A 72089-nucleotide genomic window follows, 5' to 3' on the forward strand; every position below is an offset into this window, starting at 1 on the left:
AGCCTATACCAGAAAATGATGCGGCTCTATATTTGGGCCTCTAAGGCTTCTCATATACAATAGATCTGATTTATACCTTTCATCTATCAGCACGCGGTCAATTAGATTTATGATGTTTTTTACCTGCTGATTTTCTCGGTCTTTTGTGTATGTCTTTACGTGGTAGCGCCGTAATAAGGAGCACCACTATACATCTAGAGACTGGAAAGAACGTGAGTCTTGCTACGTTAGCATTGCTTACGATACTTTCGTTGTGAAATCCAGCTGTTGGTGTAATGATTGTTTCTTTCCCTCCTTGAGCATTTAGGTTACTAGCTGTTATTTCAACGTCGTGTTCTGGACAGCCATCGTATGTTCTTTGCAGAAGTTCATAGAGTACATCTTTCTTCTCTTCCTTGAATTCTATCGTTGCTACGTAGGCGTTGATATAGTGTAATCAAAGAATTTCCCCTTTACACTGAGTGTTGATATCCTTGGGCTGATAAGTGTAAACCCCATTAGTAAATGTTTAGTTGGTGAGGTACGACGGACGCAGTGCCAAAGTCGTGCTTCCTCTCACTGCAACTGTAAAATATTAGGTTGGTGCTGTAACCTCCCCACCGTAATTTAAAAGGAAAGAAATATGACAATATTTAATTATGAATGCTAGAGCCGAGTGTAACCTCCCCACAATAATTTTAAAAGAGTGTGACAATATTTAATACAAATGGGAGCCAAACGTAACCTCCCTAGCAATTAAATTTAATGACAATAAAAGTGAGAATCGCAATCTGACTTAAGTATAAGTTTTTCATAAAAAAAAATTAAAGTCCATTCAGTGACAAGAAAATTCAATTAAACCGAAATATCGGTCTTTGGCCCTGTGCAAAACAATCAGAATTAAAGTCTTACCTCAGAATAAATGGATGTCACATTTCTGCTCTTATCTTTCTGCACGGCTTGGAGGAACTGCATTGCAAATGATAATATTCCTTTTTTTTTATTTTACTGTAAATTTTCTTTAAAAAAATGGAGTGAAATGGGAAGTGCAACGAAATCTTTAGTTCAATAAAAAATTAAATTTTTGAGAAAATGCTTTTGAAATAAAAATTATTATTGGGGGACTTGTTGGAGAATAATTACAATAAATAAATTTTTACATTATCTAATGATTATATTAATTAATAGTATACCTCATTCACCATCTTGACCAGTGTTGCCGACCGCCTACATCACACAACCGCACTGGACTGCTATCACTGACCGACCGCTCTGCATGACGACTACTAGCGTACTGCACTGCACGACTACTATTAGAGTACTGCTCTCAACTAGACAGAGCTACAGACTCGCAACGACTAACTGACAGACTCGCAACGACTGACCGAGAACCGCTCGCAACACTCGCGCGGTCAAGCGCATACTCTCTGGTCACAGATGCTATAATGCCTCGCCATCGCTGCTATGTTACATACGTGTTTCATAACCCTCCACTGGGGGGGCAAAAATTTGGCAGCGATGGTGAGTCATTTGGACTTGCCAATCGCGGCAAAATTTTTAATTAATTAATAAACTTCTACAATTTACAGAATATTTAGATGTAGTACTTAAAGTAAATGTTGTGCACACGCACTAAGTACAAGATATATCAGACAAAGACAAAATGTGAGTACAAAACATAGTAACAAATCAGAAAAATGTATATACAAATTATTTGACAGATAACAAAGTGCACAGGCACTGAAAAAATTCTTTAGCATATTCAGAACAAATAAACAGACTGGCAAAAAATATTATGTTGACAAGTGACTTGAGTGCACATGCACTGCAGTTGAGAACATATCAGTAATTGATGGAATGTATGTACAATTAGTAACAAATGGCATAAGTGCATTCGCATTAAAGTATTGAATATACAGAATAGTAGAAAACATATTGAAAAATGAGATAAGTGTACAGGCACTGAAGTTCAGTAGAAAACATATTAACACCTAACATAAGTGCACATGCACTGTAGTTCAGAACATATCTTTAAAAATAAAAAATGTATACACAATATAAAAGACAAGAGTGTACATATACTGTACTTCGGAACAAATCGAAAAATTGTCTTTAGCATTTTCGCAATAAATAAACATAATGGCAAAAAAAATCATGTCCAAAGTGCACACGCACTGAAAAATGTCTTTAGCATTTTCACAACAAATAAACATAATGGCAAAACATCATGTCGACCAGTGCCACAAGTGTACTCGCACTGGAATTCAACAAATCGAAAAATGTATAACCTATGAACAAAAAATTTTTTTTTTTTTTTTATGTGACAAGAATCAGGATAGGAAAGGGAAGGATTGCATCATGGTTGTAGCACTTTAGATTGCACACAGCTGCTCTGAAAGTCCATATCTTTCCACAGAAGTGCAACACCAAGTGACACAACTTGAAGTTCTTTTCCCATCAGAATTTATCAGCGTACCCAAGACACTGAATTATCGTAGTAATATTCCATGTTTTCATTTTGGCAGTACATTAGGTACACCAAACAGTGGGACCATAATAATGTCTTCATCGCTCATGGTGGTGGACAGCATGTCGTGTCAACACCACACTCTTACAAGGCACACCAATGTAGAATTAGTGCAAAACCAAATATAGTGCTCCATGATCACTAGGATAAACAGGACAAATGGACATTGCAATAATTCAGGGTAGTCAGCTTATGAGGTGAAGGACATCAAGTCACATAATATTGACAATTAGAGACTTAATTAGTTTGTGGCATTCATAGCCCAGTTATTGAACATTTCTGTACCAAGTATGTAGTATTACAGAAAAATGTACATTAATTGTTTTACATGGAATCAGTAGCCTTCTTTTCCTGGTTACAAAGCATTATTAAATAATCGCATTCTTTTCAGTTACAGAGTGTAATTAAGAATCATTAACCTTCTCCTAATTACAGTTAATTAATCATTTGTCATTCCAATAATAATCATTAGCCTTTTCCTAATTACAGTTAATTAATCATTTGTCGTTAATTAATCATTTGTCTAATTACAGTTAATTAATCATTTGTCGTTAATTAATCATTTGTCATTCAAATAGTAAGAATTATTAGTCTTCTCCTAATTACAAAGCATTATTAAACAGTCACATTCATTTCCAATAACAAAGTATGAACATTGAAAACAAGAGCTAATTAATGGCATAATTAATAACATAATTCGTTGATTGACATTAATTATTGGCACTCAGTGGCCAGCAAGTATTGAATAGAATAAAACATAGTTCATCATTCAGTATTATTCAGATCATTACGAAGTCATTATTAAAAACAGTTAATTACAGTCATAGCATTAATAATCGTGGGCATTATAAGTAGTCTCATTACAATAAACAGTGTTTCTCCTTCAATAGTATTCAGATCATTACAAAGTCATTATTAAAATCAGTTAATTACAGTCATAGCATTAATAATCACGGGCATTATAAGTAGTCTCATTACAATAAACAGTGTTTCTTTTTCAGTAGTATTCAGATCATTACAAAGTCATTATTAAAATCAGTTAATTACAGTCAAAGCATTAATAATCACAGGCATTATAAGTAGTCTCATTATAATAAACAGTGGCAGTTATTAGCTAGTGACAAAGCATTATTTTATATATATATATATATATATATATATATATATTTTTTTTGTCTCATTAGGAAGTCATTACTCAAGTGACATACTATTCAGAGCTAATCAGTATTATTCAGAATTTTCTCAAAATGGTATCACTACTTGGGACTGGTAATACATTTTTTTTTTATTAGCAATGCATTGCGTTGGGATCGATAATTAATTGCTGAGGCATAACACTACTTGCTTTTTGACCTATTGCTGCAAATGAGGATAGGTAACGTCATTTGTCATGAGTCAGCTGTAGCAAGATTATGTAACAAGGCAGTATATGTGATCACACTTATAAATGATAAACACAAATGGGTAAAAATAAAAATGCAAGTACTAGAACCGGTATAATAAGTAACTGGTTTAGTAAGTATCATGAAAAGTTTCTCCTGAAAAAAATACAAAATGGATTATTGACCTGAAAGAAGAAACGCACACTATGCTGAAAAGTAGTGAACTTCGAATTAACAGGTAGTGAAATGTGTATAAATTGTGTTCCATAGCTGTCCTTTCCAAAACTTTCTGTCATCCTACTATGCAATGTAACACCTGCTGTCAAAACAAACTGCAACAAATACTTAAATAACTATGTAGCATAAATACATAACTTCAACATTATCCTCATCTGTAAAGAAAAAACTTCATTATCAATACCATCATAACTTCATTATCATCATCACCTGTAAAGAAAAACTTCATTATTCATAACAGCATACTCTTCATCATTATTCGTCAGCATTCATTATCATCTGCAAAAAATCACTTAATTACTCATTATATAACTATTCCTTATCACTAGCATATTTCATCACTAAAACTAAGATGTGTAGTTCAGTCTGACAGCCTGCATCAATCACCTTGTATTCTGAAAGAAAAAATTAGTTAAGACTGCTATTCTGTGATGAGTATTGTATATTCTTGTTAATGCCTGCCACTCCTGATCCATTTACTCTTCCTCATAAAGTTATTGCATCTCCTTTCGTTTATTCCGTAGGTGAAATCCCATTTCTGTTGAATTTATTTCTTACATGCATCATTTCTTTCTGAAATTCATGAACAAAGATTAATGTCTTGCATTTAAATCCTATACCCACTAAATAATGACTGGTTTATGGTAACATACTTAGGCATACAGCATAACATGACAGAAAACGTAATATGTCAAAGACATTGACAGTGTTCAGATGCGAAAATGTACAGAGAATATCACAAAGCAGCAGCAAAAAAAAAAAAAAAAAAAAAAATGTAAAACAGTCACAATGTTGAGATCTCATAAGGCAAAAAAAAAAAAATGTCATAGTCAACTGGTGTGTGTTATATCTTAGCTATTTCACAGTGCATACAAACAAACTGGAATACAATTGTACATAAAAAAGACAAAATGTGACGTTCGTTGTGTTCAGCTTGTATGTAGTGTAGTTAATCGAGGCGAGAATTAAAGACTTTAATTAAAAAATGTAATGAAATTAACATATCATTAGCTAACATTGCATAATTAGTCATAAAATACGTAAGTTCGTCTGGAAAAGTATGCACGGTCTGATGTGTAACGACAAGAAAAGCGACCTGCTAACCTTACCTTGCCGGGCACTTGCCAAGAAAAAATACGATAATCATCAGTAATTAGTCAGGTGAAATAATTGCATTAGTAAATGGCATCATAGTGTGTTGAATCATACAGTGTCTTCATTCAATAAACGGTTTAATGTTTGAGATATGGTGATTGCCTTTCGATTTTCTGGTTCTCAAAGTTTCGACGTGTACAACATTGGGGTGAGGGATGCTGCGAATCCGATATGGACCTGCGTATAGAAGTTCAAATTTACTGCACTTACCTTTTAATTTGCTGGATAAATAGTGTGTACGTACTAGTATCTTCTGTCCAACGTGAAAGTCACGGCGTGTACAAACCTGTTTTTGCTGTCTTCTCCGGCGCTCTGCGGCACGTTTGATGTTGTTCAGCGCAATGTCAATTATTTCGTGGTGTCGTAATCGACGAGATGTAGGAAATGTTATTAATTCTTTAATTTTGTTAGGTGGTTCAGCATTTTTCAGTATAACAGACGGAGATAGCATAGTGGATTCATTTGGAATGGAATTAATTACATCTTGGAATGAGAATATGTGTGTGTCCCAATCAATATGTCTTTTGTGGCAGTATATTCGGCACAGTTTACCAATTTCTTTCATTAATCTTTCACAAGGGTTCGAAGAAGCGTGGTACTTGGATATATAGATCGGAGAAATGTTTCTGGCTCGTAACATGCGTGTCCATATGGTACTACGAAATTGAGATCCATTGTCAGAAATTACTCTCATCACATGCCCTACATGAGATAGAAAATGTTTTACAAATGCTTTCGAAACAGTTTTAGCAGTAGCTTTGCGTAACGGAGTGAAAGTAACAAATTTTGAAGTAAGCTCAACAGCGACAAATATGTAGCAAAAACCTCTGTTAGTTCTGGGAATCGGACCAAAAATATCTACAGCGGCCATATGTCTTAATTTAACAGGTATAATGGGATATAATGGAGGAATATGTGAAGTGGTGTCTGATTTAGCTTTCTGGCAAATTTTACAAGACGCTAAAACTCGTCGTATACGTTTCTCCATGTTGGTAAAATAACAGTTCTGTCTCAGTATAAGAAAACATTTTCGTGCTCCGTAATGTGCGTAACTTAAATGAGTGTACCAAATTAATTTGTTAACCAGTTCGTCAGGAATGCATAATAACCAATTGTTGCTGTCAGGATGAGAGCGGCGAAACAGAATGTCATTGCGTACAGTGTAGTGGTTTCTAATCGTAACATTATTCCTGTCTTGCCAAAGGTGTTTAATTTCTTTCCACACGTTATCTTTATTTTGTTCTTGTGCTATGTCCTGTAATGACGATGAAATAAAGTTTTCAAATGCAACTTGCTGAATGTACATGACACTGAAATTTGTTTTGCAGAAGTTGGTTGCTACGTCTTGCTGATTGTTGCCGAGAGAACGCGATAGTGCGTCTGCTATAACATTTTGTGTGCCGGGAGTGTGAACAATCGTAAAATTAAATTCCTGTAAATAAAGTTTCCATCTACTTAACCTGTCGTGAGTGAATTTAGCCGAAAGTAAAAATTGTATTGCTCTGTGGTCTGTGTAGACGGTAGTATGTCTGCCATAAAGAAAGTGTCTAAACCTCGTGAAAGCCCATACAACACATAATGTTTCAAGTTCTGTAACGGAGTAATTTGGCTCAGCAAGTGACAGAATGCGGCTTGCAAATGCGATGTTTTTGATTACTGTACAACCGTCTTCTTCGATTTCCTGGAAAATGTGTACGCCTAAAGCGGTGTTGGAACTGTCGGTAGCAATGGAAAAATTTCTAGTAAGGTCTGGGTGCGATAAAAGTGGAGCATTCAACAAAGCATGTTTCAAATAACATTCTCGTGGACAAAATTCTGCGTGTCAAAAGTAATGTTTGCGTTACTGTAATATGCAATCTGTGCTGTATCTGGTTAAAATCTATCGTACGTGCTATTATTTACGGGAGAATGTTGTGGCATATCCACTATATGAACTGTTCTGTTATTTCTTACTGACCTATTACGCTATCGATGACACCTATTGTCTGTTTCATTCATCATTATTCGTTGTTGCTGATGTTGTTGCTGCTCATAAGACCGACTGTTATTAAATGTACGCTGAAAATTGTGCTCGTTATTTTACGTCTGTCATGATAGTAATTTCTATACGGCGCATTGCGATAGGAATTGAAATGGTGTGTTGTCTGTACGTGGTTATTTCTTTGCTGCCGTGCGTTACTATTTGTTGGAGCTGGGACTATACGTGCACGCGGCGAAACATTAAAGTTTGGTTGACCTTGTAGACTGCATTGTTGCTTAGGTATGCTAAGCGGCTGACTTTCATGCTATTGTGGTGAAAAACATCTATTGTTACAAAAATGTGGTTCCGATTGCTCAAAATTTCACACATACCGATGATTACGATTTTATCTGTTATTAAAATTACGGCGGTAGGTGTCATTACGGGAGTGCCTACTGAAAATTGTCACATTCGGTAAAAGTTTGTCATATCGGGTTTTCATTACTCGTTTCTTAATACTACGTAGAGCAATAGTTAAAGAGCAGTTTTGATAGATATAAAGGATAGTAGAAGAGAAGGCAGTAGTGCAGAAAACTAAAGATGAAACAGCACTACTACAGCTCGGGGCCCTATGCTCGCTACGGCACATATTCATTAAAGCGTAATGAATCCCCTGAGGTCAATTACGCACTGCAACTAAATTTTAGCTTTTGCGTTGCACGCAATAGCGGTGAAATTTCAAAGGCAAATTGTTGTATCCGTGCTAATTCAAGTTTCCTCATTACAGGCAATGCTGATGAAAATACAATAACAAATTGTCGCCTCAGGTTCAAAGCTAGTTTCTGCATTACAGGTAATAGCGGTGAATGTACAAAGATAAATTGTCGTATACAGTGCAAAGCGTGTATCTGTGTTTTGCCATTATTAAATTCCTTACATTTTCTTACAAATGCACACTGCTTATTATCAACGTTCTCGTCACTGAATTTGAGAACACGTTCGGGTTTGTGTGTGAATCTGTTTGTCTGTGTTGTTTCGTACTTCAAGTTACGCAGCTTTTCAGATTTTAAGTCGCGTGGCTTTTCGGATTTTACGTCTCGTAGTCTCTGTAAATTACTCACATTATACGCGCTGCGTGACTCTGACAAATGCTCGCAAAGTGGCGGATTCTGTGACGTATTGGTGACTGAAATGGTTTTCAACTCTGTTACTGTAACACTTTCGTCAATTTGGTTGATCTGTCGTGCAAATTTCTCGTCAACTTCCGTATTCGGAGTGTGTGAAACTTCCACTGACTCTAAATTAACCTCGTCGCGAATCTGTACTGTGTTTTTAGGGCATTGTTCGGTGACTGCATTAATTTCGTGTATCTGTGTCGCGTTTGCTGAACATTGTTCAGTGACTGCATTAACTTCGTCTTTATGTGATTCTGTTGTCCCTACACGTGTGCTACTTAATTCTTGTGCAACAGTGCCAACTTCTTCATTACTGTTATTAGCACAAGCCACAGTATCCTCACGTAATTGACTTGTATTATCACAATTTTGCGTGGCAATGGCTTTGATCTGTTCACTAATCCGTTCATTTCGTTCACTAAGTTGTTTGATTTTTTTATCAATGTTGTCTTGTTCTTCATTCGATTGTTTATACCTTTCATTAATCAGTTTACTTTGTTTGAGATTGTTATCCAGTTTTTCATTCATTAGTCGTAATATTACCAAAATTTGACCCAAGCCATTCTCTACTCTATTATCTGTGCTGTTTAATTGCGTACCGACAATTGTCACGTTTTGTACGACCATTTGGTCATTCCGTAATTTACAATAACGTTTGTCACTCGAGTGTACATTGTCAGTCACTATTTCGGAATTAAATAAATCCGTCGTACTTTCACTACACTGACCATTTTCATTCGAAAAATTTGTCTGTATGTTACTTGAATCTTCCAAACCGGTTGTGTTCCGCTGGGCAGCGCTCATTACTATAGAGCGTCCCGCGTCATCAATTGTCGTCAAATTAACACAGGAGACAATTGAGTTCCATTGTTCATTATTAAGATAAATATCACCATTACTGGTTGGAATACACTGATTGTCAGTGAACGCAGGATTGTCATCATGACACTGCGTGTCACAAGTCCTATCGGTAAAGTCGTTTGAGCCGGTAATTTCGTTCGTAATACCTCGCGATACACTATTCACAGTCTCTCGCGACATTTTTAGAATAGTCACAAATATTCACAAAATAAATAAGCACAATGCAAAAACAACACACAAATACAACAGAGCAAACGAATTGTCGTTGATCTGTGGAAAGAAAGTCACAAGATTAATAAAAGCGTTGCGCCAAATTCTAATTATACTTAAGCAAATAAGAGCAGATATCTGACTGTTTTTCAAAAGACTCTCAACGAAATACGATCCTGGACTGGGTGTCGCCAAGTGTAACCTCCCCACCGTAATTTAAAAGGAAAGAAATATGACAATATTTAATTATGAATGCTAGAGCCGAGTGTAACCTCCCCACAATAATTTTAAAAGAGTGTGACAATATTTAATACAAATGGGAGCCAAACGTAACCTCCCTAGCAATTAAATTTAATGACAATAAAAGTGAGAATCGCAATCTGACTTAAGTATAAGTTTTTCATAAAAAAAAATTAAAGTCCATTCAGTGACAAGAAAATTCAATTAAACCGAAATATCGGTCTTTGGCCCTGTGCAAAACAATCAGAATTAAAGTCTTACCTCAGAATAAATGGATGTCACATTTCTGCTCTTATCTTTCTGCACGGCTTGGAGGAACTGCATTGCAAATGATAATATTCCTTTTTTTTTTATTTTACTGTAAATTTTCTTTAAAAAAAATGGAGTGAAATGGGAAGTGCAACGAAATCTTTAGTTCAATAAAAAATTAAATTTTTGAGAAAATGCTTTTGAAATAAAAATTATTATTGGGGGACTTGTTGGAGAATAATTACAATAAATAAATTTTTACATTATCTAATGATTATATTAATTAATAGTATACCTCATTCACCATCTTGACCAGTGTTGCCGACCGCCTACATCACACAACCGCACTGGACTGCTATCACTGACCGACCGCTCTGCATGACGACTACTAGCGTACTGCACTGCACGACTACTACTAGAGTACTGCTCTCAACTAGACAGAGCTACAGACTCGCAACGACTAACTGACAGACTCGCAACGACTGACCGAGAACCGCTCGCAACACTCGCGCGGTCAAGCGCATACTCTCTGGTCACAGATGCTATAATGCCTCGCCATCGCTGCTATGTTACATACGTGTTTCAGTGCATAAGCTCGTAGTTCTTGTTTTGCATGTTGGTATTCAGGTTGCTATGAGCTTATTGATCGATTGTAATTTTTCATACGTAGTTCACTGTTGCTATAAATATTCCAGAATTCGAAACCAGAACAGCTGTTAGCATGAGTGACATAAAATTAGATATCTTAGGTGTTGCGAAACAACTCAAATCACTTAAGAAAGGCAAGTCTTCCGGTCCAGATGGTATACCAATCAGGTTCCTGTCAGAGTATGCAGACACAATAGCGCCTTTCTTAGCAATCGTGTACAACCGCTCACTTGTCGAAAGGTCTGTTCCTAAAGACTGGAAAGTAGCACAGGTCACACCAATATTCAAGAAAGGAAATAGGAGTAAACCATTGAATTACAGACCCATATCACTGACCTTAATTTGCAGTAGGATTTTGGAGCGTATACTGTCGTCGAACATTATGAATCACCTTGACGAAAATGATTTACTGATACATAAGCAACACGGATTCAGAAACTATCACTCTTTTGCAACACAGCTAACTCTTTATTCTCATGAAGTAATGAGTGCTGTCGACAAGGGATCTCAGATCGATTCCATATTGCTAGATTTCCAGAAGGCTTTTGATACCGTTCCTCACAAGCGACTATTTATCAAATTGCGTGCATATGGAGTATCGTCTCAGTTGTGTGACTAGATTAATGATTTCCTCTCAGAGAGATCACAGTTCGTAGTGATAGACGGTAAATGATCGAGTAGAATAGAAGTGATATCTGGCGTTCCGCAAGGTAGTGTCATAGGCCCTCTGCTGTTCCTGATTTACATAAATGGTCTAGGTGATAATCTGAGCAGCCCCCTGTTTGCAGATGATGGTGTAATTTACCGTCTAGTAAAATTATCAGACGATCAATTCCAAATACAAAATGATCTAAAGACAATTTCTGTATGGTGTGAAAAGTGGGAATTGGCACTAAAAAAAGAAAAGTGCGGGGTCATCCAAATGGGTACTAAAAGAAATCCGATAAATTTTGGGTATAGGATAAATCACACAAATCTAAGGGCTGTCAATTCGACTAAATACCTAGGAATTACAATTAGGAGCAACTTAAATTGGAAAGGCCACATAGACAATATTGTTGGGAAGGCGAAACAAAGACTGCGCGTTGTTGGCAGAACACTTAGAAGATGCTACAAACCCACTAAAGAGACAGCCTACATTACATTTGTCCGTCCTCTGCTGGAATATTGCTGCGCTCTGTGGGATCCTTACCAGGTAGGATTGACGGAGGACTTGGAAAAAGTGCAAAGAAGGGCAGCTCGTGTTATCGCGCAATAGGGGTGAGAGTGTCACTGATATGATACGCGAGTTGGGGTGGCAGTCACTGAAAAAAAGGCGGTTTTCTTTGCTGCGAGATCTATTTACGAAATTTTAATCACCAACTTCCTCTTCCGAATGCGAAAATATTTTGTTGACACCCACCTACGTAGGGAGATGTGATCACCATAATAAAATAAGAGAAAGATTTAGTTGTTCCTTTTCCCCACGCGCCATTCGAGAGTGGAATGGTAGAGAAGTAGTATGAAGATGGTTCGATGAACCCTCTGCCAGGCACTTAAGTGTGAATCGCAAAGTAACCATATAGATGTAGATGTATTTGAATTTACATATTATCATTTTCTCATTTGGAGATAGTGAATAGAGTTGTGGATGCTAGAAAGTGGGGTGCCAATTGGAGAAATCGGAACATTTCCGACATATTCTACTGTTTGTGTTCATTAAAGGAGCAACAGCAGCGGAGGCGCAAGAAATATTTGCGCCGTGTATGAGGATAATGCCATTGGACAGACCACGGCAAGAAAATATTTTTCTCGTTTTAAGGAGAGTCTTTTTGGCATTATTGACTGTCCACTGTCAGGAAGATCTTCGGGGTTTGATGCAGATCGTTTAAACGCATTAATCCACAACGATCCACATCAGTGTACACGAGAACTCGCAAATGCGAGCATTCCACTACTGTGTGACAGCTTCATGTAATGGGTAAAGTTCATAATCGTGTGTACAGGTACCACATGCTCTAAATCAAAGAACAACGACCAGGAAGACCAGCCGACCGCTGTGGCCGTGCGGTTATAGGCGCTTCAGTCCGGAACCGCGCTGCTGCTACGGTCACAGCTTCGGATCCTGCCTCGGGCATGGATATGTGTAATGTCCTTAGGTTAGTTAGGTTTAAGTAGATATGAGTCTAGGGGACTGATGACCTCAGATGTTAAGTCCCATAGTGCTTAGAGCCATTTGAACCATATGAACAATGAAGACTGCGTGAAGTGATGCTGCTCGATTATAACATCGGCTCTCATTCTTCTCATTCTGATATACTGGCAAAAAACATCACAGGAGCTGGGTTGGGAAATCATTCTAAAAATGGCTCTGAGCGCTATGGGACTTAACATCTGAGGCCATCAGTCCCCTAGAACTTAGAACTACTTAAACCTAACTAACCTAAGGACATTACACACATCCATGCCCGAGGCAGGATTCGAACCTGCGACCGTAGCAGTCTCGCAGTTCCGGACTGAAGCGCCTAGAACCGCAAGGCCACAGAGGCGCGGAAATCATTCTGCACCCATCATATTCACCATATCTTGCACCTTCAGATTTTCAGGTTTCCCGCTCTCTATCGAACAACCTTCAAGACATTCTCTTCTGGATGAAAATGATTTTCTGAACATGTCTCGACGAGTCCTTCATCTCAACACAATCACGTGATTTCTACACTCGCGGAATCGAGAAGTTATCCCCGCGGAGGCCGTCTGTTGTAAATAGTGAATGAGAATGAATTATTGGTGACTAAGGTCTCTTATGCGTCTGTGTTGTGTTTATTATAAAATTAGAGAAAAACACTACGAACTTATGCACAATATATAACTCCTGTCTCTTCAAAAATCCCACACTGAGTCCACCTTACCAAATGTTTTAGTGCCAGACTCGTGCTTCCTCTCACTGCTGTGCTATGATTTTCTGTTTCAGTTTCGTTGTTTGATCCAGCAGCAATCTCAAGGCTCCTGGGCGGTACATAGACCTCACAGTCCAGGTCCCAATACGTAAATTTGGTTAATGCTCCGACTTACACATTTTCTTTCCTTTTTTTCGTCTCCCTATTTGTTTGTCTATTACCGTCAGCCCTTCCTGTGACAAGTGCATCTTCACTAATGAAACCCGCCTAACTTTGTTGAAGTTTTGCAACAGACGTATTTTTATGGAGCGGGTTGCCAGCTTTAAGTCCCATATCTGCCGGAGAACTGGTGATTTCTGTCAAGGTTTCCTTCTGTTAGTGGCCGGCCGCGGTGGTCTAGCGGTTCTAGGCGCGCAGTCCGGAACCGCGCGACTGCTACGGTCGCAGGTTCGAATCCTGCCTCGGGCGTGGATGTGTGTGATGTCCTTAGGTTAGTTAGGTTTAAGTAGTTCTAAGTTCTAGGGGACTGATGACCACAGTAGTTAAGTCCCATAGTGCTCAGAGCCATTTGAACATTTTCTTCTGTTAGTGTTTGGAGAACTAACCCAATCAACTACGAGGCAGCAGGTTCTCTCTTTGTTAGTCTCAAGGAAGAGTGTGTCTCTTCTGCTAGATACGACGTTCCAAAGACTTCTTTTCCGACGAAGCTGCCGTGTAGTCATGCAGAGAAACACTTGAAGCCATTTCTAGCAGTGTACAGTCCACTAGGACACAGCAGCCAGTGCTGGATAGTGCTGCGATGAACATCTGACAGTGACATGTTTGTCTCCGGGTTATAAGCCACCAACCACAATACCGGTAATTTTCGGACACTCAGTAAAACTGGACTGGGTGACTACACAATGTCGGTCGGCAATTGGGCAAGGCTGCAAACTGAGTCCGTCAATGACAAAGCCTGAGCCGTGGTAAAAATTGCTGTTTTGAAGATCGCGCCGCAGCGTGTAGTGTGAAGCAGTCGCCCTCCGCTCCTGGCGGTGGCGCCGCTGTGGCAATCGCAGCTTTGGTGTCTCCCTCTGGTGGGAAAGTGGATAGGTTGCCTGTTCACGTGCATGTAAGGGGCGCAATTAGCTCAGCAGTTTGTCAATCTGAGTCGGGGCAGTCTGGGCGAGTCTGGTCAGTTGGTCAACCGGGTCAGTGTGGGGCAATCAGTGTCTGTCTGTCGTCCGGAGTGCTAGTACGAGTTAGGCCGCCAGTTTCCTCGAGTTGTTCAGGCAATGGTCATTGGCAGTTGGATCGATCGGTTGGTCGGTCGCGCACTGGGACACGAGATGACTTGTCCGTCTTGAGCGTCGGCGCATGTGAGGTCGCCACGTCAGTCCAGTGGGCTGCGCCGTATAGCGAGGAGTCAACCCACGACATCGGTCTGGCCAGCGCGAGCTGCGACGCCGTGAGACGGAGATCGGCGCGCCTTCCTACGTCCGTTGAAGCGGCTGGCAGCGGACGGTTCGGGAGCATGTTTTGGGGGTGCTGCGCCTGGTCTTCACAAGACAGCGCAGTTTATTAGAAGTTAAGTGATTCGTGTTATGTTGTTTCATTTACTTGTTAAATTCTACTTGTTTTCTTGGTTAGTCCCTCGCCCCAGCTTGCTCGTCTGTCTCTCGCCCGCATTTGTTAGGCAGTTAGTGTCTGTCTGTCGGTCTGCCGTACGTTAATAGCTGTCTCTGTCATGTTTGTCGGATTCGGTCTGAACGAATTTATTATTTGAAGTGTAACGGTCGAATTCCTGAAATATGTTTTTATCTTGCCTATCATCTTGAGAGGCGGTATATGTGTAATGTAGAGCATGTTTGTAATTTTTGTGTAAGACTGCATTTCATGGGTTTTTATTTAAACGGTCACTTTAGTATATAAAGTTGACACCCTTCCATCGTAAGAGTTCTTTTTTTTTTAAAATCAAGTTGCACCTTCGGTGGCAAGTTAATTTTTTTTAATGTTAGGTGTTTTGTACCATTTCCATCCCTCCTATGGGGTGCATAGTTTATGTGCTTGTGTGAGTTGTTAAAATTTTTATTTTCAAGTGATCTGGTATGTTGCAGATTTGCACCAGTGTACTCTTTCAGAGGTTGTTGTGAGCGGTCGTGACTACGGCCGTGTGAAAAGGCAGCAGCAAGGTTCTCAGCCCGAAAGCTCATATTGTCAATATTTGTTCGTTCTGCCTCTGAATAAAGTTGTAAATTGATATTTTGAGGGTGCTTTCTGATTATAATTTTAAATCTGGTTTAAAAAAAGGGGTTTTAGGAATAAAATATCCAAAATGGCTCTGAGCACTATGGGACTTAACTTCTGAGGTCATCTGTCCACTAGAACTTAGAACTACTTAAACCTAACTAACCTAAGGACATCACACACATCCATGCCCGAAGCAGGATTCGAACCTGCGACCGCAGCGGTCGCGCGGTTCCAGACTGCAGCACCTAGAACCGTTTGGCCACTCGGCCGGCATAAAATTTCCATTTGTTGAAAGAAATTTGTTTTCATCAGTTATCCACTGGCAACTACTTCCACGCTCACATAGTGTGATTGAATGTGTTAATGTTCTTGAGGAATCGCTAGTAAATAAAGTAAATTCTTAAGAAAAGGTTTTGAAAGTAAATTCACGGTTCAAAGACAATACAACGGGAAATTCCGCTCTTTTGCGGACAGAGTGGACGAACAGATTCAAAAGCACGAATCAAGGGCAGCACTGGATGAATAAGCCAAGTAGACATACAGAGGTGAGTGAAGAGAAGAGACGAGATGGAAAGGGCAGTGAGAAATCGGACAGACAGTGAGTGAAGATAATGTCAGTCGATAAGTGAGAGAAGGACAGAGAGGTGTTTTAGAAGAAGCTATTTTCATGCTGCTTCATAAAAAACTTGCTAACTTTGCCTTCGGGAGGTATGTCAGCCTATAGTCGACTTAGTTTTCAGACTTTAAGTCGGATACTGCACTCAATAATGGTTCAAATGGCTCTAGGCACTATGGGACTAAACATCTGAGGTCATCAGTCCCCTAGGCTTAGAACTACTTAAACCTAACTAATCTAAGTACATCACACACATCCATGCCCGAGGCAGGATTCGAACCTGCGACCCTAGCAGCAGCGCGGTTCCGGACTGAAGCACCTAGAACCGCTCGGCCACAGCAGCCGGCCCCTGTACTCATTCAGATGTCTATTGTTCCTTTCTGACATACTCACATTCCATTCGACGTCGAATGGATTTCTGATGCAAAGACTAACCAGAGCAACAGTTTTTTTCTCTTTTAAATTCTGGACAGCACCATTGGCGTCTTGTTCACCTGCGGTCACCGCACACGCAGTCCTGGCCGGGTACGATATCTCCCCGGGCATTTCCATTTACTATATGACGTCGCAATAATTCCTTCTGTAATTTTACTTTTACAGAAATTAATACATGATAATCCCCATACTTGTGGCTTCACCCAGCGACTCAGCAACGTTTTTCTTGACTTCCTCTTCCAAATATCATGCTGACACTGCCTCTGCGAGGTTATCACTGCAGATGTTGGTTGCTGAGTGCAAAGACAGTGAAAACGTGTCAGCACCAAACCACTCTCCGCCTGAAAGGATTAAGCCGAGAGAGCGGGGGGACTGACGAGTTTAATTGCCCAGGGTATCGCCCCAAACCAGCAGAGCACGTAAGATGAAGCCACTGGCTAACTACCCACAGCTACAAACACCTTAAGAAGTAATCGACATGTCGCATCGACGTTCCGTCAGCCACACACATCAATATGTAACACTGACACCCTCGACTCGTTCCCGTGCTACTTGTCTAATTATTGAGTCATATCTGTACCCAGACAAATCGGACATAAAATTTAATATCTATTGCTGATTTTAAAATGACTACAATAATAAATGGACATGTTTCACTGTATTTATCATTTTTGACTCCCAGTCTTCTACATTGGGCAGCCGTTTTGGCCGAGCGGTTCTATACGCTTCAGTCCGGAACCACGCGACTTCTACGGTCGCAGGTTCGAATCCTGCCTCGGGCATGGATATGTGTGATGTCCTTAGGTTGGTTAGGTTTAAGTAGTTCTAAGATCTAGGGGACTGGTGACCTCAGATGTTAAGTCCCATAGTGCTCAGTGCCATTTGAACCATTTTTTTTTCTTCTACATTTTGAATCACAGTTGTGGGTGATTTTATTCATCATTTCTCGCTTCAGTTTACTACATTTTGTTGCCCAACGTGGAGCTTCGATTTTATTTCATCCTCTGTTAACTGTCACTGTGAGGACTTCCAAATTAGACGCAACACAGGGAAAATTAACCTACCATAGATCTGTGGAATACGCTAACCTTTCTACACGCGATGTCAGACAAATACTTAAGTGTTCGCGCGCGCGTGTTTTGTGTGTGTGTGTGTGGGGGGGGGGGGTCGTAAATGGTCGGTATGCAGTAGATGTAGATGCAGCGTATTTAGTATCTATTGTCACATCATTCACTGCATCTTGTGATGTAACAGTGTATTTAGAATGTGAAGTCCGTTGCTATGTTAGTGTTTCTGTTTGTATCTCTATGGTTCTGAAATGCTACTACTAGCACTAACACCGGCGTTATTTTGTCTATATCACTTGATTCTGTGAGCACTTTTGTTCCAGGGTAGCGGTTTCTATTCACCTGTTATGTGAAATGTTGTTAGACACGGAAATTGAAAACTTAATGTACGAAGTTCGGAAAAGTGTGGAAGGAGAGGGCGCATCTGAAGATGGTGAACAACGTCATAGTCTATTGAATCATATACCTGCGATGTTAAGAAATATCACAAAAAACGAAACAAGGCTCAAATGGCTCTGATCACCATGGGAGTTAACATCGGAGGTCATCAGTCCCCTAGAACGTAGAACTACTTAAACCTAACTAAACTAACGGCATCACACACATCCATGCCCGAGGCAGGATTCAAACCTGCGACCGTATTGGTCTCGCGGTTCCCGATTGAAGCTCTAGAACCGCTCGGTCACTACGGCCGGCACGAAACAAGGCAGTGCCACCACAGCAGAACAGTTTGCCGAACTGAAACACAGAAATGCTACAACTACGGGCTATTTAGCTGAAGTAAAACAAGGAAAAGCTACCACCACGACGCAGCTAGCCGAGATAACACAAGTGATTGCAATGGTCGTGGAACTATTCTCCCAGATGAGGCAGGAGAATTAGACACAACTAGCTAGGCTAGAAGCTGAACTGAAACTCTACAAAGAAAATATTGTTAGATCGCAGAAGTCAGGCGTTAATTGAGTACAGAAATTGAGAAGATACGGGTGAAGGTTGTAACAGTTCACATATGACGACCGTCAGTGCGTTAATTTTATTCGTCTTATAAATACACTCCTGGAAATTGAAGTAAGAACACCGTGAATTCATTGTCCCAAAAAGGGGAAACTTTATTGACACATTCCTGGGGTCAGATACATCACATGATCACACTGACAGAACCACAGGCACATAGACACAGGCAACAGAGCATGCACAATGTCGGCACTAGTACAGTCTATATCCACCTTTCGCAGCAATGCGGGCTGCTATTCTCCCATGGAGACGATCGTAGAGATGCTGGATGTAGTCCTGTGGAACGGCTTGCCATGCCATTTCCACCTGGCGCCTCAGTTGGACCAGCGTTCGTGCTGGACGTGCAGACCGCGTGAGACGACGCTTCATCCAGTTCCAAACATGCTCAATGGGGGATAGATCCGGAGATCTTGCTGGCCAAGGTAGTTGACTTACACCTTCTAGAGCACGTTGGGTGGCACGGGATACATGCGGACGTGCATTGTCCTGTTGGAACAGCAAGTTCCCTTGCCGGTCTAGGAATGGTAGAACGATGGGTTCGATGACGGTTTGGATGTACCGTGCACTATTCAGTGTCCCCTCGACGATCACCAGTGGTGTACGGCCAGTGTAGGAGATCGCTCCCCACACCATGATGCCGGGTGTTGGCCCTGTGTGCCTCGGTCGTATGCAGTCCTGATTGTGGCGCTCACCTGCACGGTGCCAAACACGCATACGACCATCATTGGCACCAAGCCAGAAGCGACTCTCATCGCTGAAGACGACACGTCTCCATTCGTCCCTCCATTCACGCCTGTCGCGACACCACTGGAGGCGAGCTGTACGATGTTGGGGCGTGAGCGGAAGACGGCCTAACGGTGTGCGGGACCGTAGCCCAGCTTCATGGAGACGGTTGCGAATGGTCCTCGCTGATTCCCCAGGAGCAACAGTGTCCCTAATTTGCTGGGAAGTGGCGGTGCGGTCCCCTACGGCACTGCGTAGGATCCTACGGTCTTGGCGTGCATCCGTGCGTCGCTGCGGTCCGGTCCCAGGTCGACGGGCACGTGCACCTTCCGCCGACCACTGGCGACAACATCGATGTACTGTGGAGACCTCACGCCCCACGTGTTGAGCAATTCGGCGGTACGTCCACCCGGCCTCCCGCATGCCCACTATACGCCCTCGCTCAAAGTCCGTCAACTGCACATACGGTTCACGTCCACGCTGTCGCGGCATGCTACCAGTGTTAAAGACTGCGATGGAGCTCCGCATGCCACGGCAAACTGGCTGACACTGACGGCGGCGGTGCACAAATGCTGCGCAGCTAGCGCCATTCGACGGCCAACACCGTGGTTCCTGGTGTGTCCGCTGTGCCGTGCGTGTGATCATTGCTTGTACAGCCCTCTCGCAGTGTCCGGAGCAAGTATGGTGGGTCTGACACACCGGTGTCAATGTGTTCTTTTTTCCATTTCCGGGAGTGTAATTAAGACAGGATAATGTACTGAAAAACGTTGCTGAGTCGTTGGATGAAGCTACAAGTATGAGGATTATAATATGTTAATTTGTGTAAAGAAAAAGGTATTATTGCGACGTCATACAGTATCCGTAAGTGCCCGCCGAGATATAGTACCCAGCCAGGTGAACAAGACGCCAGTGGTGCTGTCAAGAAATTAAAGGAAAAGAAACTGTTGTTCTGGTCAGTCTTTGCGCTGTGTAACTTGCTCACATAATGTCATATGTTGCACCAGGTCAAGGTTATTATTATATTAACTGAAATAACTAAGGATAGTCGGGGAGCATATGGCGTAGTACCTGTGTTGTACAAAATTCTTCTTCTATCGTCATCGTCTGGGCCAAAGGCCTGTTCCGTCTCATAAGTATTCATCCATCTTTTTCTTGGTCTTCCTACGTATCTGGTAAATCAGGGTTTAAAATTTAAGGGTTGTTTTGCCAGTCTTGAATCTGGCTTTCTTTGTAGATATTCTAGCCAGATTGCAAATGTTCAAATGTTTGTGAACTCCTAAGGGTCCAAACTGCAGCGGTCATCGGTCCCTAGACTCACGCACTACTTAAACTAACTTACGCTAAGAACAACACACACAATCATGCCCAAGGGATGATTCGAACCTCCGGCGGGAAGGGCTAGCCTGATTTGTCGATTAATCTTCTCATTTATATCGTATAGTACAAGCCCTGCTCTTATTTCTTCGATTATTAGTCTAATCTTGTGCAAGCCTTAACTCCTCTTAGGAATTTCATTTCTGCCGCTTGGATTCTACATTCTTGCTTTTCAGTAGGCGTCAAGGTTTCCCTTCCACAGAGCAATGTAGGTGTGGCCATTATCTTATTAAACTTGATTTTTGTGTATTTTTTCTCACTTTATTTCGCAATGTTCTATTGATTGTTCCGCATATCATCTGATATTTCTGTAGTTTGTTGTCAATATCGAGTTCACTCTGGTAGCTTATAATATTACCAAGGTAACTGAAGTGCCTAATTTGTTCACCGGTTTTGTTTCCTATTATGGTCTTAGTTTTCAGCGGTCTTCTACGTTTGAAAACCATTATTTTTGTTTTTGGGATGGATGTTTTCGTATTATATTCTTTAGAAATTTGGTTCAGTCTGTAGATGGATCTTTGTAGAGAAGTCTCGCTATCCTGTACAACTGCGAGGTCGTCTGCGAAAAGGATTATTTTAAAAGACATGTTATGTGATAATCTCAAGACCAGACCAAGTTGTTTCCGTTTTTAAATCGTATCGCCCATGTATATGTATAAAAAAGTGTAGTTGATAAGCTACACCCTTGTCGAACCCCTTGGATTATCGGAATGTCTTCCGATACAGAGTGGTTAGTCTTTGTTCTTGTTTTTGTACCTTTATATTGCCTTTCTGTCACCTTTATTATTTGCTGTGTAATATGTTGTGTAAGATTTTCCTACTCACATGGTCTAGGCTTTCACTAAGTCTATGAATGCGCCATGTGTTTCCCTGTTGAGCTCTCTTTGATTTTCTATAATCTGTTTAATTCTGAAACATAACAAATACAGGATCTTGCTTTCCTGAAACTATTTTGTTCTTTAGATAACAGATTTTGGGCAATAATTTGTAGATGTTGATTTATTATCTTGGCGTAAGTCTTACACGCTGCGTCCGCTAACGTTATACCACGATAAATATTGCATTCATTTTGCATACCTTTTTTAAAGATTGAAATGACATCTACAACTGTTCATGGTTTTCGTGGTTATTTTGCCTAGGAAAGTTGGCTTCACCACGTCCAAGAGCCTTTCCTGTTCCTTCTCTGAACCCTCCCGTAGCCCGTCTACTCTGAAGTTAAAAATATAATTAAAATGTGTTACAGAAATTCAGCTCTTCTGAATTGTATTTGGAGATATTGTGTGTGTTATTCAAGAGCAGTGAGTCTAAATGATGATCGTTAATTAGTGTTATACATAATTTTATACGAAAATACTTTCGTAAAATTGTGAAAAACATTTATCCCTAGAAAAGCTAGAATCTCCAAGGATCCTTAGATTCGCGAAGGGAAAAGTGAACACAACACAGTCGGATGAAAACCCAGGACCAAAGTATTACCATTGCAATTTAATAAACCGCTTCACATATTATGGGGATTTAAACGTTACGTCACTTCGCATGAGCCAAAGAATTTAGTAAGTTCATGAACACTCAGGGTGGGGAGCGTGTGAACAGACAGACAGTTTTAACTTTATCTCCCACATACCTCTCGACAGGACAAACGCCATAAGGTCAACAATACTCTGGGCGAGGAGAAAACCGTGTGTGATAAAACAGTAGCGAGTACGGAAACACGAGTAACTTTAAGAAAGGTGGATGTTGCAACAAACATGGATAATGAAAAGAAGTCATCCATTTACACGCTATATGTGACTAGTAGGTCAGTGAAGCTCGACTTGACATGGTCGGGGTGGGGGTGGGGGGGGGGGGGAGGGGGGGGGCAGGCGACAGACGGCGGTCTTTATGTGGTTAATTAAATAAAAAGAATTTTATAGTAAACACTTTTCATGTCTTGATCGCAATTTTTCTATCACAATTAATGGTCGATAACTAGTATCCGTTGCTATAGCAAACTAGTTATAGAACTTTAATTGCGATTGCGGTCTAGACGTTGAAAGTTTTTACTTTACATTTTTTTATTTAATAAACAAGTAGTAGGCAATTAAGTCACATACGAACAAGGGTCTGTCCTCGACCAGTAGATGGCTGCAATACAACAAGGAAATGTCCCTGTAACTCAGGTCACGACGTAAAATTGCCTGCTGTGTTCCCAGTGCAGCGTATATTCTCAAACAGGTCAGTAAGTTCATGAAAGTTTAGAGAAACGTGTGCCTTAACTTGTTGACAGCAATTAGTTTATATCCCCGTAGTGCCAACCTAACCTTTTGACCGCGTCAGGTGCAATCAGGGACACTGACCAGTCAGAAAGCGCAGATGCACCGTTCTGCTGACTGCAGATACACAAATTGTCAACAAAATATGAGAATATGGAATTAGACCAATAGTGTGACTCTATTGGAGAATTTCTGGGAAACAAAACACGGCATGTTATTTTCAACGGAGAGACTTCTTAAGACGTAAATTTTGGGAATGTTATAGGAGCATTACTTTTCACAATATATGTAAATGACTCAACACATAAAGTTGTAAGTTCTATCAGGCTTTTCGTGGATGATGCTGTTGTATACGGAGAAGTCACAACGCTAGAAACTCAGGAAAACCCGAAGAGCATCGATTATTGGTGCAGGGAGTGGCAACTGACCCTCAAAATCAATGTAACATAGTGCGAATACATATTAATTAATGTATGACTACACGATTGCAAAACATGCACTGGGAGCGGTAACTTCCGTTACATCTAGGAGTACATATACGAAGCGATTTGAGGTGGAACTACCGCACAAAATTAATCGCCGGTAAGGCAAGTGATGCACAGATTCATTGGAAGAATCCTCAGAAAATGCAGTCCATCCATAAAGGAAGTAGCTTACGAAATACTCGTTCGACCAGTTCTTGGATATTGCTCGTCCGTCTGGGACCCATACCATACAGGACTGATAGAAGCAATAGAAAAGATCGAAAGAAGAGCAGCACATTTCGTTACAGATTCATTTAGTAAACACGAAAGCGTCACACAGATGCTCAGTTAACTCCAGTGACAGACGCTGCAGGACAGGTGTTCTTCACCACAGTATGGTCCACTGTCATAGTCCGAAAAGGGTAGGTTCCTACAAGAGCCAACCAAAATATGACTTCCTACTTTGTAAACCTCGCAAAAAGATCTTGAAGATAAAATTCGAGATTCGAGCCCACATGGAGGCTTACCAGTCAACATTCTTTCTGCGAACAGTACACAAATGGAATAGGAGAAATGGGTAAGTGACACTGGTACAGATGTGTACCATACACCACCAACCAGAAAGTGGCTTGCAGCGTATAGATGTAGATGTCGATGTTCCCCTCTCCTCTCACATGCGGTAATGGCATGGTATGAAATGAAGGTTCATGAAGACCTCAGAATTTTGGAAAATTGGTAAACTTTTTTTGGTTACTGTCCAGGGTCGTGTTGTGAGCACGTGTGCTCTTAGAAAGTTGTCCAAACAGCTCATTCATGCCTAAGTAAAATGGTCATATACATCTCTGGACATTTTCTACCAGTCAACGATTTTTATATTTTTGAGACCGTGCATTTTTTGGTCGTTGATTCCGACAACCAACCTAGGCGAATCTCCCTCATTCTAGCCAGTGACCTCTATTTTCTACCAAACATTCTGCTAATTAGCCTTGAATAGATGAATGTTTTAATGATTCTAGTATCCAACTTGCCCCTCAGATCCTCATAATGTGGGCTGCACCTAATTTTTACCTATCTAATTTCACTCTTGCCCAGTAGAGTCCGCTAGTTAAGTGACCAGTTTTCGAATACCAAACGCCATTTTATTTTTGAATTTTATTTCGTGGGATTTTATGCTAGCTACGCTTAAAAAGTTACTTAATAAGTCAGTCTTGTACAATGTACTTTGATATGGATAATCACACGCGTCATCTCAACTCCTTTTTCCAGTCACTTGAGCTGTAAAAATACTGTGTGTTAAAAACAGTCTTAGCGTTCTTAGAATTTAGTTCGCCGATTGGACTGCTTGCAGCGTTATCTTCTCTTTTTGCTGTATATCTCTCGAAAATTCACTTGAATCCTAGAGTCGTTATTCCTTGCCCATCAGAAATGAATCTCTTCATGAATAATTCATTGGTCCGTTGTTACCAAATGTTTGACGTACATTCTCTCTTTTGACATACGATGTGCTGAAGAGAAGCGAGTGAGCGAGACGTAGGTACGAAGGGAGTGCGTCGCGGGTATGGCTAAAAGTTTAAAGTGAATGACATTAATTTATATTGGGCGATCAATTTCTAAATAACTAGGCAGTTTTAAAGACATACAACTATTAGATTAGATCGACCATGTAGCGTTCACGCGAGGGCACAACTATGGAATTTAGATGTTCATCTGTGATAAGAGGAAAGGCAGATTGCAGTATGTTACTTGCAGGGCAGCAGACACGTCATGAGGGGCAAACTGCCTGGTCGAATGCCACGATTTGAGAGGGCAGCAGTTTACAAAGATTTCTGCACTAAGTTTCTATCGACTTTCTGGAAACTGGCCGCACAGGCAAGTGTGAAAGTGAACGTACAGGATGTAACGGGTATAAGTGTAGACATTTATTTTGGTGAGTGAGGACAGTGTACTGAACTAGATTGGGCTTCAAATGGGACTGAGCACTATGGGACTTAACTTCTAAGGTCATCAGTCCCCTAGAACTTAGAACTACTTAAACCTAACTAACCTAAGGACATCACACACATCCACGCCCGAGGTAGGATTCGAACCTGCGACCGTAGCGGTCGCGAGGTTCCAGACTGTAGCGCCTAGAACAGCTCGGCCACTCCGGAACAAGATTGAGTCAGTATTTAAGACATTTGCAAACTAATAATTATATCTATTATAAAAATGGCTCTGAGCACTATGGGACTTAACATCTTAGGTCATCAGTCCCCTAGAACTTAGAACCACTTAAACCTAACTAACCTAAGGACATCACACACATCCATGCCCGAGGCAGGATTCGAACCTGCGACCGTAGCAGTCCCGCGGTTCCGGACTGAACGCCTAGAACCGCACGGCCACCGCGGCCGGCAATATATCTATTATAAGTGATATGTTTATAGCTTGGACAGTTCCTCCAAATACATGTGGCAAGATCAAGCAATTAGTGCTTACTTTCCCCTGGGCAACAGGTCAGGTGTTGAAGTGCTGCTGTGTGGACACAGAACGGTTGGTGTGTATTGCAGGCGTAATCCACTTAGTGGTGCAGATATGATGATGTACAAAACATCAGGTCGCAAAGTATGTAAAGTGTTTCCAGGAAGGGACTGCTCTACACAGGGGGAAAAAATAACTAACAAACTGATGTGTGTACTTATTAGGATGGTATCACATTCGAAAAATATGCATGTACGCCCATTACACTCTGCATATCGGGGGCAGTATGTGAAGCACGAGCGCCATTTTATCGTGCTGGCAGATTAGTTGGATAACAAAACGACAGATGGAGATGGTGTAGTGCAGAGCGAACACACTTCACAGCTCACGTACAGGGTGCACTCGTTGTGAAACTGAGGAGGAACAGTTCCTCGATATCTTAATGTCCTTAGCGACACGAGGGGCAAGTGAGACAGAGGAGGGAGTACGCTAGTGCACAGAGGTTGGAAAATGTAGCTCTACAACCACTTGTGCAGCGCAATGAAAGGCCATTGTTGCACAGGACTGGGGAAACAAGAGATAGCGTTTCACGGTGAAGGTATGGGTGAGGCAGGGCCGGACCAGAGAGAGCAAGGCCGTTACGAAACAACGGACAATAGAATAAGTTGCAGATGGGAGTCGCAAGAGCAATGTATTTGAGCCGTGGCGCCATTAAGTTAGCTCAAGGTAATATTTACTATCCGTCTTGCGGCCCCGTTGCCCATTTCTATGAGGAAGAGTTGGTGTCTGTGGCTTGTGTCCTCAGAAGCTCTTTGCTTGCCGACGTACAGGGTGGTCCATTGATCGTGACCGGGCCAAACATCTCACGAAATAAGCGTCAAACGAAAAAACTACAAAGAACGAAACTTGTCTAGCTTGAAGGGGGAAACTAGATGGCGCTATGGTTGGCCCGCTAGGTCAAACGGATATCAACTGCGGTTTTTTAAAAATAGCAACCCCCATTTTTTATTACATATTCGTGTAGTACGTAATGAAATGTGATGTTATAGTGGGACCACTTTCCTCGCTTTGTATAGTCACAAACGTATAAGTACGTGGTATCACGTAACATTCCGCCAGTGCGGACGGTATTTGCTTCGTGATACATTAGCCGTGTTAAAATGGACCGTTTACAAATTGCGGAAAAGGCCGATATCGTGTTGATGTATGGGTATTGTGATCAAAACGCCCAACGGGCGTGTGCTATGTACGCTGCTCGGTATCCTGGATGACATGATCCAAGTGTCCGGACCGTTCGCCGGATAGTTACGTTATTTAAGGAAACAGGAAGTGTTCAACCACGCATGCTGTTACAGCGTGATTACCTGTAAATCCCACATTAATGCAATAAATGCTCAAAATGATGTCCGCAACCTCAATGCATTTGGCAATACGTGTAACGACATTCCTCTCAACAGCCAGTGGTTCGCCTTCCGTAATGTTCGCACATGCATTGACAATGCGCTGATGCATGTTGTCAGGCGTTGTCGATGGATCACGATAGTAAATATCGTTCAACTTTCCCCGCAGAAAAAAATCCGGGGACGTCAGATCCGGTGAACGTGCTTAGACGACCAATCTATCTGTCATGAAATATGCTATTCAATACCGCTTGAACTGCACGCGAGCTATGTGCCGGACATCCATTGTGTTGGAAGTACGTCGCCATTCTGTCATGCAGTGAAACATCTTGTAGTAACATCGGTAGGACATTACGTAGTAAATCAGCATACGTTGCACCATTTAGAATGCCATCGATAAAATGGGGGCCAATTATCCTTCCTGCCATAATGCCGCACCATACATTAACCCGCCAAGGTCGCTGATGTTCCACTTGTCTTAGCCATCGTGGATTTTCCGTTGCCCAATAGTGCATATTAGGCCGGTTTACGTTACCGCTGTTGGTGAATGACGTTTCGTCGCTAATTAGAACGCGATCAAAAAATCTGTCATCGGCCCGTAGTTTCTCTTGTGCCCAGTGACAGAACTGTACACGACGTTCAAAGTCGTCGCAATGCAATTCCTGGTGCATAGAAATATGGTACGGGTGCAATCGATGTTGATGTAGCATTCTCAACACCGACGTTTTTGAGATTCCTGATTCTCACGCAGTTTGTCTGCTACTGATATGCGCGTTAGCCGCGACAGCAGCTAGAACACCTACTTGGGCATCATCATTTGTTGCAGGTCGTGGTTGACGTTTCATATGTGGCTGAACACTTCCTGTTTCCTTAAATAACGTAACTATCTGGGGAACGGTCCGGACACTTGGATGATGTCGTCCAGGATACCGAGCAGCATTCATAGCACATGCCCGTTGGGCATTTACGTTTGTGACTATTACAGCGCCATCTATCACGAAGCGAAAAAAGTGGTCGAACTAAAACATTCATATTTCTTTACGTACTACACGAATACGTAATAAAAAATGGGGGTTCCTATTTAAAAAAACGCAGTTGATATCATTTTGACCTATGGCAGCGCCATCTAGCGGGCAAATCATAGCGCCATCTGATTCCCCCCTTCAAGCTAGACGAGTCTTGTTCTTTGTAGTTTTTTTCTATTGATGCTTATTTCGTGAGATATTTGGCCCGGTCACTATCAATGGACCACCCTGTATATACGGGGTTCGGTGACCCGACGGTGGAGGCACCAAGTTTGGGGATTGGCGATAGCGTCGCGACAAGAGGTGGTCACGAGGTCCGAGCGGCCGAAACCACAAGCTGCGCAAGGAGGGCCTGCGCAGTGTAAAGATACCGGAGTACTTCACCGGGGTTAACTACAAAGCAGCAGGCCGACATCCCGTCGGTTGGTTGGCAACATTAGTGTCGGTCGACCGCTCGTGGCCTGGCTGCCCCCTTCTACCTAGCTGTCATCGGCACCTCTCAGCAACAGCCGCGATGCACCGTGGATCCATAGAAAGGCTTGCTGATAAAGGGGAGTAACATTCGGTAATCCTAATGGTGATTAGTGCCATTGTCTACCCGACTTTCTAAGTTTTTCTGGTTTGTACCCGACCCTCAGAGTTTTACTCAGTCTGCTCTTTGGTCGTAAATATGGACCGTAGAATTGTCCTAGACACTAGTTGTCGTTTGAAAATTTGTTCTGATATTATATTTCCCTTCATTTCTAGTTTATACACGATCATTAATGTTTTAATAAATTAGCTACTGGTTGGAAATACAGTCGGAACAGTTGTACCAAAGCACAGGTTGGCGTTAAACAAACAGGGATCTTGTGGTTAGATTTAGATGGTAATCGGTTCAGTTCCTTAGTTGTAATTGCATTTGAGATAATCTGAACTACCTGTTGTACTAAGCTGTGCGTTCCTGTCTTTGAAAGACCGAATCATTATTGATGTATTTTTAAATGGAACTTGTGGTTCCGCCGAGCGAGTTCTCTTGTAATAAGTGCTCATGCGTAATGTTTTAAAACGCTTCTTCAGAGCGGGCCTTATAACTGACAAGGTCTTTAACTTTTGACATAGTAACAGCCAACTGTCACCACGGCTGTAGTGACAATAACATTGTCACAAGGGACGGGTTGGGATCCAATCGCACCGTGGTTGCTGATTGAAATGAAAAGGTTGCTCACTTTCAAGCAAGCCTTATCATTGTCATAAGTGTTTCCTAATTTGTTTAACCTTTAAGCAAAGGTGCGCATCTTAACCCCGAACATTTTCGACATACAGATTACAAATAAAAAAAATACGTCATCTGTTTGAATAATTGAAATAATCTTATCATCAATATTATTTGTATGTTTTCATGTGTTGCAGAAGGGCATTTCACAGGAGAAACTGTGTCCAATGCGGTAGTAAACACCACTGTTTCAACCGATAACGGGTGGGCTGCATGTCGGTACCCTTGTAATTATTGTCAAGTTGTTCTTGTTTTTATTGTCTTGTAAAACCTTATTCATTTCACAAATTTGTTAATTTGTAAAGTATACAAATTTATGATTATATATTGTTAAATAAACAGATTGTGTGAAAAGAAACTTACATTGGTGGGCCCTCCCTTCCACGTTTTCCTTAATACCAGTAAATCTCCACGCCTCAGTATTGTCGCCACCACTGACATCGCCCGAGGCTAAGGTGCACAAGTTGGTTGCAATGCGTGACCAAAGACAACGAGGTCTCCCAGGCGATACATCATTAGAAAGGGAATATCACACACGCAGCATGCGGTCACAAATGCAAGACGACATTGATCAGCATGACCAACAGGTGCCTGAAAATGCAGGCAAACGAAGTCCCATGGATACCATAATCATGGAAGGAATTAAGATCAGGCAATGAATGAATTCTGGTTCGGAACCGACGGCATGTATTCCTAATAGTGGAGATTGGTAACAAATAAGTGAAGACACCTGTAGACGTGAACTCACTGATTTCTGTATTTGGCGTGAATGAGAAGCATGTGGAAAAACAGATCTACAACGCACGAAGTACCTATCAAGTGAATGGAATAGTTATCGGTGGGTTATCGGGTTATCGCATGATCACATAAACGGCAGTGATTTACTCTCGGGCAGAGCTGTGGTCATCGGAAAGCCAAACTGGTTCTCATCTAACACATCCTAGATTTTCTTTTCTATTTTTCTGTATATTATTCTTGTAAGTAACTTTGATACGTAAGTTAAGGTGATAATTCTCGTCAACACTTGCAGTCTTCGGAATTGTATTGATAATATTTTTCCGAAAGTCAGACGTATGCCGCCAGGCTCATACTTCCTACACACCAAAGTGAATAGTCGTTTTGTTGCCAGTTCCCCTAATGATTTTAGAAATTTTGATGGAATGTTATCTATCCTTTCTGCCTTATCTGATCTAAAGTCCTCCCATGCTTTCTTTAATTCTGATTCTAGTGCTGGATCCCCTATCTCTTCCAAATTGACTCCTGTTTCTTCTTCTACCACATCAGGCAAATCTTCCTCATCATAGAGACCTTGAACGTACCCTGTTCATCTATCCCCTCTCTCGTCCGCATTTAACAGTGGAATTCCCGTTGCACTCTTTAACGCTACGACCGTTGGTTTTGATTTCATGGAAGGTTATTTTGACTGTCGTATATGCTGAGTCAGTCCTTCCGACAATAATTTCTTTTCGATTTCTACACATTTTTTATGCAGCCATTTCTCCATAACTTCCCTGCACCTCCTACTTCTCAGCGACTTGTATTCATGTAGTCCTGAATTTCCCTGAACACTTTTGTACTTCCTCCTTTCATCGATCAATTGAAGTATTTCTTCTATTATCCATGGTTTCTTTGCAATTACCTTCTTTGTACTTGGTTTTCTTTCCAACTTCTGTGATTGCCTTTTTTAGAAACGTCCGTTCCTCCACAACTGCACTGCGTATTGAGGCATTCCTTATCGCAGTGTCTATAGCCTTAGAGAACTTAAAAGCGTATCTCGTCATTCCTTAGTACTTCCGTATCCCACTTCTTTGCTTATTGATTCTTCCTGACTTATCTCTTAAGCTTCAGCCAACTCTTCATCGCTAATACATTGTGATCTGAGTCTATACCTGCTGCTGGGCATGCCTTACAGTCCAGTATCTGACTTTGGAATCTCTGCCTGGCCATGAAGTAATCTAACTGAAGTCTTTCCGTATCGCCCTCCCTTCTCAAAGTATACTTCCTCCTCTTGTAATTGTTGAACAGAGTATTCGCTATTACTAACTGAAATTTATTACAGAATTCAATTATTCTCCTCTCCCATTCTTTCTCCCAAGCCCATATTCTCCCGTAATCTTTTCTTCTACTCCTTCCCCTACAACTGCATTCCAGTCCACCATGACAATTAGGTTTTCATCTTCCTGTACGTTCTGTATTACCCTTTCAATAGGCTCATATACTTTCTGTATCTTATGTTCAGCTTGCGTCATCGCCATGTATACCTGAACTATCGCTGTCGGTGTTGGTTTGCTGTGGATTCTGATAACAACCCTCTCACTGAACTATTCACAACACAACATATTCTCTACCATACCTTCCTATTCATAATGAATCGTACTCCCGTTACACAGTTTTCTGATGCTGTTGATAATACCCTATACTCATCTAACCAGAAATCTTTGTCTTTTTCCGATTTCATTTCACTGAACCCTACTATGTCTAGATTGAGCTTCTCCATTTCCCTCTTCAGATTTTTTAGCTTCCCTACCACGTTCAAGTTTCTGTCATTCCACACCCCGACTCGTAGACCGTTATCCGTTTGTTGGTTATTCAGTTTTGTTCTCACTTTCACCTCCTCCTTGGTAGCCCCCTCCCGGATATCCGAATGGGGGACTATGCCGGAATCTTTTCCCAATGGAGAGATCACGATGAAACTTTTTAAATGACAGGCGACATGTCCTGTGGATACACGATATATGTCTTTAATGCAGTGGTTTTCATTGCCTTCTGCATCCTGATGCCTTTGATCATTGATGATTCTTCCGCCTTTAGGGGCAATTTCCCACACCTAGGACAAGAGAGTGCGCTGAACTTCTGTCTGCTCCTTCAACTTCTTTGACAAGGCCGTTGGCAGAATGACGGTAACTTCTTATGCTGGAAGTCTTTGGCCACAAATGCTGATTATTAATCAAAATTTAAGCATTGGCGGGTTTTGAACCCGAGACCGAGGATGTTTTGATTATTAATCAAAGACACTACCACTACAGCACGGTTCCTTAGCAAACCCAAGTGTGTTTTGCCATTCTTTCGTGCGAAAACTGAGTCGTGAATCCAAGACGGCTATGTACAGGTAATGGCTGAAGATTTTATGGTGTGCTCCTAAGATCCATATCTCCAACATCCTAAAATTTTCGCGATATATTTAGCCATTTCCGAGATACAGAGGTTCAAATTTACCCCACTTCTACACGTAAAATACCCACCTAAAATCCTGCATGAGATGAAATCTCAGTAATGAACAAACGCAGCAAATTGCTCAAATTTTTACGGTCTATTCTTTAGGTATTTACCTAAAAATGCCATTTGCTGTTTTCCAAAATCTTCATTAGTTCGTGGGTATCTTCTTGGAAACGCCAATTACCAGCTATACATAATAAATGTCTGAAATTTTTGCGATATATTTCTAAGATTCCGATCTCAAACAGACTTCAAAATTTTCTTGTTATCTTTATCCTTTTACAAAATACAGTGGTTTAAGATTATTAGCTCACAAGCGGTTCCTTAGAGAATGCCAAATAAATCTAATTTTTTTACAAGTTTTCCGTACCGACACCGAGCCGCGGATTCGAAGCCGGCTATACACAGCAAAACTCTGAAATTTTAACGATATATTCCTAAGATCACGATCTAGACAACTATTGAAATTTTTAGTGATATCATCATACAGAGGTTCGAAGCTACCCTACTTGAAAACATAAAACACGCACGGAAACAGCGAGAGGCGGAAACGTCCTGAGGCAGCTGCTATCTCACTTTTCAGTAGACTGTAATAATCAGATGTTAATCGGTTCAATTCCTTAGTTGTAATTGCATTTGAGATAATCTGAACTACTGTACGTGTTGTACTAAGTTGTGCGTTCCTGTCTTTGAAAGACCGAGTCATTATTGATGTTAGCCTATTCTGTATTCTGACTGGAGCAATTTTCCGCTACTGGTCTTAACGAAGAAAACAGTGTTTAATTTATAGGTTGACTCTTACGGAGAAGACAACAGCAACCAGCCACTTTTTACAAAGCTATTTATGTATTTAAACAGCACCATCACCAGTTCCGAACCGAAAGTTCATTTTCAGACGGCTAGTTGAAGTCAAGGTACATTTTACATTAGCTTTCACTTTTTTTTACATTACCTTTCACTTTTTGTTTTCCAAATGATAAAATTTCCTTAGGGTAATGGTGTCCTGCGACCATAACAAGATGTGAGACAATGTCTTTTTAACTGTAATTGTTCCCCACAGCGATTTTAAATGACGTAAACAAATTATTCTTTTGGAGATGTCTTGGTTACTTACGTTGGAGAAAAACGCGCCATTTTATGATGCATTTTTTTTAAATATATGTATACACATGATCTTAAGCACCACTGAAACACCAACAAGTTTCACAACATGGAAGTATGTACACAAAAATGGTGATATCGCAACCATAACAATGCCAAAGACTTCCGCTCTCAGAGGTATTTGCATGTATACAAGTGCGTGACAATAGGAATTTCCAAATTAATTATGTTCCCTTAATTACTGTGTGTATTAAAAGAAACTGATTATAATTAAGATAAACAGTTAAAGCAGCCAGTTTGTTATAAAGTGATACCGTAGTGATATTATGTAAATATTATTCTGTACATTGGAACCAAAGTAAGTAATAAGGATAGATGTATGTAAATAAATATTAAAACTGTGCACACATTATGTAAATATTATTGCATACATCGGAAGCAATCTATATGATTTGAAGTGGATGTACAGGAATAAATATTATAACACTGGACATCACTTTTTCTTTAAGCTATAGCTAGTTGAAGGTATTGTATGACAAAGCAAGCTGTTATATATTATTGACTGTTTCACGTTGGGTTAGTGTCTGCATGTTGTCATTGTTAGAGGGAATGGGAGTAGTATTTACTTTCCACTGGAGAGCAGGTGGATGAAAGTTTGAAGGATGGATGCATTGGCTAGCTCGATATGTTCACTGAGGAGATTTTGTGGTGATTTGCTTTTATGCACATATATTTCAATCTTTCCAAGCAAATTCACAAAGCTACCTTTCTCAGCACGGTCCAACACTTGTATGTGGTTTTCAGTGCTCTTTATTCCATGACTATAAGTAGTTGTTTGCATGGCGAATATGGATTTTGATACGTTGTTCAAACGTATGTCATCTATATGCTCTTTGAACCGAGTCTCAATGCTCCTCTTAGTTTGTCCAATATAGCAGGAAAGTAGGAGGGGCACATTTGGCAGCTGAGTTTGCTGATGCCAGATTTTTTTGTATGAGTTATTATTTTTTAAGTTGTGAATTGCTATCTCCTGAAGTTTGTTGTTTGTATTTTTAAATAGATCGCTTATTTTGTAGGGTATGCTCCCTAAGAAAGGTAGTGCAACATTTTTTTTTGCTGTTTTCTACTGTCTTGTGTTAACTGCATGGTTGTTTGGTGTGCAAACATCGATGTTTGCATACCGTCTCAGTCTGTGTCGCCTGGCCACCAAGAGCTGTTGCATAACAATTTGATTCACGGCTCCCTCCGTGTATAGCGATTTTACGACTATGACGTGTGCGGCTTGAAAATGGCATCAATGTAATGCCGAAACTGGTAGCACATAAGAAGTTCATAAAATAAATTCCTACAATACATACCGCTGTTGGTAAATTATTGCATCAAGAAATACATGCCATTTTATTTAACATCCTGTATATTTGTATACTGCTGTTTAATATGCGTACGGAACAGTCTCATCACACTATTGTCCACTGTTATTTTCAGCTTGGAAAAGGTGAGGAATTACAGGCTAGATATCCGTACATTGTTCTATTTTAAAAGCCACTCTCGAAATGGCCAAGAATTCTGAGAGACAGTTAGTCGTTAGAAAGAGGTAAAGAACTTGAGCAGCCTATGTGGTCAGGTAGAGTCCTTAGTTACAAGTTTTCTATGAGTACTGTAATTCGTTGTCAGATGCCATCTTTCGATACAAAGAAATCATTATTTCCAATACAATGCTTTGCACACAAACATAGCGATAGTCTATCTATGACTTTTGTTTATATACATAACACGTAGGTGCTGAGCAGACAAGTGAGCTAAAATCAAAACTGTGATTATGTATTAGTGGAGAATATAATAACAATAATATCTTAAGTGGTTCGGCCATAGGATTAATGAGAGCAGAATTATTATTATTATTATTATTACTGTAAGGCAGACGAGACGTTCTGACGAAGGGAATTAAATGATCGGCGTGGCCGGTTTTCGTGGTCAGTCATTAATAGGGTGACGGCAGACCGTGTATCGCTAATAAAGATTGGTGTCGTCATTGCCGGGGTACTTAAAAATACGTGCAGCAAATTTTACTTCGTAAATTATGAAAGATTTATGAAGGCAAATTAAATGACTGATCATGCAGATTTGCATATAGGCTGCTACAAGGGTGGCCGATCAATTGCATAACCTTACCAAGACTTCCACGTTGTCTCGTCTGATAAATTGTGAAACAGAGAAATGCGGGTTAGGACAAGGTAGATATGATACCCCTATTTTAAATAAGAATATTTCCAAGTTTAACGTATATATTTTCACAAAAGATGAGAAAATCTCATACTATCTCTCTCAAAGTGGGCGTCTATGCCAGAGGCTAAGACAGAAGCAGAATGAATGAAAGAGGGAGACAAGATCTCTCGCTAAAGAAGCTAGAATCACTTCTTTCACGAATTGTTTTTAAGTAAGTTGCATCGTTATATCTGTGGAGCGGCAGCTTAATTAATTAATTTAGAAAAAAGGGATATCACAAGGACGATTAAAATGCACCTTAGATGTCCTGCAAAAATCCTCCTCATGAGTAAAATGACGAGAATTGTGAGCAGAGACGCCTCAAAACCTTGCTTTGTTCCACAGTCTCAGTCAATGTAGAACGATACATCGCATTCTTTACATGTTTGCGTATTTCACTGCTTGATGCAAGTGTGCTAAGCGTCCAATTGACTGTCCTTACATTTGCAAATAATTAAGACATAGATAATGCTCCACGACAGCACAGTTTATCAAAAACAGTTCTTCTTTCAGTATGGTTACATAACAAAGCTGAAAACGAGAGCTACCCAGTCTATATTACCGAGACTCTCTCCTCCTGAATTATTCTCAAATTTATGGAGTTCTCTGCTCCGGTTGAAACAGCGGCGAATGTTTTCTTTAAGTATTTCTCAGAGTTGTAGCCACAGAGAGGTCCGACTGCAAAATTAGTTTACTTTACGAATTAATGCTAACGAGGAATCTCTCAGGAAGTTCTGCGACTTGCACGTCTCGTGGACGCGCTTCACGTCTTTAATGCGGGAAGTTTGAGCTGACCCTTCCGTCTTGATAAGCAGTTTGCTCTTCTCAAAGGAAGAGTTATATCAAAGTTTATTTTTCCATTACATCTAATTATTTACACACGCTTTTCGGCGCGAACGCTTCTCTTGTGGTAACAGAGAATGACATTTAATACAGAGTTCTTTAAGCTTGCGGTGTGGCATTTTCATGATGCCCGAACACGGTTAACGCCACAGCACTCAAAAAGTAAATGAACTACTTGGCGATATCAGCCCCGGTCTAGAGTTTACGATGTAAACGGAAGAGCTTTTTGTTACTTATTCTCAATTCCCTAAATATTTGAACAATATCTTTTCTTAAATCCTTCTTCCCTGCATACGAGCATTAATTTTCGATCACAAATATTTATAGTAAGGACTAGAATTTCTGTAACTTTTCGCTTGTAACATACAGGGTGTTACAAAAAGGTACGGCCAAACTTTCAGGAAACATTCCTCACACACAAAGAAAGAAAATATGTTATGTGGACATGTGTCCGGAAACGCTTACTTTCCATGTTAGAGCTCATTTTATTACTTCTCTTCAATTCACATTAATCATGGAATGGAAACACACAGCAACAGAACGCACCAGCCTGACTTCAAACACTTTGTTACAGGAAATGCTCAAAATGTCCTCCGTTAGCGAGGACACATGCATCCACCCTCCGTCGCATGGAATCCCCGATGCGCTGATGCAGCCCTGGAGAATGGCGTATTGTATCACAGCCGTCCACAATACGAGCACGAAGAGTCTCTACATTTGGTACCGGGGTTGCGTAGACAAGAGCTTTCAAATGCCCCCATAAATGAAAGTAAAGAGGGTTGAGGTCAGGAGAGCGTGGAGGCCATGGAATTGGCCCGCCTCTACCAATCCATCGGTCACCGAATCTGTTGTTGAGAAGCGTACGAACACTTTGACTGAAATGTGCAGGAGCTCCATCGTGCATGAACCACATGTTGTGTCGTACTTGTAAAGGCACATGTTCTAGCAGCACAGGTAGAGTATCCCGTATGAAATCATGATAACGTGCTCCATTGAGCGTAGGTGGAAGAACATGGGGCCCAATCAAGACATCACCAACAATGCCTGCCCAAACGTTCACAGAAAATCTGTGTTGATGACGTGATTGCACAATTGCGTGCGGATTCTCGTCAGCCCACACGTGTTGATTGTGAAAATTTACAATTTGATTACGTTAGAATGAAGCCTCATCCGTAAAGGGAACATTTGCACTGAAATGAGGACTGACACATTGTTGGATGAACCATTCGCAGAAGTGTACCCGTGGAGGCCAATCAGCTGCTGATAGTGCCTGCACACGCTGTACATGGTACAGAAACAACTGTTTCTCCCGTAGCACTCTCCATACAGTGACGTGGTCAACGTTACCTTGTACAGCAGCAACTTCTCTGACGCTGACATTAGGGTTATCGTCAACTGCACGAAGAATTGCCTCGTCCATTGCAGGTGTCCTCGTCGTTCTAGGTCTTCCCCAGTCGCGAGTCATAGGCTGGAATGTTCCGTGCTCCCTAAGACGCCGATCAATTGCTTCGAACGTCTTCCTGTCGGGACGCCTCTGTTCTGGAAATCTGTCTCGATACAAACGTACCGCGCCACGGCTATTGCTCCGTGCTAATCCATACATCAAATGGGCATCTGCCAACTCCGCATTTGTAAACATTGCACTGACTGCAAAACCACGTTCGTGATGAACACTAACCTGTTGATGCTACGTACTGATGTGCTTGGCGCTAGTACTGTAGAACAATGAGTCGCATGTCAACACAAGCACCGAAGTCAACATTACCTTCCTTACCTTCCTTCAATTGGGCCAACTGGTGGTGAATCGAGGAAGTACAGTACATACTGACGAAACTGAAATGATATCTAACATGGAATTTAAGCGTTTCCGGACACATGTCCACGTAACACCTTTTCTTTATTTGTGTGTGAGGAATGTTTCCTGAAAGTTTGGCCGTACCTTTTTGTAACACCCTGTATATGACTTGTAAGAAGAACCAAGTAATTGGTTTCTTGGTTAGTATTACATAAAAGCTCTCAAAACGGGTGGTAAACTCCTCCACGAAGTAGCGTCTCCAACATAGAAGTTTGCTGGCAGGTCTGTGATACTTTTATTCCAGTTAAACAAACCAGTGATTAAATGTGAACTCTTCTTTGAAGATTATACTCTCCATGGAACTCGCTCAATAAAGACGCTATATCGATGAACAGTACTGAAAAATACGAGTATAATGTTGACCAAGATGTTCTCCATTTCGGACACAGGTCACCCTTAACTGAAGCAATCAATTTGATTAAATAGTTACTCCAGTTGCATAAAGAGGTATTTATTAACACGAACAATTTCGACACCTAGGTTATTATGATGCTTTGAGTTACTTATCGCAATATGACTCATTCTCTAATGAGTAATTGATTACTTGATACCAGTCATGAATATAAAATCGTCTTTAAGGAACTTTAGCTATTACTTAATCAAACTCATGATTATGTCAAATGGCAATTCTGCACACGCCATTGTCCACAGACGATTTGTACTTCCAACAAATTTCTGACTTCCCGACAACTTATGTCGAAGTTGCACGTTAAAGCACTCAAGAAGTATACTTCCAGATTTCTGGCTTTTGTGATCCTTTACAATGACTGACAAACGATCGTAAATTCAAACAATATTAGGTCTTTCCTTCTATTTGTGAGTATGACAACGCATTATTTGAGACTAACAGCTACTAGTCACTGAAAAGAGTGAGGAAATCTTTAAACTCTTCCTCATAGCGACGTGACCTCCTGACATGCAACTGCGATGTCTGCCAAAATTTACAGACCTCTACAAAGAACTACATGTTGAAAAGTTTCAAATCACTTACCTAGTCGAAAATGACACGGTTAACAATTTTGTAGCTCTGGCAGAACATGCATGTAACACTAACCACTTTGAAGACGTCAATGATCTATGGTGGAATTGAAAAATTCATTCACACTCATATCTCATCCAAAATGCCACGTATTGAAGTTGTTACAATTGCCGGCCGCGGTGGTCTCGCAGTTCTAGGCGCGCAGTCCGGAACCGCGCGACTGCTACGGTCGCAGGTTCGAATCCTGCCCCGGGTATGGATGTGTGTGATGTCCTTAGGTTAGTTAGGTTTAAGTAGTTCTAAGTTCTAGGGGACTGATGACCACAGCTGTTAAGTCCCATAGTGCTCAGAGCCATTTTTTTGTTACGACAGTTAGTGGTTAGCAGTTGGGAGTTTCTTTTACGACAAAACAGTTTGGAAACGACTGACAATTTACTGTACATCAGTAAATATACTCCGTCAACCCAAAAATTTTCGAGACTAAATTAATAAAAATATAGAGAGAAGTTGCGATTGTGGTTTTAATGACTCATGTGCACGAGATGGCCTCCCCACACTTGATTACAACTCACAGACTGTCAGAAAAGTTCTTCTTTGGGATGTTGTTCAATTCGTGCATCACATTGGCTTTAAGGGCGGTTACGGCATCAAACCGTTGACCCTCTGTGTGAGTTTCTACACTTTCTTCTTTCGCGACCGTCTCCTCACACGTGATGATTTTCCGAGAAAATAGTTGTCCATGGTCTGCATGTCAATAGTCACGGCAACTGTCCATGGGTCACTGTTTTTGTTCGGGAGTCAAGGTGTGCGGGGCTAACTTTACACAGTTTTCTCTTCTTCAAAACATTCCGGACAATGTCTTTAACATTTGGTTTAGAGAAGTTGAGTTCGTTGCTCCGTTGCGATTTGTGACATAAAAACTCTGGCATAGTATGGCCGCATGTCCACTACCTAACACTGCCTGCTCGCATCTGATTGATCGAATGATGCCCTAGTTTTTGTTGTTAGTTCAAATTGTAGTTCTAACTGCAATGAAGTTACTGCTTGACGTCATTTCCACGACAGGCTAAAATCAGTCTTATAACTTTAACGACTTGCAGATAGTGTACATTTAATAACTGAAAGGATGATCTTCCCATTCGTGGAACAGCAGACAGAATAAATTATTTTTCACAAAGATGTACCTGAAAGCTACTTACTGACCTAGGTATGCTAATTTATGTTACAAAATATTATACACAACAGTCTTGATCACATAAAAATACCTTTATTTGTAAATCATGGCCACTGTTGAGAAAATGTGGATCATCTTCGGGCCATACTCCATTGATGACGCGTGGAGACTATGGCCCAGAGCAGTAGCTGTGGATATCAACCACTGATTTCGCCAGCAGTGGGTCGTATCCACAGTTGCTGTTCCGTAGCATCGTCTCCACACGTCCGAAGATCATCCACATCGGTTCGAAATCGGTCACCACTTATGAAAAAAAGTGTTACAATTGCTGCTCTTCCCACAATGTTTACTGGTTTTGTTAATTTATTTCTAAGTTATGATAAACAGAAACATTATTCCTGACAGTTCGGGAGGTTCACATTCCTGTAGATAAACTGGCTTGAGGGTGGCGGTTAAGTACAGTAATCTCAAGGACCTGCAGTGACAATTTATGTTAATATCCATCAAAAAGTTTTAAAGAAGTCTGAAAATAAACTGTGCGAGTGTTCCATATCATACGAATTGTCTGCTTGTTTTATTTAATTGAAACGGGAACGACAGAAACTAATATTAAGGAGAACTGCTGCTACTTTTACCATTTACGTTTTGTGCTACAGCACTTCTTTACTCATCATGGTCACAACTTTACAAAATAGTGATATTTCACACTACCTGAATTATTTCCAAGGTGTCTTCTTCCAAATCCTGTGGCTACCATGACAAACTGACGGAGAGTAAGCTAACTCTGCTTGAAAACTGGAAAGAGGAAGAAACTGCATCGGCGATAACACAACGAACATCTTGCACTATTTTACGTTATCGAAAGCTGTTACTGGAGGCGGAAATGAGGCAGACGATTTGTCCTCGTCTGTGAGATCACCGAAGCTGATGTGACGGAGGAGTTCCGGATGAACGGTCGACGGTATTACCAGCTAAGCTTCCCGCTTCGACGACATCTCTGTGGAAATAATTTCCTTCAAGTTTCCGACGACAAATCGTCCGCTTAATTTCCGCTAGCAGTAACAGCGTTAGGCACTGTCAAATGGTGCAAGACGTTCGAAATTCTTGGAAACCTAGGAGTATCAAACTCGTCAGAAGACTGATTTAAAAAAAGCTAGCTTCCAGTAAATCAAGCCTCCTCAGACCGATTTAGAAATACCCTTTTATGTTTTAAGTCTTCTTTATTTTTATTCCACTACATACCCACGTTTCAAGGAAACCTTATGCTTACCGCATGCTATTCGACAATAATTTTTGGAGAAACAGCCAAAACTTCCTGTATCAGCAATGCCCGTAACAACGAAATATTAAAGCGAAATCAGATATGTGGTGAATATTTCATCAGTAGTGAAAGAACGGCGGAATGTTCATCTGTATTAGTACAGTAAGCAGATATCGTCCTGATGGTTTGAATTAAATAACTTTCCATCGTTCGAAGACAGTCAAATTCACGTGGAAGTTAGGACAGCACGATACTTGAATGTTTCAGAATATTACAATTTGGGACTAAGTGATTAAAAATATAAGCAAATATATTAACTGTATCTATACTAATTCTTCAGTGGAATAGATGGGGCTGGCTAAAAAGCTTCCTGGATTTTCTTGTAAATGCCACAATCTTATCGAAGCGGCATTTAATATGCAGTGCTGAAAGCATGTATGACTCCTCTCCTTCGGTAATAATCAGCTCTCGATGTAGTTGTCGAAATTGGACCGCGATCGCGATTATAGTTTATACTTTTTAAAAGAAAAGAAGTATTGTGGAAGACAGAGTATTATTGAATATTATTAATGGAAATGAAGTTAAGAAACGACAGTAATAACACAGGGTGTTTCAAAAAGAATGACTTTAGTTCAGAACTCCATATTTATTGATAAAAACGTGCTGCAAACATGGGATTGGTTGCAAAATACTCACGAACTCTTAAAATCTTAGCTGTGCTGTTTCAAATGCCATACGTGACCACCAGCAGCAGCACAAACAACATCTAGAAGACGGCTAAATTCGACATACACTTCACACAATGGATCTGCTTTCACAGAAGTTATGGCGGCTGTTATTCTGTTCTTCACTTCTATGTCACGAGGTAAAGGGGAGATGCACACACCTTCCTTAACATATCTCGTGCCATTCTGGTCGACTTCCATTCCGTTGGAAAATGAAGTCATCGGAGTTGTCCTGAAGTAGCAGAAAAAGCCAACTTTGCAGCATTTGAATACAGTCATTCCAGTCACTGTTTTCCTCAAAAATGAATGGACTATTCACATTTTCACGAGAAATGACTCAGGAAACGTTCACTTTAGATTAGTCTCTTTCATGCTCAGTAATGTCATAAGGGTTCCTGGAGATCCCCTACGCACACGTTATGTCGTTTAACTTTACCGCTAACATGAAATGTTGCTTCGTCATTGAGTATTAATCTCGGTAGAAATATATCGTCTTCCATGTCCTCTAGCAGAGCATTGCTAAAGTCAACCCGTCCCCTTTGTCATCAACCCGAAGAAATGGTTCAAATGGCTCTGAGCACTATGGGACTTAACATCTGAGGTCATCAGTCCCCTTGAACTTAAAGCTACTTAAACCTAGCTAACATAAGGACATCACACACATCCATGCCCGAGGCAGGATTCGAACCTGCGACCATAGCGGTCTCGCGGTTCCAGAATGAAGCGACTAGAACCGCTCGGTCACACTTGCCGGCCAACCCGAAGAGCTCGCACTGATTGTAGAGAGACCAAACGACGCTAACACTCGCCAGAGAGTTACATGAGGCACTGACTGTTCTCTGCTTACGCGCCGAGTAGACTTTGGTGGACCCAGTTCACACGTTAGCCGATTTCGTTCCACCATGTCATAAGGATGTGAGGTCGACCTGGACTCTTACCTTTGCACAAGCATCCTGCCTCTTCCAATTGCCGAAACCGACGACGAATGTTTATGGGTGCCAGTGGATCAGTGCCAAAACGCCGACGAAAAGCAAGCTGGATCGAAATCACTGACTCACTCTTTGGAAACTGCAGCACACAAAACGCCTTCTGTTGAGTGGACACTATGTTACTCCTGACCAACTGAAAACTGATAAGACTCGTTGACTGGCATCTAATGATGATTTTCTGAAGCTCTAGGCCACGGACATTCGAACAAAATACATGTCCTTGTCAGCACGTTCCGTGTTTCGTAATTATTACCGTCCAAAACAAGATCATTTTGAAACACCCTGTGTTCTGTACTGCAAAGAAAGATAGACTTGTCAATGAGCGTTCTGCACCTGATAAATGATAGAATTCTTTAAAAAATCATCTCTTTTCCTATTCATTCTCTAACTAGTGAGAGGAAATAAGTATAATTATAATTTTTCTTATTTCTTTTTTGGATCTCATACATCTGTGGAGATGAGCAAACAGCAAATGTAGCTAACGTAAGTTTCTTCTCTTAAAATGTAGGACATGAATTTTCCAATACAGTTGCTGTTTATGAACTTTTGCAGACTAGCAACTCTACTTCTTGCACTCTGGGTATGTTATGTTTCTGGCGTAATTGGAGATGGTTTTATATACTTGATACGCTGCACTTTCAGTAAGACAGCTGGTGCTGGTTTCCTTCCGATATTTGTATTATCAGCAGAAATAACAAAATTTTCGTCATCCGACAATCAAAGTGGTTGGTTCAAAAATGGCCCTGAGCACTATGAAACTTAACTTCTGAGGTCATCAGCCCCCTAGAACTTAGAACTACTTAAACCTAACTAACCTAAGGACATCACACACATTCATGCCCGAGGCAGGATTCGAACCTGCGACCGTAGCGGTAGCGCGGTTCCAGACTGTAGCGCCTAGAACCGTTCGGCCACAACGGCCGGCAATCAAAGTGGAAGATGACGTATAGATCCGTGTGGTACGCTATTCTGATTGTTTCCTGTTTGTAATGATTAATGACGTAAAAAGAGTAATGTATTTCAGCGAGTGGTCCTAGAATCGAGTAATTAGAAACGGAGACCAAAGTGAGATCATCATTTTTAAACTACTCAGCACACAGTTCCGTGGTAAGAGTACTGAGGAAATAAGCCATAGCCATTATTGGCACCGTCCTTACCTTCTGGAAAGGTATTTCAGTATTCATAAATAAATCGGAAATAACCCCAGTATTAATCTGAGTTTTAAGCCAAGTGACGTATCGTGAGACAGGGAATAAAAGATTACCCACGACCGCATTCATCACGCCGGTCATGAGAGAGAATGCCGATTGAATTAATTTTGCCGGATGCTCACACTTCGTACGATATAAAGCGGACCAGCAATTATTTGATAGCTTCCATTCAACTGCACAATTTAGTACTCTCAAAGCGCACTGAAAACAATACACTGATTTCTGTTTTACGTATATGGACTTGCTGCATGACATTAATATCTCTTGAACAATACCGGTCATTCGGTACAATATAGTGTAACGCCTCGCTTCAGCGTTGGTCAACCAATACACATACATATTTATTAGGCTTTTCTCGAGTCCGATAGGCGAATGTTGACACTCACGATAGCAGTTGTTTCAGGTGGTTCTGGGAGAATGATGAGATGGAAGACTCCTCATTAACATCAAATTACAATAACGATGTCCAGAGTGTGCGCCTCGCGGCACGACTTTCAATACAGACCTAGTGAGAGGATGAGTAATGTTGCGCGTGTGTGGAGTCGATAAGAGAGCTGTTATTGCATTATGAGCTGCTTTCTGTAGTATCTTTGTACGACGTACTGCATGTTTCACCTGTTACACGTTTATTCACATAGTTATATTTCGCGTTGCTTTATAAGTTTGCAGCGTTTTTCGATAACTTTAATAAACACAACAAATACACACAACAGAGACGTTAGTCATCAAAAATATGTTCTCCTTCGCTATTTAGAACGGTCTACCAACGCTGGGGTAACTTTTCAACCCAGCGACTGTAGAAATCACGTGGTTTTGAGGCAAAGCCATGTTCGGAACGTATTTTCATCCGGAAAGGAAGTGCCTTGAAGACTGTTTGATAGAGACCGGAAAGGATAAAAATCTGGTGGCGCAAGGTCAGGTGAATAAGGTGGGGGTGGAATGACATCACAAGACAACTCCTGTATAGCGTTTTTTGGCAGCCTAGCAGGGTGCAGACGGGCGTTATGGTGGGCCAGCATCATTTCACGCAGCCTTCCTGGTCGTTGTTCTTGGATTGCGTCTGCAAGACGTCTCAGTTGTTGAGAAATGTCAGCAGTGACTGTCACACCTCGAGGAAGCAAGTCGTAGCAGATCACACCGTCACTGTGCCTTCCGATGCTTAACGTTATCTTATGTGAATGCGCGCAGGTCTTTGTACGTGAAGTTGATGCCATTCCTTTCTTTTCCTTACGTTAGCATAAAGTCACCATTGTGTGAGGACGGGGCGTGAGTCGTGCTTGGGTATCTCAGATGGTAGAGCACTTGCCCGGGAAAAGCAAAGGTCCTGAGTTCGAATTAATGGATTACATTGTTCTGCACGCGCATTGATGACCAGCCGACACTTTCTGTAGCTGCTGTAGACGTACACTATCCGATAGTAAGTGTCCTGACACCTCTTAGTGGACGTTAATATGGGGTGTGTCCACTCACAGTCCATATGGCGTCTTGAACCGGGCTGCAGGCAGTGAGGGGGACCGGCAGCCTATACTTCCTTAAGAGCCGAAACCAGAGGAGGCAGTGATGCTGGGATCTCGAGCGAAGTCAACGTTCTAAGTCATTTGTCCCACTGGGATAAGGTCGGAACTCTGTGCCGGCCAGTCCATTTAAGGAACGTTATTGTCAAGAAATCATTGCCTCACGGATGCCAATACAAACTTTCATCGTGTATCTGTTGCTCTCTTATACATAGTACGCAACGCTGTAACGTGTTTTCATATATTTCCGCATTTAATATTTACTGGAGAGCAATAAGCGAACCACACCTTAACCACGAGGAGCAGACCAATATTGAGGACATTAATCTGAAATTTTGGGGGTCCATTCTTTTATCCCTTTTATCCTTCTTATAGATATAGAGAAGTCACCTTGAAGCATTACATGGACAGACTCACGTAGCTTTATGTAAACGTAACGTCGCAAAAACGTCGGAAAGCACAAAATGCGCACTAATGCATTCTTTTATCGAAATAACGTGACATCTAAAAAACTTACGCACATTAATTTTATGAAATGTAATTATAATGTCATAAATAACATTCAAAGATGTAGCGACAGTCAGCCTGTTGCTGACTGCAATCGATTTTAATGCGTTGATTAAGTGAGAGGGGTTACGGGACCAAACGGCGAAGTTAGTCACGGAAGAAAGGGGGTCTGCTGAAAGTGGACGGAGTCAGTCAGGGGAATGTAGTTATAAAATAATGAATATTTAGCACACACAGAAAAAGGCATAAAACGTAAGACCAAATCTAGAAACTGGAAAAAAGGGGCGGTCTTCCCATGGGGGAGTAGTCATGGGGTCCCAGACGGAAAAGACAGGAAAAAGAGGTCCTAACCACAACCATTTTGCCCCTGCTCCAAGACTAAAGTAGAATCTTATAAGTGGAAATAAAAACCAATTTCAAGAAGGAAACTGACGTACAGTTCAACCATCCGTTAATCGTGTGCTAATATTAAATTTAAGGAATCGGGAAGACTATATTTAGCACCAAGGGCCAAAAGAAGGGGACATTCCACTTATATGTGGAATGCCGTCAGTGTGGGGGTGAGCCGTTACGTAGGAGGAAACAGTGGGTGAGCCTGGTATGACCAATGCGTAGACGGCATAAACTGTGGACTCCTTCCAAGAGGAGCGTAAGGAAGAGCGCCAATCTGCAGTAGAGTCCTTGATTATGCGGAGTTTATTACTATGAGTAGTAACGCAACAGATGTCATTCGATTTTTGAACAAAGAGTTTTGACCTAGATCCGCATTTCCGATTATACTACTTTTTTTTTGTTTTAGAAAGTAAGTGAAGAGCGTTCTTCCTCGCATCTCTCTCTTGTCTGTTAGCCTTTGTATTGGTGGGACGCACTATAGCTTCGTTCCTTGCGCATCAGTAACTAATCTTTCTTTTGTGTAGACAAATCTGCTGAATTATGTATTAGCTTCAGACCCATTTTAATTATATAAATGTAAATTAGTTGAGGCTCATGAGTTCTGATTTTAACAGTTCTTATATGTAACACATACATGAAATGTTTACTTTTACAGCCAACGACCAGTACGAGCTTAACGGATAGTGGCGTGGAGAACCCAGTGGCCGAATACAATTAGTATTCTGCTATTTATTCATTTGCATCTTATTACAGCATCCCTGAGAATAACTGCCGATCATCACGAAGCGTTTTGCAAACTTGAATGCAATCGCGGAACCTGAAATGATCTGGCCATAGTCTCCAAGCTACGATTCAAATTCGTTCGTAAATAACAGATACCGACCCCGGGAAGCTGGTGGTGGCATTAAGAGATGTAAGAGATGTAATCTTCTCTAACTTTAACAGCATTTTTCTATAAGTGAATCTGGCCACTAACAAAAATGCATCCACCATCTACAATGGCCGTATGCTCCAGTTAATTTTAGCGGTGTTCTTTCCAATGATTTATTTCAGTTTGTACTTAAAAACAAAATTTTGGTAATCCTGCATCTTGACTGAGCAGACGGGTCAACCAGCGCTTTTTTACAGTCTCTTGGAACTTAGCGCTGGGCGAGAGATTTGCGATAAATGCAAGCTAAGTAAGGGGACTATGCCGTAGTAGAGTCGCCTCTGTAAAATCGAACTGCTATTCTGCCTGGATCATTTTCTTTTCTTTTTTTTTATTCATCAGTCTTCTGACTGGGTGATGCGGCCAGCCACGAATTCTTCCACCGTGCCAATCTTTTCGAAAGGGGACCAACACGTCAGTTAATCGCGTATTTTGATTAGTTCAGAAATGGTTCAAATGGCTCTGAGCACTATGGGACTCAACATCTGAGGTCATCAGTCCCCTAGAACTTAGAACTACTTAAACCTAACTAACCTAAGGACATCACACTCATCCATGCCCGAGGCAGGATTCGAAACTGCGACCGTAGCAGTCACGCGGTTCCGGAATGAAGTGCCTAGAACCGCACGGCCACCACGGCCGGCTTTTGATGAGTCTTAGGTATGTTGTAGAGGGACCTGCCGTGACTACCTGGCTAGCGAATTTTCATGCGACGGCTCCTAGTGTGCGAGAAAATAGATTGTGAAGTTTTAACTCTACTTCTTATACCGGTAACGTCAAAGATGTCTTGACAGTGCGACTGTAGCTAAGGAGCTAAGGTTCACAGCTACCAAGCTGGCGGTATATGTTCAAACACTGTCGGTGTACCTTATTTTTCAGACTCATCGTACAGTACATCAATAAATAATATACATTCTGCAAAATTATTCAAAAATAATCATTTTACTCGTAGTAATTCACTAATAAATCAATCATTGCAACAAACTTTCTTCAAATGTGTATTCCGTTTATGGTTCGTAGCTATAATACCATATGTTTGGACAGATCCAAAGGTTTCTTAACGATGGACGAATTACTAGCAGTTGCGGAAGGATCCCAGATGCAAGCGAAAGTACTCATCCCTAATTCTGACGTCGATGATGGAATTAATGCCGATGAAACCCGTTGCCATCTTCGATCGAAGTACAACAGATCCCTTGCGGAACTAGGGCGAAAACCGATACGAGCAACATTAGTCCTTTTTTCACAGCATCCATTTAGTGAACCTACTTTCGCAAGAATGGTCAAATACGCGTGGTTGGCATCGAGGTAGATTGAAAGAAAAACATTCTTTTTGAATTTAAACAAAACCAGTTTTCCGGCATAGCTTCTGAAAATTCCGTGTGCCTGCAAGGCAGTAACTTTCATTACATGTGCGTGATACTATACGAAAGTATATTTCGGTGGCTTCTGTGACGAATACCATCCGGAGTCCGGTTCTAGCACAGCAGGTGATAACGAGTAAGACGATTCTGTAGTCCGTTCTGTGACAAATGAAACAAACATTTGCAGAACTTTTCCTGTAATTATTAGTCTATTAATGAAATTACTAAGGCGAAAATGGCTGTTTTCGATAATTTTGCATGACATCCACTATTTAATGATCTTCTTTACTATGAAGTTGGAAAAAAGGGAAGTATACAGGCGGGAGTTGAACCTGTGCCGCCACCGTGGTTCTTCTAAGCTTAGCCGCTGCGCCACGACCAGCTGGTCTAATCACTAAAGTTATAGATGTAAGAGGTGCACATTAAACTTCAACTACGATTTTCTCGGAAACTAGAGGCAGACATATGAAAAGCCTTAGCCAGGTGATCAGGACGGATCCTTTTACAATATACCTAAGACTGATCAAAATACGTGACTAACATGGCGGATGGTCCCCTTGACTGAATAGCAGTTATAACCTACTTCCTCTGATATGGACGTATTCCAATCTCTACAGGTTTCACCTTCTACCATGGAAGCTATTCCCTGATGTCTGAACGGATGTCCTATCATACTGTCATTTCTTGTTGTCAGTGTTTTCGATATATCCCTTTCCTCGCCAATTCTGGGGAGATCTTTCTCGTTTCCTGCATTATTAGTCCACCCAATTTTCAACATTCTTCTGTAGCACCACACTCCGATGTTTCGAATCTCTTCTGTTCCTGCTTTCCCAATGTCCATGTTTCACTACCATACAATGCTTTGCTCCAAACGTACGTTCTCAGAAATTTCTTCCTCAATTTAAGACCTATGTTTGATACTCATAGACTTGTCTTGGCCAGGAATGCTCTTTTTGCAAATGGTAGCCTGCTTTTTAAGTCCTCCTTGCTCCTCTTTTAATGGGTTCTTTTGCTCCTTAGGTCAGTTCATATAATTCGTGATAATCAGTACTGATGTTAAGGTTCTTCGTATTCTCAACTCTGCTACTTCTAAATAATTTCGAATTCTTCGATTTACTCTCTATCCATATTCTGTACTTTTCATTGCATTCAACCAATCGTGTAATTATTCTTCATTTTCTCAGTTTTATTGAGGATGGCAATGTCTGTAGTGGATCTTGTCATTGATATCCCATCACCTTGAATTTTAAGGCCGCTCTTGAACCTTTTATTACCGCCATTGATTTTTCGATGAATAGATTGAGCAGTAGAGGCGAAAGACTACATCCCTGCCTTACATCGTTCTTAATCCGAGCTCTTCGTTCTTGGTATCTCGCTCTTATTGTTCCCTTTTTGTTCTTGTACGTATTACATACTATCCATCTTTCCCTATAGCTTACTTCTATTTGTCTCATAGTATCGAGCATCTTGCACCATATTACATTGTCAAACGCTTTTTCCGTGTCGACGTTCGCTATGAAGGTGTCTTGATTTTTCTTCAGTTTGCTTCTATTATCAACCTCAACGTAAGAACTGCCTCTCTGGTGCCTTTACCTTTTCTAAAACCAAAGGGATCCTCATCTAATATTTTCTAAGTTTTCTTTTCCATTCTTCTGTGTTTTATTCTTGTCATCAAAGTGGATGCATGAGCTTTGAAGTTGATTATGCGATAATTCTTACATTTGTCGCCTGTTGCAGTTTTCGGAATTGAGTGGATGATGTTTTTTCCAGAAAGTTTGATGTTGTATCGTCAGTCTGGTACATTCTACACACTAACGTGTGTAGTCGTTTTGTTACCACTTCTTCCAATGTCCATGGAATGACCAATGACTGATGGAATATATCTGTTCCTTCTGCCCTTGGTCTTGAAGTCTACTCTTTAAATTTTGATTTTAATAATAAATAACCGTCTCTTCCCTATCGATTCCTGTTTCTTGTTCTATCGCGTCATCAGTGAAGACCTTCCCCGCAGAGAGGACTTCAATGCACATTTTCACCTGTCCGCTCTTTCCTCTATATTTAAAGTGGAATTCCCGTTGCTCTTTTAATGTTACGGCTCTTGCTTATAATTTAGTCGAAGGTTGTTATGACTTCTCTGTATACTGAGTCAGTCCTTCTGACAATAATTTCTTTTTCGATTTTTTTTCACTCATTTCCCCTTAGCTTTGCTACACTTCCTATTGATATCATTCCTAAGTAACTCCGCCAAAGCCGGTCCCAATCCCGGTTGAAAAAGGAGGAGGGTGAGAAGTAACACCTCGTTAAAAAACCTTGGTTCACCTGCCCGGGTGATAGTACCTCGTGATGGTCCCTTGCACGGGAAACGGTGAAGTCCTCAATGGCAGTGAAGGCGGCGATGAAGATAATCAGAACGGCGTAACTGGCGGAAGAGGCAGGCTTTTGTATAAAAGCACCAGACTGTGGCGTCTGTTCCCACAGTGGGCGGCTACAAAAGGCGTCTGTCCCACATGTTAGTCGCGGCCTCACTTATATTTCTAAGCTAATTGCTTGAGTTGTTATCATGGATAGGTTCAACTACCTTTCCCCAAACTAAACTTTAACGTAATACGTGGTGGTAAATTTCAAAAAGGAAAACTACTCCAGAAAGCAACCAATCTTCTATCTCTATTCATGAGGGTGCAAGTAGGCCTTTGGATTCTGGAGAGCCTAGAACATCATGTAAGGAAGAGTCGGAGCTTCATAGAACTTCTTCGAAGATAAGGCCCAAGAAAAATACATACTGGGGACTCTAAAGATCAACACACTTATGAAAGTTGGAAAACTAAAGCACCTAACGGACACTATCAATCAACGCAACATACTTATATTAGCACTTCAAGAAACAAGGTATCCGGATGAAAATGCATTTGAGTCAGGTGGATACAGGATCTACAAAAGAAAAACAACCATTAAAATTCCCATAATACGGCTATATTAGGGACAGAAATCATGGTCAAACAGCAACTTACGAAATCAATAACTAATTTTAGCTCATTTCTGTCGTTCAAGTCAGGCAATAAACATCTTCAACTTTTGTGGTCCTGTCCTCCTCAGTTGCGCGTAATACTACGGTATATTGATAATTTTCACTTATGGACCGTCTGACAGCAACTGAATAAAACACAAATTTAGTGCCATACGCGTTTCGCCTTTATTTTCTGCAAGGCATCATCAGTGGCCTGGAATATGTACATATGTTAGCTATTTTATTTACATTTTTGTCACTGTGCCTATAGGTTATAAACAGTTCTGGTGGTTGGTATTTCCTATTAAGTGGTAATGTTTTGAACTGTACTTACAGGTTGCGTAGACAGTTTCTTACATATTACGCTCCTGTTGCATTTTTCGTGTTGTTCTTCTTCCTATGAGCGCCAATTTGCTGTTACAGTTCTGGTGGTTGGTATTTCCTATTAAGTGGTAATGTTTTGAACTGTACTTACAGGTTGCATAGACAGTTTCTTACATATTACGCTCCTGTTGCATTTTTGGTGTTGTTCTTCTTCCTATGAGCGCCAATTTGCTGTTTTTTCCGCATTCCACCGCACTATGCACTGAATGCTTGTTTTAATGCAATGTTTTGGTTTCTGTTGCCGACTGTCAAATGTTTTTGCCAAAGATCGAATATTACTGCCAAACTTATGAGTGTAACTATTGAAGTATCTGTGGTCTGTTCGTGTATGCATTTGTGTGTGTGTGTTTATAACCTATAGGCACAGTGACAAAAATGTAAATAAAATAGCTAACATATGTACATATTCCAGGCCACTGATGATGCCTTGCAGAAAATAAAGGCGAAACGAGTATGGCACTAAAATTGTGTTTTATTCAGTTGCTGTCAGACGGTCCATAAGTGAAAATTATCAATATACCGCAGGCAATAAACGTTTCACTATTATAGATGCTCATGCACCTATTAACCAAGATAACAGAACAAATGTTGAAAAAGTGGAAGATTTTTGGGAAATGCTAGAACACGAAACATCCAAATTACCGAAAGAACATATCAAAATTTTAGTGGGCGACTTTAATGCACAAGTTCGCAAAGAAATAATTTTAAATCAGTAGCTGGAGATTATCCAGCATATAAAAGAATCAACAAAAATGGGGAAATATTCATAAATTTTTGTAAACAATTTAACCTATAATGTCGACATTTTTCAGGAAACTTGCAAGAAAGAAAGAAACGTAGGTATCACCTAATCCAAATCAAGGTGAATACCAGTTAGACCATGTGGCAATAACGACTCGTAACAACAAGAAAATCTTGGATGTCAGAGTGAGAAAGGGCCTAAACATAGACACAGACTATTATCAGATTGAAATAAAGACCATGTTCCAACTGAACAAACCTAAACCAAAACCATAAAGATCTCCAACAGTAAACACTAAGTTTCTCACGCAACACCAGGAAAAATTCTGTGATATATTAAACACAAGAAAAATGGATGATTGGGAAGAAATTAAACAAACAATGCTAAAGTAAGTTAAAGGAATGAGGCAAACATGAAGACTACCAAGACACAGATGGTGGAACGAGCTGCGTGATGAAGCAATTGACAATCGACTAAAGGCATGGAAAGAATGAAACAGTAATAAGAAACATGAATACTGGGAAGCTTTTAAAGAAGAAAGGCATATACAGCAAAAATCAGCAGATCAGTGTAAAGAAAATATGACAAAGATAGATTAGAAGAAATGGATTCAGACTTTAAAAGGAAAACACTAGAGACTTCTACAAGACTTTCAAAGACTTTCCAGGGTTCCAGTCACCAAGTTTACATTTTAAAGATAAAAATTGAAAACTGGTTTTAAGCAGTAAAGAGAACTGCCAAATTTTAACTGAATACTTTCAAAATCTATTAAATTATGAAGAGCCTAATGACGGATTACAATTTCAAAAACCACAACATGAAAATACACCACCGGAACCATCTACAGTAGAAGAAATAGAAAAGATTATCAAAGCATTAAAGAATAACAAAGGACCAGGAGAGGATGGGATGGTAGCAGAAATGTGGAAACTAGGGTTCTTAATCCGCATGGCAGAAAATTTACAAAGTAATTAAAGACATTTGGACAAAAGTAATCATACCCAGTGAGTGGAAACGAGCATTGATCCATCCTCTCCATAAAAAGGAGATAAAACAAACACCAAAAACTACAGGGGTATATCTTTGTTACTAGTAACATACAAAATACTGTCTAAAGCACTTTTAAATAGAACGGAGGAACAAGCAAGATCTAATATAGGAGATTATCAAGCAGGATTTGGAAAAGGTAGATCATGTGCAGAACAGATTCTTAATATAAAAACAATTTTGAGAGTGAGAACTATACAAAATAAAAATAAAGTAGTTACTTTCATAGATTTCAAGAAGGCCTACGACTCAGTTAACAGACAAACACTATTCCAGATACTTTATGAATCAGGGATAGACGAAAACACCAGAAGACTTATTGAACAAACGCTCACAGCTACAACCTCAAGGATTAAGTTTCAAAGCGAAATTTCTGAACCATTCAAAATCAAAACAGGAACTCGACAAGGAAATGGACTGTCCCCAATTCTCTTTAACTTGGTTTTAGACGAAATAATAAAAACATGGGAAAGCACATTAAGAAACAGAGGCACGAAGGGTATAAGCATGGGCCAAGGAAAGAACAAATTTGAAGTGAAATGTTTAGCGTTTGCAGATGATATAGCAATGATAACTGAAAGCCGAACAAATGTAACAGTTATGCTTAATCTCTTACACGAAGTTGCTGAAAAGATTGGGCTAATATTTTTCTAATAAAAAACACAAATGTAATACAGAAATTCTATGGAAACAAAGTATGGAAAAATTAAAATAGTTGATGTATTCAAATACCTTGGGGTTGTGGATCCAAGCCAATACAATGGCTAACACAACAAATAAAGAAAGAATAAAAAAGGTAGAATTGGCATATAAATTAACACTAAACTACTACAACAAAAAATCAATATCCATACAAGCGAAGATTAGACATTATAATTCAGTTTTTAGGACATAAGCAACATATGGATAAGAGTGCCTAACATTGAATAAGAAAGGCGAATTAAGAGAACTTGGAAAAAGAGAGAGTAAAATATGACGAAAAATTCTAGGTCCTGAGAAGAACAATGAAAATAGGTGGATTAAAAGGAGAAATGAAGATTTATACAAAAATACAGAAAAGATCACAGATACAGTGAGGAAGAGACGGCTAAAATGTTATGGAGATTTAAAAGGAATGGAAGAAACACGGATTACAAAGAAAATTTTTAATTCCGTCAGTTAACTGAAAAATAAATAGAATGGATAGCAGCAGTAAAAAAAGACGCCAACATAACAGATGTTCCAGAAGAAGTGAATGCGTGACAGGAATCAGTTCAGGTTACTGATAGAAAACCTAAACCATGAAGAAAATGAGCCAAAACCTCGAGCCAAAAGAGTGTGGACAGATGAGCAGAGACGAGCAGTTGGAGAGAGAATGAAGAAGTACTGGGAAGAAAGGAAGAAAAAGAAACACCATAAGTCTTAAGTTGTTTGCTGTCCATAGCTGACCAAATTCATAAATTAAAAAAATTATTCCTAAGTAACATGTATCTCTGTATTCCTGAATTTCCCTGAACTTCCTTCTTTCGTCGGTCACCTGCGTACTTTCTCCGTTATTCATGGTTTCTTCGCAGTTACCTTTTTGTGCCTATATTTTTTTCAACTTTTGTGACTGCGCTTCTTTTGACTGTCCAGTATGCTGAGCTATTCATTGCCGTGTTATCTATAGACTCAGAGAACTTTAAGCGTATCTCTTCATTCCTTAGTATTTCCGCATCCCACTTCTTTGGACACTGATTATTTCCGACTAGCGTTTTCAGATTCAGCCTAATCTTCATCATTACTCAATTGTGATAGACTATATCCACTCATGTGTACGCCTTACAATCCAATGACTGATTTCAGAATCTCTGCCTTACCAAGAATCGTTCTATAAAAATGGTTCAAATGGCTCTGAGCACTATGGGACTTAACAGCTATGGTCATCAGTCCCCTAGAACTTAGAACTACTTAAACCTAACTAACCTAAGGACATCACACAACACCCAGTCATCACGAGGCAGAGAAAATCCCTGACCCCGCCGGGAATCGAACCCGGGAAATCGTTCTATATCTCTCGGTCTTTTTCAAGTACGGCCTATACCATTTCCTCTTGTGAATCTTGAATAGAGTGAACGTTATTACTCGCTGCAATTTGTTGCAGAAGTCAATTATTCTCCTCTCTCGTTCCGACAGCCAAACTCATATCCTCCCGTAACCCTTCTTTCTACTCCTAGCGTACAACCGCATTCCAGTCTCCCATGGCTATTAGATTTTCGTCCCCCTTTGCGTACAGAATTACCATTTCAGAAGTCTCTTTTAGTTTCTCTGTCTCTTTATCTTTTGCTTACGACGTGGACTTGTGTTCTTGAACTATTGTTGTTGATTGTGAAGAGAACAACCCTATCACTGTATCGTTCACAGTAATTGACTATGCTCTACGTTCCCACTCATAACGAATCCTAGGCCCATTGTATCATTTTCTGCTTCTGTTGATATTACCCTATGATCGTCTGACCAGAAATGCTTGTCTTATTTCCATTTCACTTAATTAACCCCCGCCACATCTAGATTGAATCTTAGTGTTTTCCTTTTCAGATTTTCTAGCTTCCCTACTGAGACGCTTCAATATGACTCGACAAGGAAGGCAAGGAAGGCCTGGCCAAAGGAGGAGACAGCGGAGTTGCAGTCTTCTGATTCTGAAAACCCACCTAGTGAATGCGAATTTTCCAATGATGATGATAATAATGAGGTAGACGTCACTGATAACTCAGAAGTACACGAAGATGATGTTCATGAAGGACCCTTTTACGAAGATGGAGAACAACTTAGTACAAATTGTGTTGAGTGTGACTTATTGTTTTCTCGTAATGGGAGTGAGAAATGGGCTACAGCTCCTCAAGCTGGAATTTTCGGTAGGCAGAGCAAAGACTATGTACTGAAAGACCAGGGACCTACAAGTAATGCGATTAGGAACTGTGTTAATGAAGAATCTTGTTTTGTGTTGTATTTTCGTGTACCGATCACTGACAAAGTGTGTGTATGGACCAACAAGGAAGATTGAATCGAAACTTCCTGGCAGGTTAAAACTGTGTGCTGGACCGAGAATCGAACTCTGGACTTTTGGCTTTCGCGGCAGCTCAAATGGTAGATCACTCGCCCGCGAAAGGCAAAGGTCCCGAGTTCGAGTCTCTGTTCGGCACACAGTTTTCATCTGCCAGGAAGTTTCATATCAGCGCACACTCCGCTGCAGAGTGAAAATCTCATTCTGGAAACATCCCCCAGGCCGTGTCTAAGCCATGTCTCCGCAACATCCTTTCTTCCAGGACTGCTAGTCCTGCAAGGTTCGCAGGAGAGCTTCTGTAAAGTTTGGAAGGTAGGAGATGTACTCAAGTGACAGATTGTGAACAATCAGAGAAGTTTTTGACATGCGGAAAATTACTCTTAGGGATGCCTACATTCCAGAATGGTGCATGACCGTACACGAACACTTGGCGAAATTTCCAAGTCGCTTTCCATTTCGACAATACATCCCATCAAAACCTGGTAGATACAGAATAAAGTTCTGGACAATTTGGGATAGTGTAACAAGCTATTGCTGGAAGATGAAAGTGTATTTGGGGAAGGAATAAGAAACCATAGCCGTGCGACTTGGAGAGAATATTGTGAAAACCCTGGTGACTGAACATGAAAAGCCTGGACATAATATCACCTGTGTTATTTACTTGTATCTCTCGATTTAGCTCTTTATTTGCTGTCAAAAGATCTGACACTACTCGGTGCTGTCCAGAAAACAAATGCGAACTGCCTGCCGATTTTATTACACCTAACGGACGTTAGTGGGCAACGGCCTTGCCGCAGTAGATACACCGGTTCGGTTCAGATCACCGAAGTTAAGCGCTGTCGGGTGTGGCTGGCACTTGGATGGGTGACCATCCGGGCCGCCTTGCGCTGTTGCCGTTTTTCGGGGTGCACTCAGTCTCATGATGCCAATTGAGGAGCTAATCGACCGCATAGTATCGGCTCCGGTCACAGAAAACCATCATAATGACCAGGAGAGCGGTGTGCTGAGCAAACGCCCCTGCTATCCGCATCCTTGACTGAGGATAACACGGCGGTATGATGGTCCCGATGGGCCACTTGTGGCCTGAAGACGGGGTGCTATGCTATGTAAAGGACGCGAAGTGTACTACATTATTTTGTTTTCAACCAGATGTGATGTTAGCGTGTTATATTCCTAATAAAAACGAAGTTGTTACCAACCTTAACTCTCGTCATGACAAACCAACGATGTCATCATCACAAGTAAAGAAGCCTGAAGTTGTAATATACAATGTCACAAAATGCGGCGTTGACATCATCGAACACAAGATGTGATGCTACAGTGCGAAAACAAAAGGAAGGCGCTGGTCATTGGTGGTTCTTTTCAACATGATCGATGTAATGCTAATGAATACATACATACAGAATGAGACGTCTGACATTTATCATCAATTCGGGAAAGCAAATAGCAGTGAATTCATTAGGCAGCAACGGATCCAGGAAGAGCAGTGAAACCACCAGCAAAGAAAAAGGGGAAGATGTACACATTGTGTAGAGAATATAGAAAAAGTCAAATCACATATGATAAGTGCACCAAACCTGTGTGCTTGAAACATTCTGCTATTGTCTGTGGAACCTGCGTAAATTTTCAATAAGAAGAAAAGCCACACGTAGAAGTAAAAAAACAGTGAATCTTAATGTCAATTTAATTCTGGTAATCAGAGGTTAACTGGCACATCCAGTGACATTTAAAAAATATAAGAATGTTTAAAGAAAAGACGTGTACAATAAGCGTAATAAAGAATTTGAAGTTGAAACTTCTACGTATACAACAACTGCAATAATAAATCTTAAGATGAAACTTTAGCATGTACGACAACTGTAATAAGAAATTTGAAGGCGAAATTTTTCCAATATAGTCGGATTAACCCTTTGGTATTGCAAGCTATGGTGGTAGAAACTGTGACACCCCACAAGAACTCAGTCTAGTATCCCAATTTAAATGTTTCTAAAACATACACCAGACTGTTATTACAAACACAATAAAATCAACACGCGCAATACAGGGTGGCAATAAATAGCTAAATTCCAAAATGATACAGAGTGGCAATCAATCATTTCCGTTCTAGGTTTATTAAAGCAGACCCAATTTTCGGCTTGTAACTAGCATTATAAATGCAGTATTTGAGAATTGTAGATTCCCTAGTACGTGTACATCTGTTTTTCGGGCTCCTGTCACAGTTCATTAAAGACTTGATGGACTGCGACAGGAGCCCGAACAACAGGTGTAGTCGTGCTAGGGCATCTTTAAAAACTCTGAAATACTGCACTGATAACGACTAGTTACAAGCCGAAAACTGGGTCTGCTTTAATAAACCTAGAACGGAAACGGCGCCTGATTGCTATCCTCTAACATTTTGAAAGACATATCACAGCCGTTTAGCGCATTCCACTTTTGTAATGGAGGGCAATTTGAGGAAATACCTGAGACACACAGTCCTGGGTTTAGATTTAGGGATTAGTTGCACCCCGTCCTTCAATACCACTCTGTTTTAAAATGAAAGTACAAGTAAAAAAAAATGCCGATATCAGCTGATATTACAGAGAGCTAAAATAAGCTAATATAATTTTTCTTCAGCCACAAGAAATTTTTTTGGTTGCAAAACCCACATTACCGGTCTTAAATAGACAATTCCATTAATACTACGAGAGCTCAGACTGGGCCGGCCCCATAAGGCTGGCCGCAAGGATACAGATGGAGCGGTAAAAGCCACGCCAAATTTTACACTGTTCACAATGGCAAAATTTACTGAATGTCAGTTTGTCTCACCAAAGGACCAACGCAACAGACTGCGAGATTGTAATTAAATGGTTCAAATGGCTCTGAGCACTATGGGACTTAACAGCTGTGGTCATCAGTCCCCTAGAACTTAGAACTACTTAGACCTAACTAACCTAAAGACATCACACACATCCATGCCCGAGGCAGGATTCGAACCTGCGACCGTAGCAGTTGCACGGTTCCGGACAGCGCGCCTAGAAAGATTGTAATTAAAAGGTAGGTTTACCATTGGAGGTTGAACCTTGTCAAAGGAATCATATGATTTGAATAGAAAGATGATAATTAGCGGGTACCAGCTTCGCCCATTTAACTAACATTGCCCAAGCCAGCGTACCGCACCTTGCGAGACACTCGGCTGGTATAAAGTGTAGTAATTGCTGTTGCAACAGCGCTGCTGCACTGCTAAATATAAGCAACAACCTCAAGCTCCTCACAGGGTATTAGAGGAGAGACTTAAACAGGAAGCGTGCGCTCGAGTGGCGGCACGCTGAGCAGAGTTCTGGCACAGACGGCGGTTTGCAACCCCAGCTCTTAGACTGCGATGGAAAAGGCCCCTGTTCCCGAGTACCGCTAACTACGGCAGAAAGCGATCCGCCGTCGAAAGCACAGCCAACAACCCCAAACCGCCAGGTGCTCTGCACACCCCACGAGCTGAACGACGTGCACCTCTTGTCTGAGAGACAGCGAGCTCGCCAGAGACCTCTTAGACGCCTCTAGGCAGAGATAAGCGCACGCGAAAGCCTGACACGATAGGTCAATTGCCTACACGGCTCACCTACCTCAAGCAGACTTCTGACATTCTACACCCCGACTCGTATGTTATCCTTTCGTTGGTTGTTAGATCATTCCCTCTTGATCACTTCCCTCTCAGGGACTAGTTCGGAATCTTTTGCCAATGGACGAATCATCACGACACATTTTCAATTACAGGCCACATGTCTTGTGGATACACATTATGTGTCTCTAATGCAGTGGTTTCTATTGCCTTCTTCATCCTTATGCCACTGACCACTGCTGATTCTTCCGTGTTTTAGGGGTTATTTCCCACCCCAAGGACAAGAGAGTGCCCTGAACATGTGCCCGTCCTTCCACCCTCTTTGACAAGGCTGTTGGCAGAATGAGGGTGACTTATCTTCCCGGAAACCTTCGACCGCCATTTCTGATGATTTTTACTCAAAATTTAAGCAGTGGCGTGGTTCTCAACCAGTATCCAAGACGTTTTGATTTCTAGTCAGACAAGCTATCCCTTGACCACGGGAGTCGTCTATAGTGCCTATTAACCTGTAAACGATGAGTCTGTATAGTTAATGAGATGTCACGCAATTCCGTCATCTCTGCCGTCGGATAAAGCGGAGAACTGCATAAACGTTAACTTATCTGGACTGCTCAAAATTTGTAAGGAAAAATTTATGCTAGCGTGGCTCGCATGTGGAATGAAGATCCTGAACAAAAAGTGTACGAAATACGTCGTTCATTACACCAAGCTTAAAGATGAAAACATGGAAGCAAATTATATGTGACAGGATTGCTATATCAAGAAAAATGGTGTAAGATAATAAATTCACGAGGTAATAAAGTATCAGAAACCCAATACGATGTACGAGCAGATAATACATACAGTTTAGTTATCGTGGCAAAGAAAGAAGTCGAGTCAGAATTTCTAACATCATATCACAGAATAATGAACACTCTTAAGGAGGTGAAAATGAGAGAAAAATCCAGCATTATGCACGGCAGTCCGCATGAAAAAGGCAGAGTGACACAGAGGCGATTTTACCTAACTTGAACGTTGTCATTGATCCTAATCGTATGAACGCCGTTAAAATGATCGGTACTTGCTAAAATCTCACGATTACATCGAAGGACTCTAATCGAATAAGTCCACAAGTACATCTACATCTACAGGGTGGACCATTTTAATCCATAATGGGGAATAACTCGGAACAGAGGTAACGTACAATAAAATGTTTTAGATAAAAGTTATAAATGGCAAGCAGGTTCACACATTGCTACTAATGACGTTAAATGTCGTTCTCAAGGTGATTTAGAGGTTAAAGTGATTTTTTTTTAAAAAAATGGGAATCCTACTACTTGACTTAAGATTTGAGAAGGGCGGCAAATTTTACCTATAAAATGATAAATTATTCAAAATCATGGCAAGGGCAAATGAAGGTCAAATAAGCAAATATGTTTTTGCTTCTAGTAGCGATTAACTCGAAATAAAGGAGGGATACAGCAAAACACAGTGTTCGATACAAATTGGCAGGGCCATTAGGGGTCACGTATCATTACCAACAACTCCATTTTAAAGGTAATCATTGAAGATCATTCGAAAGTAGAGCTTTATTTCATGGAAACCTATATCTGTGATTTCGTATTTGGAAAGGGCGAAGAGAGATTTCAATTTTAAGTTTCAGTTAATAAAAACGTATAAATGTTATTCTCTCAAGAGACAGCAAACATAAATAAAACATAGATCATTGATTTACATGTCGTTGAGCGAATCCCTTCACTTCTCATTCCTCTGCTTTCTTGATTTAAAGAGTTCCTGTGTCTTTCACTTTGTATCTTGAAATTAACCATTGAACATATACTTAAAGTGACCAAAATTTGCTTCAGTGCACAAATTAATCCTCCTTAAGAAGTGTCTGACTGTGGAAAGTAGGACATCTCGTCGAATGGCTGCACAAGCTCTTGTCGTTGGCTTCTGCTCTTAACAAATATTTTTTAAATATCCCCAAAGAGAAAAATTAGGGAAGTTAAATCGGGTGAACAAACTGGTCACGGAATGGGACCACCACGATCAATCCATTGGTGAGGATACTGTTCATTTAAAAATATCCATACGATCCATGAGTAGTGTGATGGTACTCCATCCAATGGCACCCACAGTGTTTGTCTGGTCTCTAAATCAACATCTGCAAGTAAGTTAGGTAAATGGTCTCTCAACAACTGTAAAAAAATATGGTGCTTTACATTACCATTAAAAACAGGGACCTATCATATAGCTATTGACGATTTCTCACTGAACGTTAAGGTTCCAATGAAGCTGGTTCTCAACGGCTGTGTACCAGTAAGGACGGACATTCGAGCGGTAATCACAGTTGTGACTGTTTCATTCACCAATACTTGTAAATGTGGCTTCATCTGATTACGTTACTGATGTGAGCACTTCTAGACGATGTACGGTTCAGAGGAAAGATGCAATGGGTTCTTCGAACTTCTGAATTGTGTAACAATATCACGCCGCAACTCATCCGTTTCTATCGCCTTCTCAAACTGAGCATTGCCTACAAGAAATAGTTATCTTTGTTCAGAAAACATCATTTTATACGTAAAATGCGCCGCTCTTTTCAAATCTTAAATCAAATGTTAGGATTCCTATTTTAAAAAATCACTTTAACCTTCAAATCACCTTGAAAATCGTGTTCAAGATCACGCCCATTAGTAGCAATACGTGAACCAGCTTTTTCACCTGCAACTTCATCTGAAACATTTTACTGTATCTTATCTCTACCCGAGTTATTCCCCGTCATTGATTAAAATGTTCCATCCTGAATATTTATACTCGGCAAACCACTGTCAAATGCACGGCAGAGGGTACGTTCCATTGTATCAGTTATTAGGGCTTTTATCTGTTCCATGAAGTATTTTTTGTTTTGTTTTGGTCATCACTCTTTTGATTGGTTTGATGCGGCACCCCACGAATTCCTCTCCTGTACCAACTTCTTCATCTGAGAGGAACAATAGCAACCTATGTCCTCAAGTATTTGCTGGATGAATTTCTTCCTCTATAGTTTTTGCCCTCTACAGCTCTCTCCAGTACCATGTAAGTAATTTCGTCGTGTCTTAACAGATGTCCTATCATCCTGTTCCTTCTCCTTGTCAGTGTTTTACACATATTCCTTTCCTCTCCGATTCTGAGCTGAACATCCACATTCCTTACCTTATCACTCCACCTAATTTTCAACATTCGTCTGTAGCACCACATCTCAAGTTCTTCGATTCTCTTCTGTTCCGGTTTTCCCGAAGTCCGTGTTTCACTATCTTGCAATGCTGTGCTCCAAATGTACATTCTCGGAAATTTCTTCCTCAAATCAAGGCCTATGTTTGATACCAGTAGACTTGTCTTGGCCAGGAATGCCCTTTTTGCCAGTGCTAATCTCCTATTGATGTCCTCCTTGCTCCGTCCGCCATTGTTTATTTCGCTGCCTAGGTAGTAGAGTACCTTCACTTCATCTTCTTTGTGGCCATCAATCCCGATGTTAAGTTTTCCGCTGTTCTCATTTCTGCTACTTCTCACTACTTTTGACGTTCTTCGATTTACTCTTCCTTTCTCATTAAACTGTTGACTCCATTCAGCTGATCATGTAATTCTTCTTCACTCTCACTCAGGATAGCAATATTATCAGCGAATCGTATCATTTTAATTCCACTCTTCTTTCATTTTCATGATTCTTTGTCCGATGTAGGGGCGAAAGACTACATTCCTGTCTTACACCCTTTTTGAATAGAGCACTTCGTTCTTGGTTGTCCACTCTTATTATTCCTTCTTGGCTCTTGTACATATTGTATATTATTCGCCTCTCCCTAAAGCTTAACACTATATTTCTTAGAATTTCGAACATCTTGCACCATTTTACATTGTCTAACGCTATTTCCAGGTCGACAGATTTTATGAACATGTTTGATTTTTCTTTAGTCTTGTTTTCTTTATCAACCGCAACGTCAGAATTGTCTCGTTGCTGCCTTTACCTTTCCTAAATTAAAAAAAACATCGTCATCTAACGTATCCTCGATCTTCTTTTCCATTCTTCTTTTCCATCTGCATTCACGTACGGAGCGTTGGAAGAATGATTGTCTGATTGCCTCTGCTAGCGTCGAAATCAGTCTAATCTTGTCCTCACGATTCTTGTGAGAGCGATGAGTAGGGCGCTGCACTATGCTCCTAGCCATCACTTACAGATAGTTGTTGAAATTTTGTATGTAGGCTTTCCGTATTTGTATGAACTGAGCGATTCGACCTGTTACTCACTGATATTATAGTCAGAGGATTGTATGTTCTTTCGTTTAGCGAAGTGAACATTTTCACATTTATCAATTTTTAAAGCAAGTTGTCAATCTTTGCACCACTTTAAAATCTTGCTAAGATTTGACTTGGTATTTGTGCAGCTTCTTTTTGACTGTGCTTCGTTATAGATGACTCCATCTTCCACGAAAAGTCTGAGGTTACTATTAATACAGTTTCCAAAGTCACTGACAACGTGAACAACAAGAATTGCAACACACTTCTCTGGGGCGCTTCCAAAGTTACTTTTATATCTACTGATGGCTCTCCATCCAAGGTAACATGGTGTGTCCTTTGCACCAAGAAATCCTCAATTCAGTCACATATTTCGCTTGATACACCAAGCGATAGTACTTTTGATAATGATCATAGATGAAGCACTGAGTCAAATGGTTTTCGGAAATTGAGAAATGCTGCATCTACCAGATGCCTTGATCTACGGCTTTCAGTACATCACATGAGAAAAATGCGAGTTGGGTCATGATCAAAGTTTCCGAAATCCGTACTGGTTGGCATGGAAGCGAGCGATAGCTAGGAATTCGGGTGGGAAGATTTGGGATCAGGTCACCCTAATGGAAGGACTAGGGTCCCCACATAACTTCTTAAGCATTCATCATCTTTAACACACAACTTTCCTTTATTAAAGTCAAATGATCAATAGAAAAATTGACTGAGCAGACTTTAGAAAAATCACTTTTAAACAGCTACCATTAACAATGAGCCACCAGTCATTAGCTATACACCAAAAGTAAAGAATTTTAAAAACAATTAACTGCAGTTACCAATATTTACTGAGCAGAGTTTTTTTTAACTAAATGACCTTTAAACAACTGCGATTAATTCTGGAACTACTCTCATTGAACCAAAGATACAGAATTTAAAAAAAATTAATAGTTAACAACAGTTAAAAAAATTCCCTGATCAGATTTTAAGCAAATAATTTTTAAACAGCTGTTATAAATTACAAACTCACTGATATTCAGTAGGCAGCACAATAAAGAATTAAAAAAATAAAATTAAATTAATAGTTTCTGAATAAGCAGTTACAGTTAGCCAAAATTCACCGATCAAATTTTAAGCAGAAGATGTTTAAACAGCTCCTGTTAATTATGAACCCACTGTCATTCAGTAGACAGTATAATACAGAATTTAAAAAACAATTAACAGTCGCTGAACAAGTAGCTACAATTAGCCAAAATTTGCTGATCATATTTTAAGCAAATGATTCTTTAAAGCGCTGCTATCAGTAGAAAGCAAAATACACACTTTAAAAAAATCGCAGTTAACAGTCGCTGAATAAACAGCTAGAGTTAGCCGAAATTCACTTATCAGTTTCTTACCAAATGACTTCTAAACAGCTGGCATTAATCATGTGTTGTAGTGCATAAACTCCACCGTGGAGAGCGGGGGTGAGGGTGGGAGGTGGGGGAGTGGAAGATCATAGGTAAGGGTATGTAGGGAACTTGGACAGCATGGCTGCCGTCCTTCCACTCCTTAAGCCAGCAAGAGACCAGACCGAATTCACTAGATACTTATATGGAGTGTATAGTTCTGGCAATACCGGCCATTACCTTCTTCTTCTGTGCGGATGCACACATATTCCCCGAACTCTTACGGAACTTGGTAGAATGTCTTCCACGAGTAATGGGCGTGTTAGGGTGGGACACTACGAATGTAGTGTGTGGACATACAAGGTGAGAATGTGGGTCTCGCGGGAGGCGTGCTTGAGATCGTCCCTGTAGTCACACTATCCTCTGTGTCCTCGGTGGCTGAGATGGGTACAGCGTCTGCCATGTAAGCAGGAGATCCCGGGTTCGAGTCCCGGTCGGGGCACACATTTTCACCTGTCCCCGTTGATATATATCAACGCCCGTCGACAACTGAAGGTATTAATATAATTCTAATTTTGAATTCACTAGCGTCGAACCGGCCAAATAAGCTGCAAGCCGCTGGTGTGTTTTCCAAAACATCATGCCCATTCACGGAAACACTTCGCAGGAGAGGCGATAACTGACGGTCAAAACCCGGTTCTGCGCCTTTACACGAGCTGACTCGTTCTCTCGTGTACCATCCAGAACCTCTCACGCCCACGTCCAACTCCCTCCGAGCACCACACAATCACTGCCCAAAACCTTCCTGCTATGCGGCTTTGGTTCCCAAAGCTCGCACCACCGGCGTACCTCCAAAGTTATCCAGACAAAGATCGTCAGCGAGGGGCGAAAGCGATTGAAGACCAAGCCCGACAGGTCGGAGGTTATCCTTTTTCTCAAGACTTATGAAATCAGAATGTGTTCCATGGTCCTACAAAAAAAATGGGTGATGAGGATACTGTGCAGTAGTTTTGTGGATCGCTTCCACCACCCTCCTTGTAGGAAGATGTGATCTGAGCTTTCTTCCAACTATTGGACACTGTTTTTTTTTTTTTTTTTTTTTTTTTTTTTTGTACGTGGGGTCTGCGTTAGACTGTAGTTATAAGAGAGGCTAACTCGTTGGCTAATTTAGTATAGACTCTGATAGGGATTCTACTGGGCCCTGGAGCTTTGTGCAGTTTAAAGGATTTCAGCTGCTACAAACAACAATCAATGACAGTAATATCTGTCTCAATCAGCTTTTCGGTGGTACGAGGATGAAATTGGGGCAATATTCCTGGCTTTTGCTTTGTGAACGAACATTTGAAAACAGAGTTAAAAATTTATGTTTTTGTTTTGTTGTTCTCGGTTTCAGTTACTCTCTCGTCATTGAATGACTGGGCACTAACTTTGGTGCCTCTAACAGCCTTTACATACGACCAGAATTTCCTTGGGTTTAGTGAGAATTCTTATTGCAGTATTCTGCTTCGTTAGTCACTGAAGACTTCACCCACTGATATCTAGAAAGGGTTGTTTCTCTTAACATCTCTCTATATACAGCCCTAGGCTTTGTTTTACACCTGTTATGCAGTAGCCTCTGTTTCTTTGAAGCTTCTTGTGATTGAAGGGGGCGTAGGAGGGTCCCTTCAAACATAAACCGTTCAAACGAGGACATATCTATCCAGTGCATGATCACCTATCAACTTGAGCCATAGTTCATCTACATGCTCCTGTCTCAGATTACAAGTTCCTAACTGAGACATGACACTACTGCTTCTTTATCTAGATACGTTATCTGAACACATAAATCTTTCTGTTTGTATTAGTTACCCTTTGTTCTTTGATAATAATGTTGATACAGGTTCTTCATGGGCACTGATGTCACTTTCGATGTGGACGTCTTTACTGAGGTCTGATTTTTTGTTGATGTTGGAACTAATATATTTCCATCATGAGTGGAGTGCTCAACTATCTGTGGGAAAGAGTTGAAAATATTCAGAGAAGACGTTTAATAAATTTTCACATGATGTCTTGTCACACCCACTGCAAACAAAACTGTAATTATAACATTTGCTTTTTGAATGATTAAAGTCATCTCTGACGATTACGGTATGATACGCGAACATACGTACAATCTAACTGACGGTTTTACTAAGGTTTTCGGTCACATCAGAAGGTGAGTTTGGAGGTCTATAGAAGGATTCATTTATAATTTTACGTCGAACGCTAATAGTGTCTTGTCCAAACAGTCTCGAATGCAATTTCAGTTTATATCTCAGTGGATTTGAGGTTATTTCTCTACTGCCACAAATACACCACCACTTCCCAGTAGCCTATCCTTTCGATATATGCTTAAATTTTTTCTGAAAATGTCACTGTTGTCAATTTCAGGTTTTATCCAGCTTTCTATACTTAGCATGATGTGAGATTCACTGTTTCTAGGGAGCGCTTCAGTGTCTTGTACTTTCTTGCAAATACTTCGACAGTCAACCACCAGGATTTTAATACTCGTACTTTCGCACTATCTTAAACACAACACAAATGTCTGAGTGACGCATGCAGTCCATCGCGGAGAGCGAGACGATGGTGTCTTTCCATTTCACATGCGAAATGGTACTAAACGAACGTTGCTCACCGAGCGCTCTCATTGATCGACTCCGGTCAAAGCTTTGGACGCGCTGTAGGAGGATACCTGACGTCTCTTGCTTTGGCAAAGCTGCGTCGCACTTGCGGACAGGGTCGACTCGTGACTGTCGATGAATCAAGTCTCACGCAGACCGCGGTTCCTCCACAAAACGTACTCTCTGCGAAATGGTCATCTTTCAATACGGTTATTTAGGTTTGCTTGATCACAGCACAAATATCAGATTCTACTAGGAAATATCTTCAACGCCTTCTTTAGCCCTTGTAGTTGCACCTTCCAAATGTTTGCTCGTCCGCCTGAATCTTCTATCTACACTGAGGAGCTACTGGCCATCAGGGCAGCTATTCATTTTTGTACCCGCACATTCAAGTTCATCATCCACTCCTGGAAATTGAAATAAGAACACCGTGAATTCATTGTCCCAGGAAGGGGAAACTTTATTGACACATTCCTGGGGTCAGATACATCACATGATCACACTGACAGAACCACAGGCACATAGACACAGGCAACAGAGCATGCACAATGTCGGCACTAGTACAGTGTATATCCACCTTTCGCAGCAATGCAGGCTGCTATTCTCCCATGGAGACGATCGTAGAGATGCTGGATGTAGTCCTGTGGAACGGCTTGCCATGCCATTTCCACCTGGCACCTCAGTTGGACCAGCGTTCGTGCTGGACGTGCAGACCGCGTGAGACGACGCTTCATCCAGTCCCAAACATGCTCAATGGGGGACAGATCCGGAGATCTTGCTGGCCAGGGTAGTTGACTTACACCTTCTAGAACACGTTGGGTGGCACGGGATACATGCGGACGTGCATTGTCCTGTTGGAACAGCAAGTTCCCTTGCCGGTCTAGGAATGGCAGAACGATGGGTTCGATGACGGTTTGGATGTACCGTGCACTATTCAGTGTCCCCTCGACGATCACCAGTGGTGTACGGCCAGTGTAGGAGATCGCTCCCCACACCATGATGCCGGGTGTTGGCCCTGTGTGCTTCGGTCGTATGCAGTTCTGATTGTGGCGCTCACCTGCACGGCGCCAAACACGCATACGACCATCATTGGCACCAAGGCAGAAGCTACTCTCATCGCTGAAGACGACACGTCCCCATTCGTCCCTCCATTCACGCCTGTCGCGACACCACTGGAGGCGGGCTGCACAACGTTGGGGCGTGAGCGGAAGACGGCCTAACGGTGTGCGGGACCGTAGCCCAGCTTCATGGAGACGGTTGCGAATGGTCCTCGCCGATACCCCAGGAGCAACAGTGTCCCTAATTTGCTGGGAAGTGGCGGTGCGGTCCCCTACGGCACTGCGTAGGCTCCTACGGTCTTGGCGTGCATCCGTGCGTCGCTGCGGTCCGGTCCCAGGTCGACGGGCACGTGCACCTTCCGCCGACCACTGGCGACAACATCGATGTACTGTGGAGACCTCACACCCCACGTGTTGAGCAATTCGGCGGTACGTCCACCCGGCCTCCCGCATGCCCACTATACGCCCTCGCTCAAAGTCCGTCAACTGCACATACGGTTCACACGCTGTCGCGGCATGCTACCAGTGTTAAAGACTGCGATGGAGCTCCGTATGCCACGGCAAACTGGCTGACACTGACGGCGGCGGTGCACAAATGCTGCGCAGCTAGCGCCATTCGACGGCCAACACCGCGGTTCCTGGTGTGTCCGCTGTGCCGTGCGTGTGATCATTGCTTGTACAGCCCTCTCGCAGTGTCCGGAGCAAGTATGGTGGGTCTGACACACCGGTGTCAATGTGTTCTTTTTTCCATTTTCAGGAGTGTATTTACGGACCCTCAAAGTGTGTTGCAAAAATTGCAACACCCCGCGTTTGATAAACAAACCAACAGGTATGTT

The sequence above is a fragment of the Schistocerca piceifrons genome, chromosome 6, assembly GCF_021461385.2.
Source record: "Schistocerca piceifrons isolate TAMUIC-IGC-003096 chromosome 6, iqSchPice1.1, whole genome shotgun sequence".
Classification (NCBI taxonomy): Eukaryota; Metazoa; Arthropoda; class Insecta; order Orthoptera; family Acrididae; genus Schistocerca; species Schistocerca piceifrons.